General features: G+C 42.2%; 2 protein-coding genes across 5 annotated transcripts; one reads left to right on the top strand and one right to left on the bottom strand.

Annotated features, from left to right (window-relative positions):
* The first annotated feature begins 18,903 nt into the window (after positions 1–18,903).
* LOC111965811 (protocadherin-12) lies at positions 18,904–37,552 on the top strand. Its single transcript, XM_023990130.2, has 4 exons — positions 18,904–21,976; positions 24,177–24,268; positions 26,534–26,682; positions 37,064–37,552. Exons 1-4 carry the CDS (start codon positions 19,055–19,057, stop codon positions 37,468–37,470), a joined length of 3,570 nt encoding a protein of 1,189 aa, XP_023845898.1. The 5' UTR covers positions 18,904–19,054; the 3' UTR covers positions 37,471–37,552.
* Positions 37,553–40,095: 2,543 nt separating this feature from the next.
* Positions 40,096–55,647, bottom strand: LOC111965812 (GTP binding elongation factor GUF1). Of its 4 annotated transcripts, none has more exons than XM_023990132.2 (17): positions 55,176–55,647; positions 54,725–54,836; positions 51,718–51,866; positions 50,054–50,134; positions 49,860–49,937; positions 49,706–49,789; positions 49,558–49,622; positions 49,143–49,346; positions 48,744–48,883; positions 48,437–48,560; positions 48,015–48,147; positions 44,282–44,425; positions 44,001–44,134; positions 43,518–43,619; positions 43,117–43,236; positions 42,977–43,013; positions 40,096–40,469 (listed from the first exon to the last, which is right to left on the bottom strand). In XM_023990132.2, exons 1-17 carry the CDS (start codon positions 55,377–55,379, stop codon positions 40,335–40,337), a joined length of 2,046 nt encoding a protein of 681 aa, XP_023845900.1. In that variant the 5' UTR covers positions 55,380–55,647; the 3' UTR covers positions 40,096–40,334. The 4 variants fall into 4 exon arrangements, with proteins under 4 accessions (XP_023845900.1, XP_023845901.1, XP_023845903.1 ...); XM_023990133.2 differs by having other exon boundaries at positions 49,143–49,280; XM_070444233.1 differs by lacking the exon at positions 40,096–40,469 and adding an exon at positions 41,276–41,371.
* Between the last annotated feature and the right edge of the window lie 8,470 nt (positions 55,648–64,117).

Genomic DNA, 64,117 nt, shown 5'->3' with positions numbered 1-64,117 from the left:
CTGAGAGATGATGGACAGGGTTCCACAGTAGCAGCTAGCACTGTGAGTGCCCCGTGCCAACATAACTTTATACCACACTGCCTGTGATTGATTGTAACACCACCTGAACAATCACCTTACCACAGTCCTTGGGAACATCAGCAAAACCTGTGTTGCTTCATTCACCTTTATGGTCTATTGTTTTCCCTTACTGACTTTGACACTTAAACAGAAGTGTTTTTTATTTAGTTGATGATAGAGAATGCAGGGGTTGGGAGGCTTATAGGAGAGAAGGAATAGGTGGGATACAAATGAGCTTGACTTTCATTTACCTTCATTCCACCGGTAACTTGATTGTGGAACACATTCCCACTCATAACAATGAATTGAAGTCATCAAAAATCACAAAAATCCCTCCACAATAAGGGTCTTGTTAGCCTAATCCAGTGGTTCCCAACCAGGGTACTAGGAATTCAGTTGTTGGTACAGCAACCGAAAAATGGCAAGACATCAACTAGTACAGAAACACTGAAAGATATGAATAAAGACTTTATGACAACAGCAAAATGTTACAAACACACAGGTCCACAATGGTCCCATTTTAGTCTTTCAAACTGTCTGTTTTCCTTTCTGATGATAAGGAGGAGCTGATTAGGATTGGGTGGAATCTTAACACAGACTATCCACCCCCATCCTTGCTAGTCACAGGAAGTCAACAGTGCAGTTTATCAGTGTGTTGTGTCCCCACTCTGTTTCATGCTAATGGAAGGCCTGGGTAGTAATGCCTAGTGCTAATGCTAAGGGGCTAACAGCTGGGGCTGTTTTTTTAGCATTTTGTTAGCATTTAGATGCTAGCTAGGGCATGTTAATTAATAGACAAGAGTTGGTGTAAACGCCAAAGAGTGCCCATGCTGCATAACCATGCAGAAAAAGAAGACATTTAGTAGCTTTTGTTCTCACTGAGTGATATAGTGTCGTCACCCCATGGGTTTTTAGGAGGCCAGGGAAAACTCTTACAAGGCTGTTAAATCATTGGAAAGGAAAGTGACCACTTCACCCTGCCGTTGACCACTTCACCCTGCGGTGACCACTTCACCCTGCCGTTGACACTTCACCCTGCCGTTGACCACTTCAACCTGCCGGTGACCACTGCACCCTGCTGGTGTCCACTGAACTTGTCTGTGACTACTGCACCTTGTCTGTGACCACTGCACTAACAGGTGATATGAATTTGAAGAATGCTGATGGTTGACATCTGAGACACAAAGCAGAGTGCTTCTCTAGCCAGAATAGATTCAGACCCTACACTTTCAGCTGGAATGGCAGTCAGCCAATCAGCCCCTTTGTTGTTCAAACGTGAGGTGCCATTCATAATGGCTGCTGTGGCTACTGCTAGCAAGCATGAGAACGAAAACAGCAACAATCTTCTCCGTGTAACAGTTGGGATAATGGGACAAGTAAAGAAACCTGTGGATGTCCCTGCCATCTTATTAGTACATGGCCACAACATTCTCTCCCTTCCTCACCTCTCTCTCTCTCTCCTTGTAATTGACATTGGTGTTTCAACACCACCATCCCGGCTCCAGGAAGTCTGTTTTCTGGCACTGACCACCAGATGGGATTTAGCTTCTTTCCTGTGGCAGGAAGCTGGTTCAAAGATGCTAGGAGATGGTGGAGGAGAGAGGGGGCAGAAAAGTTGAACGGGGGATGACAGGGTAATGGGGAGAGGAACAGGGTAGGTGGACTCAAGGAGGGTTGGAGCTATGTCAACAAACAGCTCCAGGTCTAACAAAGGCAGTGGGACAATGGTCGAAGGTTAGTGGGTTCAGACCGCTGAGTGTTTGGGTGTCAAACGGGCCGTGTCATTGCCTGTTGTTGTTGTCTATAGGCTAGCTATCCAATAGGCTTAAGCTTAGGTGAAGAATCACTAAGGAAGCTAAGGTAGCAGAGCTAGCATCCTCAGAGCTTAGCTTGGGGATTGGTCATGTGTGGTTGGGTTGGGCAGAATGTGTTAGGGATAGTGGTTAAACAGGCTGTTGTGGAAAAGGTGTACTGCCACTACCTTGCATGAATTCAGAAACAAACGGAATAGATAGCTTGAGTGTGTTGTACAGTTGTGTGCATATGTTGGCAAGTGTACAGACTCAGATTTAGGTTAAGAAAAATGTTAATATAGCAGATGATCTTTTCCACAGAGTAATATAGACAGACTAATAAGACATGATCTTTTCCACACCTGCATCCTCCCTGGGAGTTGTGTCATACAACCTCTATCCTGTCCCAATGATCACTGTAATACAACCTCTATCCTGTCCTAATTATCACTGTCATACAACCTCTATCCTGTCCTAAATATCCACTGTAATACAACCTCTATCCTGTCCTAAATTCACTGTAATACACCTCTATTCTGTCACAATGATCACTTGTCATACAACCTCTATCCTGTCACAATGATCACTCATACAAAACTCTATTCTGTCACAATGATCAATGTCATACAACCTCGATCCTGTCCCAATGATCACTGTCATACAACCTCTATCCTTCACAATGATCACTGTTAATACAACCTCTATTCTTTACAATGATCACTGTAATCAACCTCTATTTTGTCACAATGATCACTCATACAACCTCTATCCTGTCACAATGATCACTGTCATCACACCTCTATCCTGTCACAATGATCACTGTCATATAACCTCTATCCTGTCACAATGATCACTGTCATATAACCTCTATCCTGTCACAATGATCACTGTCATTATAACCTCTATCCTGTCACAATCGATCACTGTCATACAACCTCTATCCTGTCACAATGATCACTGTTCATATAAACCTCTATCCTGTCACAATGATCACTCATACAAACCTCCCTATCCTGTCACAATGATCACTGTCATACAACTTCTATCCTGTCACAATGATCACTGTCATACAACCTCTATCCTGTCACAATGATCACTGTCATATAACCTCTATCCTGTCACAATGATCACTGTCATACAAACCTCTATCCTGTCACAATGATCCCTGTCATATAAACCTCTATCCTGTCACAATGATCACTGTCATATAACCTCTATCCTGTCACAGTGATCACTGTCATACAACTCTATCTGTCACAAGGATCACTGTCCTTAACCTCTATCCTGTCACAATTGATCACTGTCATATAACCTCTATCATTGTCACAATGATCACTGTCATATAACCTCTATCCTGTCACAAAATCACTGTCATACAACCTCTATCCTGTCACAATGTCACTGTTTCATATAACCTCTATCCTGTCACAATGATCACTGTCATATAAAACCTTCTATTCTGTCACAATGATCACTGTAATACAACCTCTATCCTGTCACAATGATCACTGTCATATAACCTCTATCCTGTCACAATGATCACTGTCATATAACCTCTACCTGTCACAATGATCACTGTCATATAACCTCTATCCTGTCACCAATGATCACTGTCATATAACCTCTATTCTGTCACAATGATCACTGTAATACAACCTCTATCTGTCACAATGATCACTGTCATACAAAACCTCTATCCTGTCACAATGATCACTGTAATACAACCTCTATTCTTGTTACAATGATCACTGTAATACAACCTCTATTTTGTCACAATGATCACTCATACAACCTCTATTCCTGTCACATGATCACTGTCATACAACCTCTATCCTGTCACAGTGATCACTGTCATATCAACTCTATTCCTGTCACAAGGATCACTGTCATACAACCTCTATCCTGTCACAATGATCACGTCATATAACCTCTATGTCCTGTCACAATGATCACTGTCATTATAACCTCTATTCCTGTCACAAATGATCACTGTAATACAACCTCTATTCTGTCACAAATGATCACTGTATACAACCTCTATCCTCTTCACAATGATCACTGTCATACAACCTCTATCTCTGTCACAATGATCCACTGTCATATAACCTCTTTATATGTCACAATGATCACTGTCATATAACCTCTATCTGTCACAAAGATCACTGTCATACAACCTCTATCCTGTCACAATGATCACTGTCATACAACTCTATTCCTGTCACAATGATCACTGTCATACAACTCTATCCTGTCACAATGATCACTGTCACATAACCTCTATCTGTCACAATGATCACTGTACTATAACCTCTATCCTGTCACATGATCACTGTCATACAACCTCTATTCCTGTCACAATGATCACTGTAATTACAACCTCTATCCTGTCACAATGATCACTGTCATACAACACTCTATCCTGTCACAATTGATCACTGTCATACAACCTCTATTCCTGTCACAATGATCACTGTCATATTAACCTCTATCATGTCACAATGAATCACTGTCATATAACCTCTATCCCTGCACAATGATCACTGTCATTACAACCTCTATCCTGTCACAATGATCACTGTCATGACACCCTCTATCCTGTCACAATATACTGTCATATAACCTCTATCATGTCACAATGATCACTGTCATATAACCTCTATCCTGTCCACAATGATCACTGTCATACAACCTCTATCCTGCACGAATGATCACTGTAATACAACTCTATCCTGTCACAATGATCACTGTCATACAACCTCTATCCTGTCACAATGATCACTGTAATACAACCTCTATCCTGTCACAATGATCACTGTCATACAACCTCTATCCTGTCACAATGATCACTGTAATACAACCTCTATATCCTGTCACCAATGAATCACTGTCATACAACCTCTATCCTGCCCCCAATGATCACTGTCATATAACCTCTATCCTGTCACAATGATCACTGTCATATAAACTCTATCCTGTCACAATGATCACTGTCATACAACCTCTATCCTGTCACATGATCACTGTCTCACTTCCAATATGTAGGTCAGTAGGTCCAGCCTACAATATATCCTGTCTTTACAAATACCCCAAATCACTCGTGACACAGCACACACACACACACACACACACACACACACACACACACACACACACACACACACACACACACACACACACACACACACACACACACACACACACACACACACACACACACACACACACACACAACCTCACTTGTCTGAGTAGGCACTGAGAGAGACTGAGACAGGTAGGACTACTTAACTGTGTGTGTGGATGTTTAGAAGAGTTCCTGGTCCTGTAATCATGGGGCCTTAGCAGGACAATAGGAAAGTATTGGGTGCTGACTGCCACTCACTCTGCACTCTGAATGGGAGTAGAGGGTCAAGTAGTAGGTCACTGAGAGAGACTGAGACAGGTAGGACTACTTAACTGTGGTGTGTGGATGTTTAGAGAAGTTCCTGGTCCTGTAATCATGGGGCCTTAGCAGGACAAATGGAAAGTATTGGGTGCTGACTGCACTCACTCTGCACTCTGAATGGGAGTAGAGGGGTCAAATGAAGAGCTTTTCTAAATGTAGCCTGGAGGTGACCCCTTAACTGGAACAACATGTTTATATATTGAGGCTGTGAGGGGTGACTGTTAATACTAACTTCTTTGGGGAATCATGTTTTTAATTTGTGATTTCATGAACATACTGGACATAATGTCAGCATGATTGACAAGTCGAGCAATTCTCTCATCTCTAGTTAAAGATTTATATTGTGTATCCATTCAAATGTGCGATTCAAAGGCTATTATTGTGTGAGGGGGGTGGTGGTGGTGGGGGGTTGGAGAGGAGTTTGAAGAGTTTCAAAACATTTTCTCCCTCTCGCTCCTACTGAACACCACTGCTGGTTGGAGTGTGGCTAGATTCTACCAATATGACTGGAGGTCAGAGAGATTGGGTTTTCCTATTCTTTTTCTAAGTGCGTAGACCTCTCTAGGCCTCTCTGTTCTGAGTTGTTCTGCACACATTCACACGCACACACTTGCATACCAACACCCTGCTTGAGGTAGACTAAATTCCTCTTCCCAATTCAACATGTTTCATACAAAACAAAACATTTATCACAAGGGTTATTTCTGTATTGGTACACACTGTATTCATCACTGAAAAATTGAGGATCTACTTCTGATACAGAACGAGGTCACAAAATCACCACATCCCACAAAAAAGCTGGGGAAAACTAGTGGTGGTCACGAGGGGCGTGAAAGTGTCACTTAGAAAAGAATAGTATAACCGAATCTCTCTGGACTTCCAGTCATATTGGTAGAATCTAGCCACACTCCAAACCAGCAGTGGTGTTCAGTAGGAGCGGAGAGGGAGGACATTTTTTGAAACTCTTCAAACTCCTCTCCAACCCCCCACCACCACCACCCCCCTCCCACACACATAATAGCCTTGAATCGCACATTTGAATGGATACACAATATAAATCTTTAACTAGAGATGAGAGAAATTGCTCGACTTTGTCAATCATGCTGACATTATGTCCAGTATGTTSCATGAAWTCACAAATAAAACATGATTCCCCAAAGAAGTTAGTATTAACAGTCACCCCTCACAGCCCTCAATATATAAACATGTTGTGTCCAGTTAAGGGGTCACCTCCAGGCTACATTCAAATGGATGTAGAGGTTAATGCCTTGGTTAGAGAAGCTCTTCATTTGACCCTCCACTCCCATTCAGAGTGCAGAGTGAGTGCAGTCAGCAACCAATACTTTCCTATTGTCCTATACATTTTTTCTCACCCATCTATACACAATCCCCCATAATGACAAAGTGAAAACAAGTTTTTATAAATGTTAACACAATTAGTGAAAATTAAATACAGAATAAACTCCTTTACGTAAGTATTCACAATTTCACAATTGGTTGTTGATCATTGCTAGACAACAATTTTCAGGTTTTGCCATAGATCCTCAAGTAGATTTAAGTAGAAACTGTTACTCAGCCACTCAGGAACATCTATCTTCTTGGTAAGCAACTCCAGTGTATATTTGGCCTTGTGTTTTAGGTTATTGTCTTCCCCTAAAGGGAAATTAATCTCCCAGTGTTTGGTGGAAAGCAGACTGAACCAGGTTTTCCTCTAGGATTCTGCCTGTGCTTAGCTCCATTCTGTTTATTTTTTTATCCTGAAAAATTCCCCAGTACTTAACGATTACAACAATACCTATAACATGATGCAGCAACCAATATGCTTGAAAATATGTTGAGTGGTACTCAGTAATGCGTTGTATTGGATTTGCCCCACACACACACTTACACACACCAACTGATTCATGGACTGCTGAATGCCATCCCTATATCTGTCTATCCTGTCCTGTTTCATGTCTGTTTATTAATTAAATGTTCACTCCCTGTACTTGCTTCGCGTCTCCCAGCGTCGGTCCTTACAGAATGCTGACACCACAATTTGGAGCATCAGGAAGCTTTTTGTTTTTGTTGGTGACATCGGGTCCGGGTGCCGCTGCCGATGCAACCGGGGGTGCCTTAGCTAGCTCGTCGGGCTTCCACGCCTTAGCTGGCTCGAGAGGTTTCCTTGCCTCGGTTGGCTCGGCAGGCTCCCATCCCAATTTATGCCTCAGCCTCAGCGGGATCGTCAGGCTTTCAGGCCTCAGCCGGATCGTCAGGCTCCCACGGCTCAGCCGGCTCGTCAGGCTCCCACGCCTCAGTCGGCTCGTCGGGCTTCTACGCCTCAGCCGGCTTGTCCAGCGCCCATGCCTCGGCCGGCACGTCAGTCTCAACCAGATGGGACGCCGGGTGATGCCCCTAGAGGGGGAGGTACTGTCACGCCTGCTCCCGCTCCCCCTCCCTGGCACTCGATGGCGCCAGGCTGCCTATCATGACGCACACCTATCATCTTTGTTACACGAATCAGCGCTTCATTGGACTCACCTGTACTCCTTCATGTTTTGATTGCCTTCCCTATATCTGTCTGTTCCTCTGTTTCATCACCGTGTCAGCATTAATGTTATGTTTTTCATGTCCAGACGCTGTCCTGTCCTGTTTCATGTCTGTTTATTAATTAAATGTTCACTCCCTGTACTTGCTTCTCGTCTCCCAGCGTCGTTCCTTACAATATTACTCATTTCTGAGACTCACTTGGATAATTCTAATTCTGCTGTATTTGATGATTCAGCAGTAGCAATACAAGGATATAACATCTATAGAAGAGACAGAAATGCTTATGGGGGAGGTGTTGCTGTATATATTCAGAGCCATATCCCTGTATTGCTTAGAGAAGATCTTATGTCAAGTGTTATTGAAACATTGTGGTTGCAGGTTCACTTGGCACATCTAAAGCCTTTTCTTTTGGGATGTTGCTATAGACCACCAAGTGCTAACAGTCAGTATCTAAATAATATGTGTGAAATGCTTGATAGTGTATGTGATGTAAACAGAGCGGTCTACTTTCTTGGGGACCTGAATATTGACTGGTTTTCATCAAACTGTCTGCTCAAGAGGAAGCTTCTCACTTTAACCAACGCCTGTAATCTGGTTCAGGTTATTCATCAATTTACCAGGGTGTTTACAAACACTACAGGAACAAGATCATCCAAATGTATTGATCACATTTTTACTAATACTGTAGAACTTTGTTCTAAAGCTGTGTCCGTACCCATTGGATGCAGTGATCACAATATAGTGGCTATATCCAGGAAAGCCAAAGTTACAAAAGCTGGGCCTAAAATAGTGTATACAAAAGATTTTGCTGTGACTCTTATCTGGATAATATTAAAAATATATGTTGGTCTGATGGGATTCATAATTAGCATCCAGACGCTGCACTTGATTCATTTATGAAATTGCTTCTTCCAATTATTGATAAACATGCACCTGTTAAGAAACTCACTGTTAGAACTGTTAAGGCTCCATGGATTGATGAGGAATTGAAAATCTGTATGGTTGAAAGAGATTAGGCAAAAGGAGTGGATAATAAGTCTGGCTTACTGCATATTGAGAAATGATGTGACTAAACTCACCAAAAAGAAGAAAAAACTGTATTATGAAGCAAAGATCAATGATATACAGTGGGTATAGAAAGTCACCACTCCCTTTCAAAATGTTCACCTTTTGTTACCTTACAGCCTGAATTGAAAACACATCAAATTATACGTTTTCCGACTTTATTTACACACAGTAACCCACAATTACCAAGTGAAAAAAATATCTTTATTAATATTAAAATAGTAAAATCCCCTATTTGGATAAGTGAACCCCCCCCCCTTAGAATTGCAATTGCAAACTTGCTGAGGTATAACCAACCACCTTCCAGTTCACAAATCAAGCTAATTGCCTTCCATCTGTGATCAATTGTAGTGACTTTGATTAGTTCAGAATAAAAGCAGTTGTTCATTGAGGAATCCACTGCTTAGTAGTGCAATTCATAGCAAAGAATCCACAATGGGCAGATCAGGCGACTGGTGACTTTGAAGGAGCTTCAAGCCTTTATGGCAAAGACAATGGCAATGTGTGTGTGACCACAATATCACAAGTGCTCCATAAATCTGGCCTCTAGGGGAGGGTGGCAAGAAAAAAACCACTCCTCAAAAAAGCCACATCAAGTCTCATTTGAGCTTTGCCAAAAGGCACATTATAGATTCCGAGGCCAAGTGGCAAAAGGTGCTGTGGTCAGATGAGACCAAAATGGAACTTTTTGGCCTGGATGCAAAATGATATGTCTGGCAAAAACCCAATACATCTTTCCACCCAAATAACACCATGCCTACAGTAAAGTACAGGGGTTGCAGCATCCTGTTGTGGGGGTGTTTCTCTTCACAGGGACTGGAGCACTTGTCAGGATAAAAGGGAAAATGGACAGTGCAAAATACCTACATATTCTTGAGGAGAACCTGCAGCCCTCTGCCAGTAAGTTGAAAATGGAAAGATGGGTCATGTTTCAACATTACAATGACCCAAAGCACACCGCCAAAGCAACCGTACAGTGGCTGAAGGACAAGAAGGAGAATGTCCTTGAGTGGCCTAGTCAGAGCCTTGATCTAATTCCCATTGAGAATCTGTGGAATGACTTGAAGAGCGCAGTCCATGAGTGGTCACTATGCAATTTGACTGAGTTTGAACAATTCTACAAGGAAGAATGGGAAAATATTGGACAGTCTAGGTGTGCAAAGTTAGTAGAGACATAATCAAAGACACTCATGGCTGTAATTCAAGCATGGCTGTAATTATATATATTTTTCCACTTGGATAGTGTGGGTTACTGTATGTAAATAAAGACAAAAAAAGTCTGATTTTGTGTTTTTATTTTAGGCTGTAAGGCAACAAAATGTAAACATTTTGAAAGGGGGTGGTGACTTTCTATACCCACTGTAAGGAATTATGGAAAAAAAACTTTGTTGTACTTGAAATGAAATTATGGGCAGAAAGACACATTCAACTCCATCTTTCATTGAATCAGATGCAGTGGTGTAACATATTTAAGTAAAAATACTTTAAAGTACTACTTTAGAAGTTTTGAGGGGTATCTGTACTTTACTTTATTATTCATATTTTTGACAACTTTTACTTTTACTTCACTACATTCCTAAAGAAAATAATGTACTTTTAAATTAATTTTCCCTGACACCCAAAAGTACTCGTTACATTTTCAATCCTTAGCAGGAAAGGAAAATGGTCCGATTCACTTATCAAGATAACATCCATGGTCATCCCTACTGCCTCTGATCTGGCAGACTCACTAAACACAAATGCTTCATCTGTAAAGTATGTCTGAATGTTGGAGTGTGCCCCTGGCTATCTGTAAATTAATAGAACATGAAATTTGTCCCGTTTGATTTGGTTAATATAAGGAATTTGAAATAATTTACACTTTTACTTTTAATTTTGATACTTAAGTATATTTTAGCAATTACATTTACTTTTGATACTCAAGTATTTGTAAAAACAAATACTTTTAGACTTTTACTCATGTAGTTTCTTACTGGGTGACTTTCACTTTTACTTGAGTCATTTTCTATTAAGGTATCTTTACTTTACTCAAGCATTACTATTGGGTACTTTTTCCACCATTGATCAGATGGCTTATTCATCATAAAACCATTTGATGTTGCCAATTATTTGAATGACTACTTCATTGGCAAAGTGGGCAAACTTAGGCAGGAAATGCCAACAACGAACAGTGAGCCATCATACTCATGCATAAAAAAGCTAATAATGAAAGACAAGCATTGCAAGTTTAGTGTGAGAGAGGTGGATTTTTTTTTGTTATCGATCAATAATCACAAACTTCATGGCATTGACAACTTAGATGGAAAGCTACTGAGGATGGTAGCTGACTCTATAGCCACTCCTATCTGTCATATCTTTAATCTCAGCCTGGAGGAAAGTCTTTGTCCTCAGTCCTGGAGGGAAGCCAAAGTCATTCCGCTACCCAAGAGTGGTAAAGCGGCCTTTACTGGTGTTTGACCAAATACAATGCTACTTCTCTAAACAAATTAAAAACAGACTTTCAGCATGCTTATAGAGGGGCACTCAACACACAATTGACTGATGATTGGTTGAAATAGATTGATCAGAAGAAGATTGTGGGAGCTGTACTGTTAGATTTCAGTGCAGCGTTTGATCTTATTGACCATAACCTGTTGTTGAGAAAACGTATGTATTATGGCATTTCAACCTCTGCCGTATTGTGGATTCAAAGCTATCTATCTATTTTCTATTTTCACCAATGACCTGCCACTGCCATTATACAAAACATGTGTGTCCATGTATGCTGATGATTCAATCATATACGCACCAGCAACCACAGGTGATGAAGTCACTGAAACCCTTAACAAATAGTTGCAGTCTGTTTTGGAATGGGTGGCCATTATTAAACTGGTCATGAACATCTCTAAAACTAAGATCATTGTATTTGGTACAAATGATTCCCGTAAGTTCTAGATCTCAGCTGAATCTGGAAATGAATGGTGTGGCTGTTGAACAAGTTGAGGAGACTCAATTACTTGGTGTTACCTTAGATTGTAAACGGTCATGGTCAAAACATATAGATTCAATGGTTGTAAAGATGGGGAGAGGTCTGTCTGTAATAAAGAGATGCTCTGCTTTTTTGACACCACACTCCAAAAAGCAAGTCCTGCAGTCTCCAGTTTTGTCTTATCTTGACTAATGTCCAGTTGTGTGGTTGAGTGCTGACCTAGTTAAGCTGCAGCTGGCCCAGAACAGAGTGGCACGTCTTGCTCTTCATTGTAATCAGAGGGCTGATATAAATACTATGAATAACAGTCTCTCTTGGCTGAGAGTTGAAGAGAGACTGACTGTATCACTTGTTATTTTGATAAGAAACAATGTGTTGAAATGTCTAAATAGTTTGCAGAGTCAACTTACACACAGCTCTGACACACACACTTACCCCACCAGAGGTCTAGTCACAGTCCCTAAATCCAGAACAAATTCAAGAAAGCTTACAGTATTATATAGAGCCATTATTGCATGGAACGCCCATCTCATATTGCTCAAATGAACAGCAAACCTGGTTTCAAAAAACAGATAAAGCAACACTTCACACCACAACACCTCTCCCCTATTTGATCTAGATAGGTTGTGTGTATGCATTGATATGTAGACTATGTGTGCCTTTTTTAAATTGATATAGTTCTGTCCTTGAGCTGTTCTTGTCTATTAATGTTCTGTATTATGTAATTTTTATGTTTTGTGTGGACCCCAGGAAGAGTAGCTGCTGCTTTTGTAACAGCTAATGGGGATCCTAATAAAATACCAAATAACCCTTTGTATTCAGGGCAAAAACTGAATTGCTTTGCCACATTTTTTGCAGTATTACTTTAGTGCCTTGTTGCAAACAGGATGCATGTTTTGGAATATGTTTATTCTGTACAGGCTTCCTTCCTTTCACTCTGTCAATTAGGTTAATATTGTGGAGTAACCTCAGTTTTCTCCTATCACAGCCATTAAACTCTGTAACTCTTTTAAAGTCACCATTGGCCTCATGGTGAAATCCCTGAACGGTTTCATTCCTCTCCGGCAACTGAGTTAGGAAGGACGCCTGTATCTTTGTAGTGACTGGGTGTATTGATACACCATCCAAAGTGTAATTAAACACTTCACCATGCTCAAAGGGATATTCAATGTCTGGATTTTAATTGATTTTATTTTTATGTTTACCTATCTACCATTATGATGTGACTTGTTAAGCACATTTTTACTCCTGAACTTATTTAGGCTTGCCATAACAAAGTATTTGAATAATGTTTTAACAAAGACATTTCAGCTTTTCATTTTAAATTAATTTGTACAAATAATTCCGCTTTGACATTATGGGGTATTGTGTGCAGGCCAGTGGCAAAACAAATTCAGGCTGTAACACAACAGAATGATGAAAAAGTCAAGGGGTGTGAATACTTTCTGAAGGCACTATATTTCCCTCTGCTGGCTTTCTTAATTTCCCTAATCTTCTATCTTTTTTCTTTCTTCATTTCCCCAAACTGCTTTGGTCACGTGTGCTCCCTCTCTGGCCTCTAGGTCACCAGGCTGCTTGTTATGGCGCACACCTGTCACCATCGTTACGCGCATCTGCGCATAATGACACTCACCTGGACTCAATCACCTCCTTGATTATCTGCCCTATATATGTCACTCCCTTTGGTTCCTTCCCAATGTGTCGTTGTTTCTGTTTCATGTCTGTGCATTGTTCTTGGTATATTTTGTTTATTCATTAAATGTATTCACTCCCTGAACTTGCTTCCCAACTCCCAGTGCACATATTGCAGAATGACACCTCACCAAAGGGAAGCATCAGGGAGTGTTTTTGTTGTGTTGAAGATGTCGGGTCCGGGTAACAGAACCGGTGCAACCTGGGAGGCCTCAGCTGGTTTGTCGGATTTTCATTTCTCGACGGGTTCCCCTGCCTCAGCTGGCTCGACGGGTTCCCCTGCCTCAGTGGGATCGACGGGTTCACCTGCCTCAGCTGGGTGAACAGGTTGCGTGCCTCGACCGAGGCAACCGGGGAGGTCTCCACCGGCTCATCAGGCTCTCACGCCTCAGCTGGTTTGTCAGGTTTCTGCGCCTCAGCGGTGGCGACCGGTCCTCTCCTGATCCCCGGGATCGTCCCTGTGGTTGGCGGCTGGAGCCGTGTGCCGGGGAGGGGGTACTGTCACGTATGCTCTCTCCGGCACCATGCTCCTGTGCCTCAGCCGGATCGACAGGTTCCAGCCCTTTAGCAGAGGTGACCGGTCCGCTCCTGATTCCCGGGATCGTCATTTTGGTCAGCGTCCTGCGACTGGAGCTGCGCGTTGGGGAGGGGGTACTGTCACGTGTGCTCCCCCTCCAGGTCACCAGGCGGCTCGTTATGGTGCATACCTGTCACCATCGTTACGCGCATCTGCGCATAATGACACTCACCTGGACTCCATCATTTCCTTGATTACCTGCCCTATACAGTGGGGCAAAAAAGTATTTAGTCAGCCACCAATTGTGCAAGTTCTCCCACTTAAAAAGATGAGAGAGGCCTGTAATTTTCATCATAGGTACACTTCAACTATGACAGACAAAATGAGGAAAAAAAATCCAGAAAATCACATTGTAGGATTTTTAATGAATTTATTTGCAAATTATGGTGGAAAATAAGTATTTGGTCACCTACAAACAAGCAAGATTTCTGGCTCTCACAGACCTGTAACTTCTTCTTTAAGAGGCTCTATTTTTCACTTTGCACTTTCTACTTTAGGGCAATTCCGATTTTTCACTTTAAAATGTATGCCAAACTAAACACTGGTTTAACAAACCATACAACTCTGTATACTTTGAACAATTTACACAGTATGTGCACAGTTCTTTCTGTAAATGTGTCTTTGTAAAATGTTCAGTGGAAATTATTCAAAGTAGTCATTGTGCATAGAGTTCTATGGTTTGTTAAACTTTGAAATCAATGTTTTTTGTTTGGCATACATTGTAAGGTGAAAAATCTCTGCTCGAATCGAAATGTTTTCTTTAGTTGTCGGTTCAGTAAGTCAGTAATTCTGTCTTTAGAAAAGTGTGTGAGTGCTTATGCATGCACACACATTTATTTGTGTGTAATCACTATGATCAGACAGAGCCTCTCCCGTAGAGACTCCAGCAGCTACTAGACTTGACTAGACAGAGGCAGGGAAATTGCACTTGGCCCTGTCTTGTTTACCAGCATCCATATCCTTTATCTGTCTGGAAAACAACTCAAATAGCTTATTTCTTCCTGGAACCCCAGTGTCCCTATGTGGCTTTGTCGACTCACTTTCCTGTTTTTCCAAGTATCACCAGCTATTGTTTTCACTTCACAATGATGTTTAGATTAGATACCCAACCCCGGTCCGCACTAAAATGAGAATGAAAAGGAAGGTGTGTAGGAGGCTCTCTGTTGGGGGTTTCCAACGTGAGAGGTGGGAGCAAGAGGGATGGATGTATATGTCTAAGTGAGGGGGAAATGCTCTACACACACAAGAAAACTTGCATCTTGACGGGATGTACACACACTCACAACAAATGTGGCAACCAGACTACTACCAGCAGGAAGTCTCCCCCACATGAAAAGTCTTGTCAGATGCCAGTTTACATTGGCAGACCATCTTAAGGGGGTTGAGGAAGGAAAAGGAGGGGGGAGATAATAGTTCATCAGATGCTCTCTGATCTGTTGTTTCCACATGCTCTGCTTATCTGCATTGTGGAACAGAAGAGCACAACTCAAGCCAGAGCCAAATGTTACCGTCTCCCTCTGGCCCTACTGTGTTACACTCCCTGAGGCTGTCTGTGTTTTTGGCTGAATGTTTTCCTCCTCCTCCTTAGCTGCTGTGTATTTGTCTGTATTGACTAGCGACAGATGAATTATCTGAGTGCCAAAAAGGGGATTGAGAATTATTCTAAAGCAGTGTAGCAGTAGCTGCTCTGGAATATGTATGTGTGCTGCAGTGGAGGCTGCTGAGGGGAGGACGGCTCATAATAATGTCTGGAATGGAGTGAATGGAATGGTGTCAAACATGGTTTTCATGTGTTTGATACCATTGCATTCTCTCCATTCCAGACATTATTATGAGCCTTCCTCCCCTCAGCAGCCTCCACTAGTGTGCTTGTAATGCATACTAAAGTTTAGGATCAGACTATAAACTAAGAGCAGTGTTTCCCAAATGGTCACCGGTGGCCACTCGGCAAGGTGTGTGTGTGTGTGTGTGTGTGTGTGTGTGCGTGTGCGTGTGCGTGTGCGTGTGCGTGTGCGTGTGCGCGTGCGCGTGCGCGTGTGCGTGCGTGTGCGTGTGTGTATGTGTGTGTGTATCTGTATGTAGGAGGCTTTCCTTTGCTTTTCCTGTTCTACTCCAGTGGTGAGGATGACAAGTGGCACAGGATTGTTTGTAGGGAACGAAATGCTTCAGTGGTGCATATTATTGGAATGCAAACAAACCCTAAACAGGGATGGTAGACACACACACACCACTACCTTGCTACATTTTTCTCTCCTTGATGTCCTCCACTCTATGAATTCTCAATTGGTCCTAAGAGTCCAGCTTTATGTCCACTTCTAGGTTTTCTTGACTGCTTGACTTCTCCTGGAGCCTGCAAAATATCAAGACGCTTGTGTCTGACAGTATGACAGCAATTCCAATCAGAGCCTTCCCACCGGGCAAAAACTGCTTGAATCAACGTTGTTTCCACGTAATTTCAACAACAAAAAACTATATGTGATGACGTTGAATAACGTGGAACACTGATAGGATTTGAAAAAAGTAATCAACTTAAGGGAATTTAAGTCGTTTTTTTCACCCAACTGTCAACAGAAATCCTTTATGATTTCACGTTGAATTTACATTACTTGATAACTCAACCAAGTGTAAACCAAAACTAGACGTTAAAATGACGTCTGTGCCCAGTGGTGGCTCATTCTTATTCTGAAATCTTTCAGGTAACAGTATTTTCTTTTGTATAAACCATTTCAAAAAATTTGCTTTGTAGAAGAAAATAGGGCTAATCATTACCACACACGAACCACATGCTAACCACACGCCCTCCCACAGATGCGGAGGTTGAGACTATTGAAAGTTACAACACACCTTCATACACGTTATGTTAATTAGGAGAGGGAGTAGTGATGTGTTTGCCCGTGTGTGTGAACGTGCATGTGTGTTTATACTCTGATAGAGAGACAGAACTGTTAAGGACTCCCACCAGCTCTCCAAATGGGGATAGGAGAAGAACAGCTTTATGTGTGAAACGGATCCCCTGTTTGTTTAGGAGATAGAACCTAATCGCATTGGCCGACCTCTGCTCTCTCTGGCCGCACAGAGACGGTCGCTCTGAGGGGAGTCAGCCTCCCCTTTTTGCTTTTTACGAGGTCTGGGGACCCTTAACTATGTCTCTGAAAACATACAGTGGAGAGGGACTCGTATCTTCAGCATCATCTTTCCCAGAGTTATCACCCTGTCCGGTGTTATCACTCTGTGAAAAGCTTTTATTGGCCCGCACAGTGATAGGTTTGTTGATGTCCAAGCTGAAAGGGAAACTTCCCATGCTATTGTTTCTGGTATAGGTTATAGGCCTACGGTTCCTTCGGTCCAGCTCATCAAATAATTGATAAGCATTGTGATAATACAAACAGGATATTTATATTAAAGTAAACATTGATTGATCAGGTTGATTGGTCAGGTTTTACATGTTGTGTTAACCGTAAAGAGTATAACAAACTTTGTCTATGTAGGCTATTAGATCATTTCCTGTCGCACGTTCAACTTTTATATATACATGCAGAGCTAAGATTAGGCCATTTCACGCTCCTTTATCATTTTCCTATTGTGGAGATCCATATAATTGGCAATATGTCTGTTGTTTATCAAGATTGTTTGCCCTGTTTGTTAGCATCTAAATGATCTGAAACTGCAGTTTTGCATTATACACTACATTGTTGCTAGCCCTTCAGTATGGATAGCTTCTACTTTTTACAACAGCAAAAATGTTATGTACTTGACTGAGCTATGTGTGATAAAAATAAAAAAAACTGCTCAAAAATTGCAGCTTACTGCTGAGAAACCCAACAAAAACCATATCATATTACAACAGAACATGAAAGAAGACATTAAAGTAATCCAGAAATGGGCATTTGACAATCTAAAAGACGTTTTCTACTGACAAGTTTGAAGTTGCCCACACATTTATCAGCAAGTGCTATTTAGTGTTTAGAATTTCTGTCGCGAGCCCAGACCGTAGATCATGCAGCTCTGAGTGGAGAGCAGGCCTGGTTACAGCTAAAAGTCCCATAGGGGCGGCGCTTCAAGCCCACTACTGAGTTAAAGATCCACAATGCAAGGCTCTGATGGTTTTTTGAATATTGCAGGAAAAGATTAACAAGGCAAAATGTGGTCTGGGGGCAGAGGGAGGATCACATTTCTTTAAAAGCACTCAAATGTTGTTTCAACTCCTGCTTAATTTCCTGAGGGCCCATTTTTTTCTGTTTTAGGTTGTGGATTCCAGATTTGCATATGCTCCATGCCTCCTGTTCTGATTGGCTGGGTCCTCCCCTGCTTGTATCATCACAGATCCAAACTTCCTCAGTGTTCTCCTAACTTTACTTTGTAGCTACAAGCTGATGAACCGAGAGGCTGGGAGCCAGCAGCTGTGTGAGTAATGCAGTAAGCTATGAGTGTATGTATGTGTAAGAGAGGGAGGCAAGAGTTATAGTTATAGGGTTTGTGATTTGGTTCTCTGACTCAATTTAAGGGTTGTAAGGTTGTTGGTATAAAAAGGATGTAGGGTTATCTTTAATATCGATTTTAATTCTGTTTTGTTAGGAAATACATTTGATTGTTTCATTGATAGATTGAGCTGTAATTGTTGGTATATTTTGTGCTGATATTCAGAGCTCTGTAAAAGTGTAAGAATATGGGTGGATGAGCGGTTTGATTAATGGTTTATACTGATAAAAACATAATTCTATGTTTTGTTGATTTGGAACTCAGATATTGAACTATCAACATTTTACTGTAGCAGGCTATTTTCAAAGGAGATATTTTCTATCAAAAGGTTTAACTTTTTTCATCAGTCATCAGTATTTAAATTGAAGAAGATCATTTTAGAGTAGGGGAAAACAATTACACCACCTTATCTCAGTAGTTTATAGTGGGTGTTAGACATGCCCTTTTAAATGCTGGACAGGACAGTAATATCTCACACAGTCATGCTGCTGGCTCTACTGCTGGTTCTGAGTCTTGCTTCTGGGGCCCAGTCTTCAGACCCGGCCCCATTAACTGTTATGTACAGAGTCTGGGAGGAGCAACCTGTGGGCACCAGGGTCGGCCATCTGGTCGATGACCTGCGTCAGAGAGGCGAGACCGGGGTACTGGAGGATTTCCAGGTCGTGGAGCACGGTCAAGCCCTGCCTTTCTCCATCGGAGCGAGAGACGGAACTCTCTCCACTCTGGGACAGCTGGACCGGGAGGAGCTATGTCGAGGCTCGGACCTGTGTGAGCTGGCCTTCAGTGTCCTCTACAGGAAAGGTGGTGCTATCCACTTTCTGAGGGTGCGGGTGGAGGTGATGGACCTGAATGACCACAGCCCCACCTTCCCCAGTGGCAAGCAGGAATTGGAGATCTCTGAGACGGCCACGTTGCGGATGCGGATTCCCCTGGACCGAGCCGTGGACCCGGATGCCGGCCCCAATGGACTGCAGACCTACTCACTGTCCGTTAACCAGCACTTTGCCCTGGATGTAAGGAGCACTGCGGATGGGCCAAAGCAAGCAGAGCTGGTGGTGATCAAGGAGCTGGACAGGGAGGTGCAGTCCTCCTTCGAGCTGACTCTGGTGGCCTGGGATAAGGGGAACCCTCCCAGGTCGGGCAGTACTCTGGTCAGAGTCAAAGTCTTGGACTCTAACGATAACAGCCCCATGTTTGAGGATAGCACCCCCACCGTGGAACTAACCGAGGACACAGCCCGTGGGACTATCGTCATCAACCTCAAGGCCACGGACCCTGATCAAGGGGCCAATGGGGAGGTTGAGTACTCTCTAAGCAAACATGCTCCACCTGAGGTGCAGAAGCTTTTCAGTGTCCACCCCCAGAGTGGGGCAGTGACCTTAAAAGGCCAACTGGACTATGAGGACAAACACTCTTATGAGGTGGACATCCAGGCWCGCGATCTTGGGCCCAATGCCATCCCCTCTCACTGTAAACTACACGTCAAGCTGAGGGACATCAATGATAATGCACCAAGGATCCACGTGACTTGGACACCTCCTGATTCTCCAGTGGCAACTGTTTTAGAGGGTGCACCGGAGGACACATTCCTCGCACTGGTGATGGTCTCTGATGCAGATTCCGGGGACAATGGGAATGTGCATGCCCACATCTGGCACGGATCAGGCCACTTCCGCCTCAAGAAAATACATGGCGACAACTACATGATCGTAACCAATGGCACCCTGGATCGAGAAAAGGTCATGGAGTATAATCTCACATTACTTGCCCAGGATTACGGTGACCCTCCACTGTCATGTGTTAGATACCTAGTTGTCCATGTGTTGGATGAGAATGACAATGCCCCTGTGTTCTCCAAGTCCCACTACAGGGCTTCCTTCAAGGAGAACAATGCCGTAGGCCTACAGGTCCTCAAGGTAGAAGCTAATGATGTGGACATTGAGCTCAGCGGCAGGGTGTCCTACTCCATCCGAGAGTCCAATGAACTGGGAACTCCCACGGCATCTTTTGCCATCCACCCCATCAGTGGCGTAGTCAGCGCCCAGCAGTCATTGGACTATGAGGAATCTCCCACCTACTCCTTCATCGTGGAGGCCATAGACCATGGTCATCCACCCCTCACCAGCACTGCCACGGTACTCATCGAGATCCAGGATGTCAATGATAACTACCCCGTCATCAAGGAGCCAATGCCAAAGAAAGGCATAGCCTTTGTGAGTGTCCCTGTCAACGCAGAGAAGGGGGAGATGGTGACAGAGCTAGGGGATGGTGCTGAAGAAGGCTCCACCTATCCTCCGATCGATCGCTCTGCACAAAATGGACTTTCAGGATTCCTGGCCACTACCATCAAGGCCAACGATCTAGACTCTGGTCTCAATGGAAGACTCAGCTACATGATCACAGATGGAAACCCCACAGGACTGTTCAGACTCGACGACACTACCGGACAACTGTATGTTAACACGACCAATGCTACAGAGCTCATTGGGAAGACTTTCAAAGTGGATATCGCTGTATCGGACAAGGGCTCTCCAAGGCTAGTGACAAAGGTCACCTTGGAGGTTACTTTCGTCAACTTGCAGGACCATCTGAAGAACTCAGCCCCTGGTAACCGTGGCCATCTGAGTTTCACCATGATGATGGCCATATGCCTTGGGGCCAGCTGCCTCCTGCTTCTCCTGGCTGTTGCCCTGGTGACCACCTTCTGTCGCCCCACGAAACGAGACAACCATGCCTACAACTGCAGGATGGCTGAGTCCACCTACACGCGTCACCCTCGCCGTCCACAGAAGAACATCAGGAAGACGGACATCCAGCTGGTGCCAGTCCTGAGGGGACGAAGGGAGGACCCTCCGGAAGACGAGGGTGAAGCCCAACCCCTCTCCCCTATGCCCCTGGTGGTTGAAGAGCAGAACACCGAAATGCAATATAGCATAGCCACCTCCATGTACCCAACAGTCCACTCCCAGGCCTACCCTGATGGGGGCGCAACGCTGCTAGTCTCCCATACCAGAACACTCAGGAAACCTGGGAGCATCGAGCTGGATGGCACTCTCCCTCGAACCCCCACCACTCCTTACCGAACCCTGCGCAAGGCAAGAAACCCTTCGTTGTCCTCCTCACTCTCTCAGACCAGCACCCTGAGGCGACATGGGAACTCTGAGATCCAGGCTAGGCCTGACGTTGAAGAGCCAGAACCATCCTCCCCAGTGTCCCAGGTAGCAACACTTAGAACGTCCAAGAACACAGACACCAGAGGTGTACATGATGCTGAAGACCACAAACGGATGCTGAGGAACTTAGTCCGTCTCTCCATGGCTGCCTTCGGAGACAACTCCATCGAGCTGTCTGCTGCCTCTCCAGAAGTACAGGTAATAAACATTTTGGTTATAAATACTACAAACATGAATGCACATTTGGTATATATCATGCAATGCATTACCTTGATTTCCATCATTCTTATGTTCGATGATACCGTATATACATCTAACTAATAACAGACTTTTGTTTTGTAAATAGGCCTTATTCTTTTCACTTAAAGAATTACTGTAAGTAATTAAGTGTAACCTACAGGAATATAAATTGAATGTCCTGAAAGCAGATATTTTTCCCCCTCTGCTCCTCTGCTATTTTGGCCTGGTGTATAGCTTACATATAGGAAGCCTGAGGGGACAGCTGACAGATGATGCTGGAGCCAAAGCATTGAGTTTATTCAGGTGCTCATGTGTCAGCCACTGTAATCCTGTCTACTTCTGTGCCCCCCGAGCAATCTCTCCTTTTACTCAATATCACATAACAGATTCATACAGGGGAGGACAAATGCCAGGAAGAATCAGTAGACCACTCTTATTCTCTAAGGGGAAAACCCAGCCAAAGTAAGCTCTGATATGTCTGTAGTGTAAGGTAATACTGCCTTGACATGTAAGGACCTCGAGTTGTCAGTTACAAATGGCCCAAATTGCAATTTCTGAACTCACTTTAAGCAAGAAAAACAGCAACTGTAAAGGTCTGGTTTCCAACACAGAAGTGCTGTGCTAGTCAAACGATGCATCCTCATTGATGGAGAATTCACGCAGTCGACAATGCCAACACCCAATGGGCTTATAACATAGAGTCTGGCAAGGTCTGAAGGCCTCATGTGAATTCCATTTTAACAGCAGGAAGAGGCCTGATTCTTGACCCACCTTTCCTGCACCCCCGCCCGCTCGCCCCACTTGGCACTTTGGCTTTAGAGTCCCCCCCGTCCTCCTCCTCCACACGTTCATATTTCGGAGGTTCATCCTGGAAGGAAACTGGTCAGAGAAGAATAGTCCTTTATGTAAAAGCACTTTCCTGCCCACCCTCGGCCCTCTGTGTGCAACACATACATGTGCCTACGCACACACACACACACACACACACACACACACACACACACACACACACACAAACACACACACACACACACAAACACACACAACAACACACACACACACACACACACACACACACACACACACACACACACACACACACACACACACACACTTCCCTCTCTTCACATCACGAAAGCTGTTTCCTCTGAGCTTGGGGCCACAGTTAGCAGCACATCCGGTCCTATAAAAAAGATGCCAGCACAAACCGCTCCAATTGTCTAATTGAATGACACCCATTCCCTCTCCCACAGAAAGTCACCTTTCTTTCACATGTTTCACAAGTCTGACGTTTGTCGGCATTGCCTTTGTCAGGGAGTAAAACGATATCCCAGACAGTTGGTATAAAACTGTCCGAACAGCCTCAATACACCACATTCCCCAAGCACTAGTTTGTTATTCTGACTTCTGTGTTATAATATCAATAGCTGGTTTCCATCCAATTAGTGACATATTTTCATGCGGATATTCTCAAATCTGAGAATTTCCCCACTAGAGGTGCGCTTCCATCAAATTGACTTTTGTGCTTAGAATGCTGTGCGTGATGATGAAGGGCACATAAAAAACACTTTTGGGCTTAAGTTTCCATGTACCGAATAAAAAGTTCTATGTGTTTCCATTCAATTGTTATCTTTGTCGATAATTTTGGCACAAAAAGTATTTGATAAAGAGCAAATGTGCCCACTCTGGTCTTGGCACCAACAGCTTGCAGATTGGCACAGTGCAGACGGTACATGATGCGATTATGGATAAGAGCGAGATCATTTTTATTACTAAATTAGCAGCCAAGCACCGATTATCATTTCACCAGCATTATTTATTTCATCTGTAGCCTAATAAGCTGCATGGTTTTCAAAGTCGTCATGGGAGGACCACAAAACATAGTATTTTGTGACTACAAGTTTACTTCGACATGATGGTTATTCTATTAATATTTGCGCCGCTTAAAAGCTTTTCCATTGCAATTGTTGCATAATTCGTTTTACAGACACAAAAATGGCGCACCATGTCCAGCGAACAAAAAGTCTATTGACATTGATGACACTTAGTCTTTCCATCACACCTGTCGTGTTATTTTTTTTTTTATAAGGCATGACTTAGGTTGGCTGGAAACATGGTTACTGTCTCCTAACCCCTCTCTCCTCCTGCAAATTTACAGCAGATCTCCCAGCTCCTCTCCCTACTCCACCAGGGCCAGCTGCAGCCGAGACCCAACTTCCGAGGCAACAAGTACTCCCATCGCGCTGGCAGGTGACTACATTTCCTCTTTCTTTTTTGATTTTCTTCCCTTTTCCTTTTAATTATCCCTCCTTTGTTTCAGAGCCATTTGGCTGTTGATCACTACTACCTACTACCGTATAAATGAGATTTTCGTTATGTATTTCTTCACAAAATGTTCACTTATCTCAAAAGCGTATATATTTACAACATTATGTTTTTTCATTTATACGTATCCTTTATATGTACAAGTGATCCCATTGAGATATTTTTTCTCTGCTCGAAGGCACCGTATAAATAATTATAGTTTCAAATGCTCTTATGAATATACAGTAACTAGGCAATAGAGCTCAGGTTTGTGTCTGATAAACCAGAAGGCCTCCTCTGCCCTCAGTCTGCCAGTAACAGGAAGAGTGTCTCATGACCTAGGTGGTCTGCCAGTCAGTCAATGTGTCAGGGGGCATGTTAGAGCATGACTCACTGCCCTGACTCATGCCTCTAGGGCAGGAACCAGCACATCCAATGACCACAAAGTTATTATCATCTATAGTATGGCGTGAGAGGTTTCTATCTTGTTTGGCTTCTTTGCTAACACGAGGAATGAAGAGTCTGTCATAGTATTTTCTTTAATTGAGATCATCTTAAAACAAGACACAGGTACAATGCAGACTTTTCTCCTCTACTCGGGTATCTGTTTTTATGTGTCATCATGGCCAACTATGTGGGATGTTGACCCCCCCCACTGAGAGGTACATTAGTCTACCTGATTGGGTGAGACTTCCTGTCTCTGGCCTGATTGGCCTAGCTATCTCCCTTGGTTCCAGGTCTGTCTGGCTCTGACTGGCTCAGATAACGTCTCTGACAGGGAGCAATGTCTGTTATCAGTCTATACCTCAAGTCTCTGGTATTTTATCATTAAACACTAAAACACCTAGAAGTACAGTGCATTTGGAGGGTATTCAGACCCCTTGACTTTTTCCACATTGTGTTACGTTACAGCCTTATTCTAAAATGGATGGAGTTGTTTTTTGTCTTAATCAATCTACACACATTACCCCATAATGACAAACCAAAAACAGTTTTTTTGAAATGTCTGCAAATTTATTAAAGATAAAAAATGGAAATATCACATTTACAAAAGTATTCAGACCCTTTACTCAGTACTTTGTTGAAGCACCTTTGGCAGTGATTAGAGCCTGGAGTCTTTTTGGATATGACGCTACAAGCTTGGAACACCTGTATTTGGAGTTTCTTCTATTCTTCTCTGCAGACCGTCTCAATCTCCTCAGGTTGGATGGGGAGCGTCACTACACAGATATTTTCAGGTCTCCCCAGAGATGTTCGATTGGGTTCAAGTCCGCGCTCTGGCTGGGCCACTCAAGGACATTCAGACACTTGTCCCAAAGCCACTCTTGCGTTGTCTTGGCTGTGTGCTTAGAGTCACCCCAGTCTGAGGTCCTGAGCACTCTGGAGCAGGTTTTCATCAAGGATCAGTCTGTACTTTGCTCCGTTCATCTTTCCCTCGATCCTGACTAGTCTCCCAGTCCTTGCCGCTGAACAACATCCCCTACAGCATGATGCTGCCATCACGATGCTTCACCGTAGGGATGTTGCCAGGTTTCCTCCAGATGTGACGCTTGGCATTCAGGCCAGAGTTCAATCTTGGTTTCAACAGACCAGTGAATGTTGTTTCTCATGGTCTGAGAGTCTTTAGGAGCTTTTTGGAAAACTCCAAGCGGGCTGTCATGTGCCTTTTACTGAAGAGTTGGCCACCTGATTGGTGGAGTGCTGCAGCCTTATTAAATTGTTTAAAAAAAATGCTTCTTAGCAAAGTGCAATTTCTCAAGCAATAGTTTTGCTAGGATTGTCTGGGAGGAGAGAGATTTGGAACTACCTTTCTTATTGGTTATTAACTAATTTACCCCCTGGTGATGTCACAAGGCAGGCCAAAACTCCATCCCACTAAACAGGCAGACATTTTGGGCAGTCTTTATTAACAGCTCTTACACTAAAAGGGCATTATCACAATTTTCAGAGTATTGTTCCAACCTCTTGATGTGTCAATATATATAAAACACAGGAAAAGCAAGGTCTTGACTGCACTGGTCCTTTAAACTTTTATATTGAGCTCAGGTCAGCATATTTCCAGAATGGAATCAACTTTCTCCCATCACAATTTGGGAAAATTTAACAGGACAGTCATAATGATGGTTCCACAAGATGGCTGACATTGGTTCTAAAATGTCCTCCCTCACTGTCCTTGACACTCCCCTGTCTGTTTCCTCTGCTTCCCTGAAGGACCGGCGTTCAGGACACTGATTGTCAGAGCACCAAGGACAGTGGCCATGGCGAGAGTGAAGCCGGAGACATGGACTGGGACACGGGCCGAGACTCCCCTGTCGACCTGCTACTGGAGGAGGACCTTAACACCCTGCTCAACAACCCTGGTAAGAACCTTTCTTATTTTTCAATTAAACCTTTATTTTACTAGGTTGTCCCATAGACATCAGAATACCATTTCACCACTAAAGAGAACTTATACTATTTTATAGTCAACAAACAACAATAACATTGAAGAAAACTTAAAACAAATAATGGTCAAAACTAACAAAGAGAAAATACTTTTAGTTGCATTCCTAGCTCTCTGTGGGGCTTCATTCTGTTCTGACAATTCATAGCTGACTTAAATTACTAACAATGGGTGTTTTCACTCAGCCGTAAAGATTCACATTGCGATATACTGTATGTGAAACAGTAGTGAGCGCAGCGCTCTGTATGGTCGAACAGACTAATATGTTCACATTCTATAGTCCAACATACACGGTAAATATATGTGTGGAGTTCCTTCCAGGTATTGTTCAGGTCATTGTCTCGTTCTGACTAGGGGCCCTGTCTTTGTTCTTTTCAAATCAAAGACACACCCCATAGTTTCTCTCACTTAAGACCTCCGGGCAAATACAGGGATTTCTATCTTTCGGTTGATCTTCAGTGAGAGCAATTTAAAGTCTATGCTGGTACAGTAATCTCACACAGAGGTGTTACAAAGACCTGCGTGTGTGTCTGTGTGTAATCCTTGAGTCACCCGTACCCAAAGGCAAACGGGTCCTCCATTAGCATTGTAAGTCACACTATATTTGTGAGACACGCGAATGGTGAGAAGCTCAGGCTCTTTGAGGATTCCTGACTATGTTTAAGCCGCCTGTTTCTCAGATGTTTTGTCTTCTCACCTGGAGAGTCTTTCTTTCTTGTATTTTGCTATGGTAGTCCCATTTTTGAAGCTGTATAGAACAGACAGACAGACACCCCCCGTCACCACCCTCCACTCTGCCCTGAGGCAGTGAACAGATAGTCTCACCTCTGACGTTTCAAATCAAATCTGTTTGCCACATGCTTCGTAAACAACAGGTGTAGTGAACTGCTTACTTACGGGGCCCTTCCCAATGATGCAGAGAGAAAGAAAATTGAGAAATAAAGAAAAGTAAAACACATAATAATATAAGTAAAAATAGATACACAATAAGTAACGATAACTTGGCTGTATACACGGGTTACCAGTACCGAGCCGATGTGCAGGGGTACGAGGGAATTTAGGTCAACTTCTACCTACATGTACAAATTACCTTGACTAACCTGTACCCCAGCACATTGACTCGGTACTGGTACATAGCCTCGTTACTGTTATGTCATTTTCTTGTGTTACTTTTAGATTTTATTGATAATTTTTTAAAACTTTTGTTTATTTAGTCAATATTTTCTTAACTCTATTTCTTGAACTGCATTGCTGGTTAAGGACTTGTAAGTAAGCATTTCACGGTAAGGTCTACTACACCTGTTGTATTCAGTCCATGTGACAAATAAAATTTGATTTGATATACATATGAATAGAGTGACAGATAATAAACAGTAGCAGAAGAGTATGTGATAAGTCAAAAAAATGTAGTGCAAAAATGGTCAATACAGAGAGTCCGGGTAGCTATTTGGTTAACTATTTAACTAACTATTTGGCAGTCTTATGGCTTGCGGGTAGAAGCTGTTCAGGGTCCTGTTAGTTCCAAACTTGGTTCATCGGTACTGCTTGCCGTGCGGTAACAGAGAGAACAGTCTATGAATTGTATGGTTGAAGTCTTTGGCAATTTTTATGGTCTTTCTCTGACACCACCTGGTATAGAGGTCCTGGATGGCAGGGAGCTCAGCCCCAGTGATGTACTGAGCCCTCCGAACTACCTTCTGTAGCACCTTGCTGTCAGCTGCCAAGCAGTTTCCATACCAAGCAGTGATGCAGCTAGTCAAGATGCTCTCAATGGTGCAGCTGTAGAACTTTCTGAGAATCTGAGGGCCTATGCCAAATCTTTTCAGCCTCCTGAGGGAGAAGAGTCATTGTCGTGCCTCTTCACAACTATGTTGGTGAGTTTGGACCATGATAGATCCTTAGTGATGTCGACACAGAGGAACTTGAAGCTTTCGGCCAGCTCCACTACAGCCATGTCGATGTGAATGGAGGCGTGCTCAACCCTCCGTTTCCTGTAGTCAACATTATTTATTTTCGATCAGCTCCTTTGTCTTGCAGACATTGAGGGAGAGGTTGTTTTCCTGGCACCACACTGCCAGGTCTCTGACCTCCTCCCTGTAGGCTATCTCATTATCGTTGGTGATCAGGCCTAGCACCGCTGTGTCTTCAGAAAACTTTTTTTTAAATGCTGTTGGAGTCGTGCGCATCCATGCAGTCGTGGGGGGAACATGGAGTACAGAAGTACAGATTTGCCAAATGGAGGGCGAGTGAGAGCTTTGTATGCATCTGTGTGAGTGGAATAAAGGTGATCTAGAGTTTTTTTCACCTCTAGTTGTATAGGTGACATTTTGGTAGAAATTAGGTAAGACTGATTTCAGTTTTCCTGCATTAAATTCACTGGCCACTAGGAGCGCCGCCTCTGGATGAGCATTTTCCTGTTTGCTTATGGCCGTACACAGCTCATTGAGTGCGGTCTTAGTGCCAGCATCTTAGTGCCAGCTCCAACTTCTTAATCATAGCCTCAATTTTGTCCCGCATATTGAATATAGTTGCGGAGAGTCCTTGTAATCCTAGATTCAGGTCATTCAGGCGAGAAAAAACATCACCCAGATAGGCCAGTCCTGTGAGAAACTCATCATCATGCAAGACAAGTGAAAATCATGGTCAGTAAAGAAAACGTTAAGCTCATCTCTCAATTCAATACTTTGCCCCTTGATAACCAGCGCACTTCTGTATGTTGTAAAAGCGTTACATGGTCGCTGCTTTTATCATTGCAGAGTGCAGAAAATACACGAGAGTTCAGGGGCCTTGCTTTAACAAAGTTAACCATGTTCACTGTAGTGCCCAAAATGTCTTTCAAGCTGTCAGGCATTCCCTTGGCAGAAAGAGCCTCTCAGTGGATGCTGCAGTGTACCCAAGTGGCGTCAGGAGCAACTGCTTGCATGTCATGGCTTTTGCACCATCACTAAAGATATCAACACATCTTGACCACCAAAGTCCATTTGATGTCACAAAGCTGTCCAATACTTTAAAAATATCCTCTCCTGTTGTCCTGGTTTCCAGTGGTTTGCAGAAGAGAATGTCTTCCTTAATTGACCACCCATAAACGTAACGGACATATACCAGGAGCTGTGCCAGGCCCGCCACGTCTGTTGACTCATCCAGCTGTAACGCATAGAATTCACTGGCTTGTATGCGAAGCAGTAATTGTTTCAAAATCTCCTGCCATGTCACTGATGCGTCGTGAAACAGTGTTGTTTGATGAAGGCACTGTCTGTATAGTTTTTTGGGGCTTTTCCCCCCAGCATTGTCCCAGCCATATCCGCGGCAGCAGGAAGAATTAAGTCCTCCACAATAGTATGGGGCTTGCCTGTCCTAGCCACTCGGTAGCTCACCATATAAGACGCTTCTAGCCCCTTCTTATTAATGGTATCTGTTGCTTTTATACATATCTTACTACTCGAAAGTGTCTTAATTCTCACAAAAAAATAATAGGCATGTTCAAATAGGCTTGTTTTGTTTCTAAATGTCTGCGCAAGAGTGAAGGTTTCATCGAGTTGTGAGATAGTACTTTTGCACATATAACACACTGTGGCTGAGGAAAGGCACTACTCCCAATATAAGTGAACCCCAAATCAATGTAGTTCTCATCAGATTCACAACTGTCAGTGTCCATGCTAGCTGGGCTAACAACAAATGTATAACTACTGATGCTAGCGTTGGATGTGCTCATGGAAGCATAACAACTTGTGTCATCAACAGGTGCAGGTGTAGTACTGCTGGTAGTAGCAGTACTACCAGTAGAGCTGGTATGTGTCTCTATGGACGCGGGCCTTACTTTTTTTTAACCATTNCAATAGTATGGGGCTTGCCTGTCCTAGCCACTCGGTAGCTCACCATATAAGACGCTTCTAGCCCCTTCTTATTAATGGTATCTGTTGCTTTTATACATGTCTTACTACTTGAAAGTCGTCTTAATTTTCTCTCAAAAAACTCCTGTCTTATTTTTCTAAATGTTTTGGTTTCTATATGTCTGTGCAAGAGTGAAGGTTTCATCGAGTTGTGAGATAGTACTTTTGCACATATAACACACTGTGGCTGAGGAAAGGCACTACTCCCAATATAAGTGAACCCCAAATCAATGTAGTTCTCATCAGATTCACAACTGTCAGTGTCCATGCTAGCTGGGCTAACAACAAATGTATAACTACTGATGCTAGCGTTGGATGTGCTCATGGAAGCATAACAACTTGTGTCATCAACAGGTGCAGGTGTAGTACTGCTGGTAGTAGCAGTACTACCAGTAGAGCTGGTATGTGTCTCTATGGACGCGGGCCTTACTTTTTTTTAACCATTTAGCCATTTTAGAGCAAACGGAATGTTTAGCTACATACGGACCATTAATGAAATTCCTGCTAGAGAGTAACGGTTAATGTGATTGAATGTTAATTATTCGACTAGGCTACCTGTATTTGACATTGTGTTGTTATTTCGCTGAACACTAGATGGTTTAATTTTATTTTTGTATGTAATCCGTGTCGTCGTTCAGCCATGACTCGGTGAAACATAAGATATTACAATTTTCAATGTCTCGTTGGTAGGATATTTGTGATCGTAGCTAGTCTATTTTGTTATCCAATGATTGTACGTTGGCTAATAGGACTGATGGTACAGGCAGATTGCCCACCCGCCGTCGGATCCTTACAAGGCACCCCGACCTACGTCCCCGATATCTCCGTCTCTTCTTCATGCGATTGACCGGGATTTGGGCCTTGTCGGGTGTCTGAAGTAAATCCTTCGCGTCTGACTCGTTAAAGAAAAAATATTTGTCCAGTACGAGGTGAGTAATCGCTGTTCTGATATCCAAAAGCGCTTTTCGGTCATACGAGACGGTGGGAGAAACATTATGTACAAAAGAAGTTTACAAATAAGGCGAAAAAACACACAATAGCACAATTGGTTAGGAGTCTGTAAAACGGTAGCCTTCTCCTCCGGCGCCATTCTTCTTAGAAGATTTCTATGGGCACAAGCACTGTTCATGTCACAATCTGTTCACACCCCTCTTGTTGTTGGAGAGAATTTAGCATWAAAAAAAAAAGCTTCTTTCCTGCAATTCTACACATTTTGTCATGGGGTGTAAAGAACATTTAGCAGTTTTAAAGCATATTTTCTCGCAATTCTATACATTTTGCTATGTCTAATGTGTATTCATGTGATATTTGAGTGACAAAAAAATTACAACTATATCTATGGGCTAAAAAACCTAAATAAAAAAACGTTAGCTGACATGGGCTAGTTGATCTGGACATTTCTAACAAGTTATAAATAGCTCTCTAAGGTATGCAATGACTGACATGACAAGAGGAAAACTGAACGTGCACTACCCAATTTCGAAATTGCACCTAGTGCATTCTACTATTACAACTTTCAAGAGTACATTTAAAGCCAGACTGAGTTCCTTAAAAACTCAGTCCGACCCCCGCACCCCCACCCCTGCCGACTCCTAACGCGCCCCACCATTTGGGAACCACTGCTGTAGCATACTGTTTAGATAGGTTAACTCACGTGTCCAACTCATTCCACGGAGGGCCGAGTGTCTGCGGGTTTTCTCTCCTCACATGCACTTAATTGATGAAATATGGTCATTAATTAGTAAGGAATTCCCCTCGCCTGACTGTCTATGGAATAAGTTTTAAACCCCTGGGTTAAATGGAAACTGAAATCTGGAGACTGTAGGTCTGTAACACGTGTCAAACTCAYTCCACGGAAGGCAGAGTGTCTGCGTGTTTTCGCTCCAGCCTTGTTCTTAATTGTTGAATTAAGGTCACAAATTAGTAAAGAACTTCCCTCACCTGGTTATCTAGGTCTTAATTGAAAAGGAAACCCCACGGATGCTAGGCCCTCCATAGAATGAGTTTGACATTTAACATGAACTCCTGCAGAACTAAGCATTTCTTGCAGTAAAATGAGGCACCAAATGTAGGCAACATTTTGACTCGGGAACAGGAGTGGAGAAATATAATTTCTTTCTTTCTTTCAGCATCTTGAATGTGAATGCGCAGTTAGATACCATCTGTAGAGGTGCTATCTTTATCAGCATCATAAAAGCTGATAGTATTTCAGCTACATGACATTATGCTGCTGAGCAAGGGTTTATTTAGTCTTCTAGTGCAACATATAATGACAAAAGAGAAGCTGCATGTTTCTAACTATAGACAAGTTGACTAACACAGGGTTTCCCAAACTCGGTCCTGGGTCCCCCCTTGGGTGCATGTTTTGGTTTTTGCCCTAGCACTACACAGCTGATTCAGATAAACAACTCACTATCAAACCCTCGACTAACAAATAGCCTACCAAAATAAGGCAACAACGAAAAAACTTTCCACAGTTTCTGACTGCATTTTACAAATTAGAGGGTTAGGGTTGGGTGCAGGCCTCAGATTTTCACTTTATCCTTTATCACATATAGTCTAGTCAGGCGGTTGTGGATGGGTTATGACCGGTTGTGGATGGGTTATAACCGGTTGTGGATGGGTTATAACCGGTTGTGGATGGGTTATAACCGGTTGTGGATGGGTTATGACCGGTTGTGGATGGGTTATGACCGGTTGTGGATGGGTTATGACCGGTTGTGGATGGGTTATGACCGGTTGTGGATAGGCAATGACCGGTTGTGGATAGGTTATGACCGGTTGTGGATGGTTATTAGCAATTGTGTACGGGTGAACAAACAACTGAACCGCGCACCACTAGTGTGTAGATCAGTGTGTTTTCAGCACCCCTTGTTCAGAATGTGGCCTCACAATCTCTATCTGTCCTTGAGCTCTGCTATTTTCTTTCAAATCTGCATTATTTTGTTTGGTAGCCATATCACCCATTAAAGGGACAGTTCACTTGAAAATCTAAGTTGAATCAAAGTCTTAGAGGCAATAGAAGATGAATCACATATCACCAATTGAGTTGTTAGATTTACTAAACCAATGATTATGACCGTTATTAAAGCTGAGCTCTGACTTTAAATAGGTTTGTAGATCTAACGCTTGGCGGTATGCTTTAAACTGCTTTCATATTTGCGGGTGTTTGGTTGTGGTTGTAGTCGATCTACCACAGAAGTGATGTTCTCCACATCAAACCTGTTTGTGTGATGTGGTGTGTGGGGGTTCCTCTGGTTCCAATAAGAGGGTAATTGTTTTCTGAGGATTTAGGGGTTCCCTGCTGGTGAGTTCAGTCTAATTAAGTTTGCAAGGAGGCGAGCCATCACGGAAGATAAAGAGATGAAGGGAGTGGGAGAGGGAAATGAGATATAGAGTGGGGGGTGTAGAGAGAGGGGGATGAGATATAGAGGTGTACGGGAAATAATGGGGGTGTAGAGAGAGGGGGATGATATATAGAGTGGGGGTGTAGAGAGAGGGATGAGATATAGAGTAGGGGGTGTAGAGAGAGTGGGATGAGTTATAGAGTGGGGGGTGTAGAGAGAGGGGATGAGATATGGAGTGGGGTGTAGAGAGAGGGGGATGAGATATGGAGTGTGGGGTGGGGTGTAGAGAGAGGGTGGATGAGGTATAGAGTGGGGGGTGTAGAGAGAGAGCGGATGAGGCACAGAGTGGAGGTGTAGATATAGGGGATGAGGTATAGAGTGGGGGGTGTAGAGAGGGGGATGAGGTATAAAGTGGGGGTGTATAAAGAGGTGGATGAGATATAGTGTGGGGGGTGTAGAGAGAGGGGGATGAGGTGTAAAGAGAGGGATATAGAGAGAGTGGGGGAGGTGTAGAGAGAGGGGATATAGAGAGAGTGGGGGGTGTATGAAGAGGGGGAGAGAGAGATAAGGAGAGGGAGAAGAGTTTGCAGGCATAAAAACAAAAGGGGTTAGACCAGGGATGATCAACTTTGATGGGGGCCACAAAAAATCATAAGGGGCCTTAGTGGCTCGCGGGTCTGCRTACCCACATTCATACTCACACAAGCAGTCAGAGTAGGCATTAGCCTTTTGTGGACCGGAAAAACTTCTCTCCTTCCCATGACAAAATGTTTATAATTGCAGCAAACTTGCTTTAAAACTGCAACATTTTCTCTACACCCCATGGCAAAATGTGTAGCCATGGGGTGTAGAGACAATGTTGCAGTTTTAAAGCAAGTTTGCTGCAATTATACACATTTTGTCATAGGGTGGAGAGAAATGTTTGTAGTTTTTAATATGATATTTGAGTGAGAGTGACTAACAAAATCAATTGGGGCCCCACATCAGTAATTCAACCATGACTACTACAAGTTTAGATAGCTGACGGGCTAATTGAGTGACTGTCAGTGACTGACAAKAGAAAAACTGCTGATGCACAACCACATTTCAAAATTGCACCCTGTGTATTCTACTGTTCTAACTCTCAGACCCAAATTAGTTCCATTTGTTTTTTGGAAATTGATCCGCGGTCCTAGTACCCCACCCCTGAATTAGACAGTAAGAGGGACAGAGAAACAGAGAGAGGGGATGGAGGGGGGGACAGAGGTGTTTGCAGAGAAAGCGGCCAGACAAGGAAGCAGCATTTTATTGAACCCAGGCAGTTAGCTTGTGAGTTAACCTCTCTCTCTCTGATGTGGTCTGCTGTGGGGCTAACACTTCCTCCCCAGCCTCCGTGTCAAAGTCAAGCAGTCGCAACAGACCGTGTACAAGGGCCAGCCTGCCCCTTTAGTTTACTGGCAGTTTATATGCATGCTAGCCCTGTTAGCAACGCTCTCTTCTGAGGTCTCCAGGAGATGACAGACATGAAAGATGGCCTTAGAAGTAATGATGGTTGACTGATTCAGGGCCACTTCGTTTGATTACCTGTGTGTGTGGTTCAACAACTCAAGAGTTTAAACCCCCCCCACATATATGGAGCTTACTCGCTTTCATTCTAAAACCCCCACATACATGGAGCTCAGTCTTTGAACATTCCAATCAAATACTGCAGAGGATAACTATCTTCCAGGGATTTGGGGCGAAACATGATGCGTCTGAACGTCATGTGGGATTTGTGTAGGTTACTCTTCACTGATGTGTAGGGTAAACACAGCGGGAAAAGGATTTGTTTAGTTTATGGATTGAGATTTAAGTCAAGGGCTGTCAGTGTCACAGTGGGGGGAGAGAGTATGAGTGTGTGTGTGTTTGAGAGGGAGAATTAGGGTGTGTGTACTGTATGTATGTGTGTGGGGAGAGATGCTAGCTGCTGGGGTCATTCAGTGACTTCTCTGCAAGTGTGTGTGTGTTGCTGAGTGTGTGTGCACCAGGTCTGGTTGTGATTTAATGAGGACCACAGGGTGAGTGATCCACAGCAGGCGCTTTTTCTAGGCCACGAGCCTAATCAGATTGAAGTGAGGAGAATCAAGTTAAAGAGTTGGGGAGGCCAAAACAAGAGGAGTCATTCAGCAACTCTCTAGCCCTCTGGTTCATGGCATTGTGCACAGCTGGCCTATGATTGCGGTGTTTCACTTATCAATATGAGCCTTTGAATTCTGCAGTGTATTTTCAGTCAAACTGGTGGTTTTTATATGTTTTATTCCTGGAGTTGTAACCTTTAGCATGTTGCTTGTGTTTTGCCATTTAAAAATGTCTCTCGATAGTCTCTATCCATTTAGTTGAAATGTTTTTTTTTTTCAACATACCATTTAAATGTAAATGATCAGTTATACTACAACTAACACCCCCCCCCCAAAAAAAATTATAATTAGAAAATAGATAAGTTGGTCAAGATAATCAGGCATGGACATCCCCATAATAAAAATTATACAACAATGCCTGGAATGCTTAACTCTAGAGATTGGCTTAGCTTTAAGTGGATTTTCACCCGTTCTGAGTCTGTACATGCTCATTATGTGTAAAACCACTTGGCCACTTTACTTGAGTAGAACTCAGGATATAGCCAGGAGATGACAGGAAATACCAGATAAATATACTCCTCCTGTGATTTCCTCCATCCTGCACCCCCCCCCCCCCCAAGGAAATAGTTTTTCAGCAAGATTGGACTTTTACCTCCATAAGCTTATTTTTATTAACTTATTTTTCTCTTTGTTGTCTTTAACATACAAGATAATCATTCTCCCATCTTCAGATTTCATTTAATGTTGTTTTCACAGGAGGAAATGCATTTTCTCAGGCGCAAACAACAACACTGGCCAACAACAACAAATACTATAACAAAGGTCACCCATGTGGTGCTTTGTGTCACATCCAGCGGTGTATTGCTGTAGAGCTGTTGCTTTGTCTTATATACATGCTGTTTAACTGTTTTGCCAGTTTTATACTTTATCGACATGTTCTCATCTCTTTCCTTGTCTCTTATCAGATGACGTCTTTGCTGACATAGAGGACCCTGCATGGATGGCCCGCCTCTCCCTCCCCCTCACTGCAGACTACCACAAGAACATTTTTGTCCCCAACGGGCCACCGTCCTCCGACACCCATTGCTCCCCAGACACTCTTGACTCCTCCTCCTTCTCCACCTTCGGCAAGACGCCGGAGAAGGATGGCCCGCTGGGCGGGGCCTTGCTCTCTGAGGTCAACACCTTGTTTAACATGCTCCTGACCCAGAAGGGCGACTCCCAGTCACGCCCCTCGCCAGATGTGCTCTACAGATTGTCTGCCGCCTACCGGCGCTCGCTGGGGCTGGACGGAGCTGCCAATGCGCCACGGAACTCTGGGAACCCCGAAAAGACGTCCCCTCTGGCTCATTGCTCGGCCGAATTCCCTTAGGAATTAACATGGTTACTTCATGGAAATCAGTCTAAAAGAAGTTGCTGTAAAAAAGACAGTCTCTACAAGCCAGAATGTTGAATACAATGATATTCAAACGTGCGTTGCCGGTTGTCTGTGCTGTTGGTCCTTTTGGCGGTAGGAAGTGTAGATAGGGTATCCACAGGAAAGTGTTGTTTACACAACTTTTTGCCATGCCGGTAGTTTCTGTCACTTGTATTTTCCATCTCCTGATGCATTTCACGTGCTGCACAATATGTCAACATTAGCCAAATGTAACTGAATGTTGTTGACCAAAGCGCATTACTTCAAAAGCAGCTTGAAGTGCTTGTGAAATTTGCCAGCTGATTACGTGGGACAACATTTGGTCTGTGGCATTTTTTACATATTGTGCATGTCGCTTGCGGATTTCGTCAGCATTGAAAATACAAACCAACATACAGACCAAGGTACTGAAAGTTGGGTTAATAACACTACTCTGTGGATATTTAGTCTCAGATTACCTTCTACATCAGGACAAAATCAGCAGACAACAGGTAAATTACATTCAAATGAAGTGTATTCAAGAGTCTGACTTGTGATGTGACTGTTCACAAAAAGGGAGCCTACATGTTAGAGACGAGAGTCGTCCACTCTTGGATTCGTAGAGGCTATCTTAGGCCCAACTCCTGGTCTGAAAACAGTTGCCTCAACTTCATTTGATTGGTTCCTGTTAGTTTGGGCTATTTAGAATTTCCAGTATGTTCTTACAATCCCCCCAAACTGGTGACTGTGTTTTCCTTTTTGCTGTGGTTGCAGATATGAYAAACTGCTCAAGCTTACAACAGCAACCTCTTCTCCTAACATATTCCCATTAGGAGAGGTCAATTACACTATTAGTCCTAGACAGACTGCTTCCCTGTCTGGAACAGGCCAAGGCCAGAAAAGGGAGAGGAGTTAACCTAAGGCCTTTGTTCAGTGCTGGAACACAGTCAATGTACTATACAGTACTCCCTACATAGCACAGAGTGTACATTTAGCTTGAGATAAATGTTACACAAGTAAACTGTTTCCCTCATGTGGCACATTCTCCTCTGTATCATTCTGATTAACTCTCTCTCTCTGGTCAGAAGTGTTTATCAGTGGGAGCAACAACATGGTGCTATTCTTTGTTAGCGTTGTCCATGGTATGAATGGCTGAGTTTGGCAACCCAAGCAAAGAGTCCAAGAAGGAAACGGCTCTTTGTCTTTTCTTAAGAGAAAACACTAGCAAAACTATGTCCTGTTCCTGAGGATGTCTGCCGCCATTTCCTTCACCTCCATTTTGAGAAATGTCTCCATTGTTGATTACTATTTGTATTTACTCCTTAGCTACTGAAAAATGTCATATTTACAGAGGTAAATATGCTGTTTATTTAGGTCTGTGTAAGAAAACATACACAGGATTTGGTTTCAGATATTTGAATGGCTGTAAAAAGTGTTATAAATTAACTTTCTTGACAAAAGGTGTAATTTTTAACTTTGCTCGAGAGAATATGGCATTTTTTGGGCCATAAATCAAACCAGCAGCACTTTGTACATAACATTTTCTAAAACATTGAAATAAAATGATTTGAAAACAGSATCATGCTCATTTCATCCTACAAATTCCACGATGTTGAGGATTTTGACTTTTGTTTTGAATGTTGAGAAATGTGATTTTCTTTGGGTGAGAACATGGAGACTCACTGCAAAAGAACATCTCTATGAAAAATCTTTGTAAGACAACGACCTCTGGTGCTTTTTCCATGTAATTTTTGTATATTGGCTCGTGATGAGCCAGTAGCTGGAGTTTTCCTTATTCATTCTTCATATACCAAGGCCTTATTGGAATTCTTTCAAAGTGCATCCTTCATTCCTCCCTTGAACAAATAACGGGCTTGATTCAATCCGTATTGCGGAAGTTCTGCGTTACAGCACGATTGAAATGTAAAGGTAWTTTCAGATTGAGCCGACATATGCAGTGTGTACTGTGAATGCTGTCTCCGCCCACACGGGAACACTCTTTACATTTGCGCAATATGGATTGAATASAGCCCTCAGACTAGACATGACTGGACAGGTGAACGCAAGTGTGCCAGTACCAGATGCTTCTCGTCTGTCCAGTCATTAATAATCTGGGATTTGACCATTCAGATCAGCTCTGAAAAAGATCTGATGTGAAAAGATCTGATGTGATTGGTCAAAAGACCAATTAAATGGCAAAAATAAAATAATAATTGGGCAGCCTTTGAAAGCTCTGTCTAATCAGTCGAACAGGACCCAGCTGTGTTTTGAGGGCGGGACAAAATGTGAATGGGCTAAATGGGAAGAGATTGCAGTGACAGTTGAGAGTAAAATAAAACAAACACCATCAGGGAGGTATGCGGGCTGTGACCAACGACATCCCTGGTTCGAATCCAACCACTGTCTTTCTTTTCCAACTTAACGGTATAACTAATTAGACCCCCCCCCCCAGATCTTCTCCCTCAATGTGTTTTTAGGAGGCAAGTARAGAGGACGCGAGGAATCAAGGAAATACAAGTACAATTAAGATTAAGCCAAAATGTTACAACCCCAGCACACTGGATCCATGGTAAAGGGAAAGAAACAAGAGAAATGACATGATAACATTTGATCTTGTTTTATTATTTACATCATTGATGTATTTGCACCTTGCACTTACAGTATTTCACTGAGTAATCGTTACATGTTTTCATAGGCAACGGGATCTACATTATAAGAATAAACAATGTTAAAATGTAACATCTTTATGTATGGGACATTGAAGTTATTTTGATGTTAACAATATTGTTCGTTAATATGTTGAACAAAAAATACCTTCAATGACTAAGGATACTGATATTCTACTTGTCTTTCCTCTTCAGAACATTGATGAAGGCATCCTTGGGGACTTGCACGGTTCCAATATACCGCATCTTCTTTTTACCCTCCGCTTGTTTCTTCAGGAGCTTCATCTTTCTTGTTATATCGCCTCCGTACTAAAAGAGAGAAAAGCCTTGTTTATACCTGGTTGTAACATGCATCCTTTGTCCTGGTCCTGTCCACATTCAGATTGTGCCCACATTTCCAGACCAGGTGTAGTTAATCAAAAGACACATTGTGATCAGGTCTTCCTGCCCACCTCCAGAGGTAATCAGACACACATTGTGTCTGGATATCTTAGAAGTGTAGCCGGATCTGGACAGTGAAACCATTTAACTTACTATTATTCGCTTTCTAAAATCATTGACAGGTGATCGCCATTGACTTATGGCATAAATATGTGTCTTGTAATAAATAAATAGTATTTTGAAAGATTGTCTGTCAAATAATTTTCATAAAAAGGGAGGGACCAGGAAATCTGGTCACAATGCAAATACAGTGGACGGATAACAGACATATTTTAATASCATGTGTAGACATCTGTAAATATGGGCACAATCAGAATGTAAACAAGATTAGGACAAAGGACCCATGTTAGCACCAGTTAAAAAAATGGGGATAAAGAGACTCAAGGATCAGCTAACATACTAAAACACTACAATGTGTAATAATAGTGAAGACATCAAAACTATGAAATAACACATAGTAACCCAAAAAATTGTTAAATTATAGATTTTTAAAAGTAGCCACCCTTTATGATAGCTTGGCATTCTTTCAACCAGCTTCATGGAGGTAGTCACCTGGAATGCTTTTCCAACAGTCTTGAAGGAGTTCCCACATATGCTGAGCACTTGTTGGCTGCTTTTTCTTCACTTTGCGGTCCAACTCATCCCAAACCATCTCAATTGGGTTGAGGTTGGGTGATTGTGGAGGCCGGGTCATCTGATGCATCACTCCATCACTCTCCTTCTTGGTCAAATAGCCCTTACACAGCCTGGAGGTGTGTCAGGTCATTGTCCTGGTGAAAAACAAATGATAGTCCCACTAAGCACAAACCTGATGGGAMGGCATATTGCTGCAGAATGCTGTGGTAGCCATGCTRATTAAGTGTGCCTTGAATTCGAAATAAATCACTGACAGTGTCACCAGCAAAGCACACCATCACACCTCCTCCTCGCTTCACGTTGGGAAACACACATGCAGGGATTATCCGTTCAACTACTCTGCGTCTCACAAAGACACAGCGTCTGGAAYCATAAATCGCAAATTTGGACTCATTAGACCAAAAGGACAGATTTCCACCGGTCTAATGTCCATTGCTCGTGTTTCTTGGCMCAAGCAAGTCTCTTCTTCTTATTGGTGTCCTTTAGTAGAGGTTTCTGTGCAGCAATTCAACCATGAAGGCCTGATTCACGCAGTCTCCTCTGAACAGCTGATGTTGAGATGTGTTTGTTACTAGAACTCTGTGAGGTGCAAACKGAGGTGTAGTTAATTGCCGATTTCTGAGGCTGGTAACTCTAATGAACTTATCCTCTGCAGCAGAGGTAAYTCTGGGTCTTCCTTTCCTGTGAAGGTCCTCATGAGATCCASTTTCATCATAGATGGTTTTTGCAACAGCACTTGAAGAAACTTTYAAAGTTCTTGAAATGTTCCGTATTGACTGACCTTCATGTCTTAAAGTAATGGACTGTCACTTCTCTCTGCTTATTTGAGCTGTTCTTGCCATAATATGGACTTGGTCTTTTACCAAATAGGGCTAACTTCTGTATATCACCCTTACCGTGTCACAACACAACTGATTGGCTCAAACGCATTAAGAAGGAAAGAAAAGCCACAAATGATCTTTTAACAAGGCACACCTGTTAATTGTAATGCATTCCAGGTGACTACCTCATGAACCTGGTTGAGAGAATGCCAAAAGTTTGCAAAGCTGTCATCAAGGCAAAGGGTCGCTACTTTGAAGAATCTCCAACATAAAATATATTTTGATTTGTTTAACACTTTTTTGGTTACTACATGATTCCATATGTGTTACTTCATAGTTTTGATGCCTTCACTATTATTCTACAATGTAGAAAATAGTACAAATAAAGAAAAATCCTGGAATGAGCAGGTGTGTCCAAACGTTTGACTGGTACTGTATATAAACCCTGAATTGCTGACGGTATGTATTGTCCATTGAGAGGCCTTGAAGACACAGGTCGGCCATATTGGCACTCCCCAGTGGGAGCAGTCCTTCATAGGAATTCTACATTATTTAAATGAAATCTTTCAAGGACAAAATTACATGCATTTAAGTATTTTTGTTGTTGTAGTGGGKACARTAATATTATTCATCTTAAATTATACTTTGAAGGCAAATGTCTTTTTAAATATATTTTGTAATTTTTTATTTGATGTTTAGCTCACATAAAAGTATGCATTAAGGTGTCTGTAATATAATAAATGCGGTAAAAAAATGAATGTAAACATTAATAAATGCATTTCTATTTTTTACAACRGTGGGGGAGTGCCAAGATTGAGGCACAGTGGCTTCAACACAGCGCCCCCTATCAGTCACCTAGTGTATRTCTAAATCATTGGTATAAACCAACATTTTAATTAAAAGAACAAGTTTACTTACACATTTTGCGAGCACATTTTTCTTGTAAGCCTTTATTCTGCAAGAGAGAGAGAGCAGGTGTCATGCAATCTGAAACGCTACCAACTTTCCAAATGACTTGGTCTTATGTGTATTCTTCCGTGTTTGGCCACTACACTTACGTCTCCCTGGCGATGACTTTGCTGCCGATGGCTGCTTGTACTGCGATTTCAAACATCTGTCTGGGTATGGCGTCTTGCAGGCGCTCGCACATGGCTTTGCCTGCACTGTATGCCCGATCTCTGTACATAGGAGAACAGAAGTCACCCAAGGGTCACATCATTACGGTACTCAAATATATCATAGTATTAGTAGCCCTTGAAAGACAGATACATTGAGCCAAAAATGTATTTGTATAGTAGATACTGTTTTTTACTCAAGAGTTGAATCACACAGTAATGTCAACAGGAGAGATTCACAAAAGTTTGAGTTAGGATTCAGTCAACATTTGTTTTTCAACTGTAGGGGTCTGAGCCCAAAGATAAGCTGATATAGGTCTAAGCACTAAGTATCAAAGACTTACTTGTGAACAATAGTGGTGAGTTCCTCCACAGGTTTCCCATTCAGCAGAATATCCATCTTGATCACATGTGCAACCTGGTACCCTGCATCCTCATAGTCAAAGCTGATGAACATATTACAACATAAAATGTCTCATGGTCTTCTAATCATTCAGGTTGCCAAATCAATCTGAAAAGTTGGGCCGGAACAATACCAGTATCGCGATACTCGTTCGTATCCTGGCAAGGAAACAAAACACAAAGCGGATGTAACTTCTTTAGGAAAACAGCCCTAATGTTGGAAACAAACATCATTATGTTGTCATCCAGAGTCACATGTATTTATTTTCCAAGTTAAAGCACACAATATTTTACATCCAGCAGGCTTTTAAAGGAACAAAGAGTTTGGTCTGCTTTGTGTTTTCGTTTTTGCCATGTAAAAAAATATTGCGATACTGGTATCGTTCCGGCCCTACTGAGAAGGTCCCTATGCAACATAGAATTACCTGGCATATCCTGAAGACATGGATTTGAGGAGGTCATAGAAGTCCACGACAATTTCATTCAGTGGGAAGAGATATTTCATCATCACTCGGTGGTCGTCAATGTACACCATGTTCTTCTGGATGGCTCGGCGATTCTACATGAATGGACCAATTTAAAAAAAATATATATATTTTTGTTTTGCAAAGTGAAAGTAATCAAAACACATTTTCTTAAATGTCTCTGTTACACAGTGATCCTAAAAACAAATAATTAGCAACACCTGAAAGCCAGGCTGGCTTACCAAGCAGATACTCATGATTTTCCCAATGTAGTCATCAGGGGTGATGATGGTCCCCATCACCATGGGCTCCAGGTACTCTTTCACTACAGACCTGTCTGGGAACTGGGCTGGGTTCACTATGGTGATCTCCTCCTTGCCATGCTCCTACAACACAACAGTTAGAACCTTTACCAAACAACGGCTACCTGACAGTAGCCGTTTTCACCTGACAGTGTATGAAACAGGTTATACATTTTTTTTCCACTGTTTGACAATAATAGTTGACGTACAGTAACAGTCAAAAGTTTGGACACATCTACTCATTCAAGGGTTTATCTTTATTTTTTACTATTTTCTACATTGTAGAATAATAGTGAAGACATCAAAACTAATGAAATCACACATATGGAATCATGTAGTAACCAAAAAAAAGTGTTAAATAAATCAAAATAATTTTTATATTTGAGATTCTTCAAAGTAGCCACCCTTTGCCTTGATGACAGCTTTGCACACTCTTGGCACTCTCAACCAGCTTCATCAGGTAGTCACCTGGAATGCATTTCAATTAACAGGTGTGCCTTGTTTAAAGTTCATTCCTTCTTAATGCATTTGAGCCAATCAGTTGTGTTGTGACAAGGTAGGGGTGGTATACAGAAGATAACCCTATTTGGTAAAAGACCAAGTCCATATTATGGCAAGAACAGCTCAAATAAGCAAAGAGAAACGAAGGTCAGTCAATCCAGAACATTTTAAGAACTTTGAAAGTTTCTTTATATGCAGTCGCAAAAACCATCAAACGCAGAGATCAAGTAACAGACATCTCAACATCAACTGTTTTTATTTATTTAACCTTTATATAACTAGGCAAGTCAGTTAAGAACAAATTCATATTTACAATGACGGCCTACCAAAAAGGCCTCCTGCGGGGACGGGGGATAAAAAATATAGGACAAAACACATCACGACAAGAGAGACAACACTACATAAGAGACCTAAGACAACATAGCATGGCAGCAACAGATGACAACACAGCATGGTAGCAGCACAAAACAGGGTACAAACATCACAAAGGCCAAGAAAGTAGAGAAAACAATCTCACGCAAAGCAGCCACAACTGTCAATAAAAGTGTCCATGATTGAGATAAAACTGTCCAGTTTGAGTGTTTGTTGCAGCTCGTTTCAGTCGCTAGCTGCAGCGAACTGAAAAGACGAGCGACCCAGGAATGTGTGTGCTTTGGGGACCTTTAACAGAATGTGACTGGCAGAACAGGTGTTGTATGTGGAGGATGAGAGCTGCAGTAGATATCTCTGATAGGGGGGGGAGTGAGGCCTAAGAGGGTTTTATAAATAAGCATCAACCAGTGGGTCTTGCAACGTGTATACAGAGATGGCCAGTTTACAGAAGAGTACAGAGACTTGCAGAAGTATTCACCCCCCTTGGCATTTTTCCTATTTTGTTGCATTACAACCTGTAATTTAAATGGATTTTTATTGGATTTCATGTAATGTACATACACAAAATAGTTCAAATTGGTGAAGTTTCAAAAAATCAACAACAAAAGAAAAATACGGAAAAGTGGTGCGTGCATTTTATTTCACCCCCTTTGCTATGAAGCCCCTAAATAAGATCTGGTGCAACCAATTACCTTCAGAAGTCACATAATTACTTAACTAAAGTCCACCTGTGTTCAATCTAAGTGTTAAATGATCTGTCACATGATCTCAGTATAACAGACGTTCTGAAAGGCCCCAGAGTCTGCAACACCACTAAGCAAGGGGCACCACCAAGCAAGCGGCACCATGAAAACCAAGGAGCTCTCCAAACAGGTCAGGGACAAAGATGTGGAGAAGTACAGATCAGGGTTGGGTTATAAAAAAAACTCAACCCAACTGAGATGGTTTGGGATGAGTTGGACTGCAGAGTGAAGGAAAAGCAGCCAACAAGTACTCAGACTGTTGGAAAAGCATTCCAGGTGAAGCTGGTTGAGAGAATGACAAGAGTGTGTAAAGCTGTCATCATGGCAAAGGGTGGCTACTTTGAAGAATCTAAAATATGTTTTGTTTTTTTTAACACTTTTTTGGCTGTGTTATTTCATAGTTTTGATGTATTCACTATTATGCTACTATGTAGAAAATAGTGTAAAAAAAAATAAAAAAATAAAATGGAATGAGTAGGTGTATTTAAACTTTTAACTGGTACTGTACATTTGCAAATATATGTACCCGTGTGCATTTATTTTGCTGTAAAATCATGTCAACTTTTCAATGTAATATATGTACAGTTGAAGTCGGAAGTTTACATACACCTTCGTCAAATACATTTAAACTCAGTTTTTCACAATTCCTGACATTTAATCCTAGTAAAGTTAGGATCACCACTTTATTTTAAGAATGTAAAATGTCAGAATAATTGTAGAGAGAATGATTTATTTCAGCTTTTATTTATTTCATCACATTCCCAGTGGGTCAGAAGTATACATACACTCAATTAGTATTTGCCTTTAAAATGTTTAACTTGGGTCAAATGTTCGGGTAGCCTTCATCAAGCTTCCCACAATAAGCTGGGTGAATTTTGGCCCATTCCTCCTGACAGAGCTGGTCTACCTGAGTCAGGTTTGTAGGCCTCCATGCTCGCACAAGCTTTTTCAGTTCTGCCCACAAATTTTCCATGGGATTGAGGTCAGGGCTCATGATGCCATCTATTTTGTGAAGTGCACCAGTCCCTCCTGCAGCAAAGAACCCCCACAACATGATGCTGCCACCCGTGCTTCACGGTTGGGATGGTGTTCTTCGGCTTGTAAGCCTCCCCCTTTTTCCTCCAAACATAACAATGGTTATTATGGCCAAACAGTTCTATTTTTGTTTCATCAGACCAGAGGACATTTCTACAAAAAGTATGATCTTTGTCCCCATGTGCAGTTGCAAACCGTAATCTGKCTTTTTATTGGCGGTTTTAGAGCAGTGGCTTCTTCCTTGCTGAGCGGCCTTTCAGGTTATGTCAATATAGGACTCGTTTTACTGTGGATATAGATACTTTTGTACCTGTTTCCTCCAGTATCTTCACAAGGTCCTTTGCTGTTGTTCTGGGATTGATTTGCACTTTTCAAAACCAAAGTACGTTAATCTCTAGGAGACAGAACGTGTCTTCTTCCCGAGCGGTATGACGGCTGCATGGTCCCATGGTCTTTATACTTGCGTACTATTGTTTGTACAGATGAATGTGGTACCTTCAGGTGTTTGGAAATATCTCCCAAGGATGAACCAGACTTGTGGAGGTCTACAATTTTTTTCTGAGGTCTTGGCTGATTTCTTTAGATTTTCCCAGGATGTCAAGCAAAGAGGCACTGAGTTTGAAGGTAGGCCTTGAAATACATCCACAGGTACACTTCCAATTTACTCAAATGATGTCAATTAGCCTATCAGAAGCTTCTAAAGCCATGACATCATTTTTTGGAATTTCCAAGCTGTTCAAAGGCACAGTCAACTTACTGTATGTAAAATTCTGACGGACTGGAATTGTGATACAGTGAATTATAAGTGAAATAATCTGTCTGTAAACTATTGTTGGAAAAATTACTTGTGTCATACACAAAGTAGATGACCTAACAGACTTGCCAAAACTATAGTTCGTTAACAAGAAATTTGTGGAGTGGTTGAAAAACGAGGTTTAATGACTCCAACCTAAGTGTATGTAAACTTCTGACTTCAACTGTACATGTGAGTTGAAGTCCCTAGAGGTGGTGCTGTCTATTACCTTAATGAGCTTGGCGGAGGACAGGATAGCCTTGTAGGGCACGGTGGGGGCTGTCACTATGACAGAGGCGTTGTACTCCTGCTCCAAGCGCTGGTTAAACACCTCCATGTGGAGCAGGCCCAGGAAACCTAGCCTACAAAAGGAAGGAATGAAAAACAAAGGAAAAGAATAACAATGTGAGTGTCAGTGTGAGGGAGAGAACAATTTAGGAGTCAGGGTCACACAGAGGTCATGATCACAGCTGAAAATGGTATCCCTCAAAGCAAATGAAGAACATAAAGCATAGGAGTGCAGTCACAGACCAGGGTGGTTATGACGCATTGACCCAAAGCTATGTATCCTGTCAAGGTCATCCCCGTCACCATTTGTACAGCTTTAAGTAGTAGATGATTGTAGTTTAGTTGGTCATGTTATGATCTGACCTCCAGCCTGCTCCCAGTGCCAAACTGCTGTCTCTCTGGACCGTCACACTGGAGTCGTTGAGCGTCAGTTTCTCCAAGGCACTGCGGAGGGCGCTGTAGTCTGACTGGTCCGTAGGGTACATCCCTGGAGAGATGCCAACACGCACACTCAGGATGGAAATCAGTGACACCTGCTACTTTTAATGTTTAGTTATAAACTACTGCCTATTGACACTGTGTAAATGCAACATTATGGGACCAGTTGTATTGGGTTTTCACTTTTATGTCTGTCTAGCACATGGCCAGATTGGAATGCTTCTCAGCGTACCGGCAAACACCATGGCCTTGGCTGGCTTGAACCCCGGCAGAGCTTCTACCAGATGTTTCTGATGGTAGAGGGTGTCACCGATCTGGGCCTCCTTCACTTCCTTCATACCTGCTATCACATAGCCCACCTGGCCCGCGTACCTGCACAACACACCACAGCCACAGTGTCGGGAATGAAAAGAAGAGAGTCATTGTTCATTTACAGCCATGTGACCAATATGATATGCCTATATAGCAATATAGTAGTGTACCAAACAAGAAGAACAGATACAATTATTAGCATCTTGTATCTTACTACCACGAGGAAGGGAGAACTGACAGAGTGTGCGTTTAATACAACAGTCACCACCAATGATATGGAATCAGACAAGATGAATATTATGCAGGATAAGACACTCACAATCTATCTGTGGGGTGCTCATCTGGCCTGAGGAGGCCTAGCTCGTTGACCTCGTAGCTTTTCCCCAGGTACGCAGATATGATCCTGTCTCCTTTAGACAAATAGCCTCCGAAAAGAGCGATGTTCGCCACCACCCCTCTGTAGTGATCGAAGTTGGAGTCAAACACCAGGGCTTTGAATGGGTCCTCTTTTTTAAAGGTTGGTCTGAGAACAAAAAAATGACTATGTTGAGTGCATCCGAAACGGCACTCTATTCCCTACATAGGGCACTACTTTTGACCAGATCTCTACAGGCCCTGGTCAAAAGTAGAGCACTATAGGGAATAGGGTGCCATTTGGGAGGCAGCCATTGATTCAATGAGGAAGTGCATTACATTTGTTGTTCCAACAGGAAGTAAGGAGTAATAAAACTTACGGCGGTAACCGTTTCACCACCTCTTGAAGGACTTGTTCTACATTGGTGCCCAGTTTGGCAGAAATCTAAAGAGGTGGAATCATCATATTTAGACAGTTGTCTAAACTAAGATATTGGCAATTATCAACATCTCAGTCAATAAACTCACCCTAATACATTCTTCAGTTGGAATATCAAACACCTTCTCAATCTGTTTTTCTACCCTCTCTGGATCAGCATTTTTCAAATCAATCTGAAAAAGAAACAGAACATGATGGTATTTGTCAATCACTTATCTAACATAGATTAATTGGGATATGTACCTTGTTTATGACAGGAATGATGGTCAGCTGAGCTTCGAATGCCAAGTAGAAGTTAGCCACAGTCTGTGCTTGAATCCCCTGATCCACACAAGAACACATCAATGACACTCTACCTTGGATACATTTTCCAGGTAATGTGTCTGTCAAATGCACATTATGCCAAAAATAAAGTTGTTCCTTGCTGAAAAACCTACCTGATTGGCATCAACGATCAACAGTACACCTTGGCACGCTGAGATGGATCTAGACACTTCATAACTGAAGTCAACATGACCCTGAAAACAGAGAAGACTAGGAGTGCTGTAATTAAGACTAATACAAACAAACCCCTTGTGTCACTGACAKTATCTAGTCCCATCTACACTGAACAAAAATATAAAACGTAACATATAAAGTGTTGGTCCCATGTTTCATGAGCTGAAATAAAAGATTCCAGAAATGTTTCAATTCGCACAGAAAGCTTATTTCGCTCTAATTGTTTGCACAAATTTGTTTACATCCCTGTTAGTGAGCATTTCTCGTTTGCCAAGATACTCCATCCATCTGACAGGTGTGGCATATCAAAAATCTGACTAAACATGATCATTACACAGGTGCACCTTGTGCTGGGGACTATAAAAGGCTACTCTAAAATGTGCAGTTTTGTCACACAACACAATGCCACTGATGTCGCAAGTTTTGAAGGAGTGTGCAATTGACATGCTGACTGCAGGAATATCCACCAGAGCTGTTGCCAGAGAATATAATGTTAATTACTCTACTATAAGCCGCTTCCAAAGCCATTTTAGAGAATTTGGCAGTATGTCCAACCGGCCTCACAACCACAGACCACGTGTAACCACGTCAGCCCAGGACCTCCACATCTAGCGTCTCCGCCCGTGGAATCGTCAGACCAGCCACCCGGACAGCTGATGAGACTGTGGGTTTGCACAACTGAWGAATTTCTGCACAAACTGTCAGAAACATTTTCAGGAAAGCTCATCATCCTCACCAGGGTCTTGACCTGACTGCAGTTCGGCATCGGTAAAGAYTTGTGGGAAAATTCTCACCTTCGATGGCCACTGGCACGCTGGAGAATTGTGCTCTGCACGGATGAATCCCAGTTTCAACTGTACCAGGCCGATGGCAGACAGTTTGTATTGCGTTGCATGGGCGAGCGGTTTGCTGATGTCAATGTTGTGAACAAAATGCCCCATGGTGGCGGTGGGGTTATGGTATGGGCAGGCATAAGCAACGGACAACGAACACAATAAAATTTCATCGATGTCAATTTGAATGCACAGAGATACCATGATGAGATCCCGAGGCCCATTGTCGTGCCATTCATCCGCCGCCATCACCTTATGTTTCAGCATGATAATGCACGGCCCCATGTCGCAAGGATCTGTACACAATTCCTGGAAGCTGAAAATGTCCAAGTTCTTTCATGGCCTTCATACTCACCAGACATGTCACCCATAGAACACGTATGGGATGCTCTGGATCTACGTGTATGACAGCGAATTCCAGTTCCCACCAATATCCAGCAACTTCTCACAGCCATTGAAGAGGAGTGGGACAACATTCCACAGGCCACAATCAACAGCCTGAACAACTCTATGCGAAGAAGATATGTTGCGCTGCATGAGGCAAATAGTGGTCACACCAGATACTGACTAGTTTTCTGATCCACGCCCCTATTTTTTTTTTTAAAGGTATCTGTGACCAACGGATGCATATCTGTATTCCCAGTCATGTGAAATCCATAGATTAGGGCCTAAAGCATTTATTTCAATRGACTGATTTCCTTGTATGAACTGTAACTCAGTAAAATCGTAGAAATGTTTGCAATGTTAAAAAAATTGTTCAATGTACTTACTGGTGTATCAATGAGGTTGAGCAGGTAGGTCTGTCCCTGGTACTTGTAGAACAAGGAGGCTGTCTGGGCCTTCACAGTTATCCCTCGCTCTCGCTCTACCTGCAGCTTGTCCAACACCTGTTTATTCTTATCTGTCGTGGTTATGGCACCTGTAAAAACCAAGCAATGAGCTGAGACATATCAAACAAGAAACAAAATGCATGAGTACTTGTGTGATCCATGTGTATGAATATGGTAATGGACCAGCATGGAACCCTAGACAAAGATGCAGAGTAGCCCACATTTTGCGAGAATGGAGAGGCCAGAGATAGCCGGAATAGTAATTTGGGCTATGGAACCGAAGTTGGGTATTGGAGAAAGGTCATTAGTGCGTGTTCTGCAAACAATATGGCGGATGAAGGCGCGGCATGAGTGTGGTGAACGGATAGACGTGATTATGGACAGCCAGGAAGAAGGAGAAGAGCCGTGTGTTGAGGAAGAATGGCGCCAAGTACAAACCGTAGTCTGCTGTCTCTGATGGCTCAGAAATTGAACCTGACGAGAGTGAGGATGAATTACCTGCGGTGGCAGGTGTGGTGRAGAATTGAGTCCGAGCCTCGCCCAGATGGTCATGAAAAGAATAATTCTGGCCCAGCGGGAGTGACATTCTTGGAGAAAGTGGATCCCTGCCTTTTGGCTGACACATATGTCGTCGCTGTGCCCATGTTGTTGGGAATCAGAAGTGCCCGTTGCGAGAGAGACAGGTTGAGGTTGCCAGGGTCAGAGTAGAAAAAAAGGTGTCATATGCTGAGGCAGTGAAGAGAGTAGAACAGGGGTATTCAACTCTTAACCTACGAGATCTGGAGCCTGCTGGTTTTCTGTTCTACCTGATAATTGCACCCACCTGGTGTGCCAGGACTAAATCAGCCCTGATTAGAGTGGAACAATGAAAACAAGTAGTGGAACTGGCTTCGAGGTCCAGAGCTTAAGGGGAGTATAGGACGATGGGTCAAGGGTGAGTAGTAGACTAGGCCAATACAAATTTGCGCTTTAGTAAGGTTGGYTTCTTAGAATTCATTGCCATGGTTATCAACTGTACCATAAAAATGGATATTAAATCACCRAAAATGGATGCTGTTGTGGAAACTGCAGGGTAGTACTTGGGTGTACAAGGTTTTACTGCAGAATATCTAGAAGGTGTGTTGAATGAAAGAGTCCTGTCTTCCAGGCTGTTGGCCTGGTGTAGGATCAGTTAGGGTCAAAGTAGTGGACTTAAAAATATWWATATATTTGACCTTTTATTTWTATGAAATAGTGGTATATACAGTTGAAGTCGAAAGTTTACATACACCTTAGCCAAATACATTTAAACTCAGTTTTCCACAATTCCTGACATTTAATCCTAGTAAAAATTCCCTGTCTTAGGTCAGTTAGGATCACCACTTTATTTTAAGAATGTGAAATGTCAGAATAATAGTAGAAAGAAATATTTCTTTCAGCTTTCATTTCTTTCATCAAATTCAGAATGGGTCAAAAGTTTACATACACTCAATTAGTATTTGGTAGCATTGCCTTTAAATTGTTTAACTTGGGTCAAATATTTCAGGTAGCCTTCATCAAGTTTCCCACAATCAGTTGGGTGAATTTTGGCCCATTCCTCCTGACAGAGCTGGTGTAACTGAGTCAGGTTTGTAGGCCTCCTTGCTTGCACACGCTTTTCAGTTCTGCCCAAAAATGTTCTATAGGATTGAGGTCAGGGCTTTGTGATGGCCACTCCAATACCTTGACTTTGTCATCCTTAAGCCATTTTGCCACAACTTTGGAAGTATGCTTGCGATCATTGTCCATTTGGAAGACCCATTTACAACCAATCATTAACTTCCTAACTGATGTCTTGAGATGTTGCTTCAATATAGCCACATAATTTCTTCTACATGATGCCATCTATTTTGTGAAGTGCACCAGACCCTCCTGCAAGATAGCACCCCCACAACATGATGCCGCCACCCCCGTGCTTCACGGTTGGGATGGTGTTCTTTGGCTTGCAAGCATCCCCCTTTTTCATCCAAACATAACGATGGTCATTATGGCCAAACAGTTCTATTTGTGTTTCATCAGACCAGAGGACATTTCTACAAAAAGTACGATCTTTGTCCCCATGTGCAGTTGCAAACCGTAGTCTGGCTTTTTTATGCCGGTTTTGGAACAGTRGCTTCTTCCTTGCTGAGTGGACTTTCAGGTTACGTCAATATAGGACTCGTTTTACTGTGGATATAGATACTTTTGTACCTGTTTCCTCTAGCATCTTCACAAGGTCCTTTGCTGTTGTTCTGAGATTGATTTGCACTTTTCGCACCAAAATACGTTCACCTCTAGGAGACAGAACGTGTCTCCTTCCTGAGTGGTATGACGGCTGTGTGGTCCCACRGTGTTTATAGTTGCGTACTATTGTTTGTACAGATGAACGTGGTACCTTCAGGCGTTTGGAAATTSCTYCCAAGGATGAACCAGACTTGTGGAGGTCTACAATTKTTTTCTGAGGTCTTGGCTGATTTCTTTTGATTTTCCCATGATGTCAACGAGGCACTGAGTTTGAAGGTAGGCCTTGAAATACATCCACAGGTACACCTCCAATTGACTAAAATTGTGTCAATTCCAAGCTGTTTAAAAGGCACAGTCCACTGAGTATGTAAACTTCTGACCCACTGGAATTGTGATACAGTGAAATAATCTGTCTGTAAACAATTGTTGGAAAAATTACTTAAGTCATGCACAATGTAGATGTCCTAACCGAATTGCCAAAACTATAGTTTGTTGTCAAGAAATTTGTGGAGTGGTTGAAAACGAGTTTTAATGACTTCAACTGTAGGTRTAGGGTTAGTTGGTGGTGCCATTTCTTCCCTTCCCTTTTATATCACAAAATATAATGTGATCGATCACACACTCCTGCAGTTGGTGCCAGCTTGCACAAAAAGTTAAACACCATGATACCAATGAAGAAGAATATGGTCATTTAGGTGATARCTACCTGTTAGTTCCAGAAGCCTGTCAGCCAAGGTGCTTTTCCCATGGTCAACGTGAGCAATGATGCTGAAGTTTCTGATCCTCTCCACTGGGAACTTTGACATATCTATGCTCTCCTTCAAGAAATAACAAACTCAAATCAAATGTTGTCACATGCGCCGAACACAACATGTGTAGACCTTACCGTGAAATGCTTACTTACAAGCCCTTAACCAACAATGCAGTTTCAAGAAAAATATTTACTAAATAAACTAAAGTCAAATGTAAGTCACACAATTCAATAACGAGGCTATATACAGGGGGTAAAGGGTAGTCGAGGTAATTTGTACATGTAGGTAACGTTAGGGGTAAAGTGACTATGCAACCAAGTTAGTGCAGTTAGCTACAATAAAGGCCTTGACTTGTAAGATAATGCATACTGCACGGCAAGCTGTCTGCAATGTAGAGTTCATTACTTTGTCAGCCTGTGTACTGATCATCTTGTTGGTGGTGTTSTGTGTGCAGAAAACAGGTGCCCTCTTCATCCATCGGTGTCTAATGACCGTGCAAGCTATGTTACAGTACTGGCTCCTTTGTCTTGTTTGATMAACTCTGAAGTCCAAAAGATGCCTTAAAAAAGGTGTTGCACACCCTTGATGTTTTATTAAAGACAGCTGCATGTTAACGTTCGTTAGTTAATCAATTCGTTAGCTAGCTAAAGCTTCTGTACAGGGCATTGACATTAGCCCTGATCGCTAGCCAATTTAACGCCGCAGACCCTGTTAAATCGTATCAACATACGCTACATTTCTTTACATTTCAATCGCAATGTATGAATTCCTAGAGGTGTGATGAAAAACCCAAATCAGATACATATAACTGTGTCTAAAGGAGAACTAAACTTAATCAAATAAAAAAACATGCTTCGTCGGGCGCAGCCATGTTGGGTTGTAAGGTTACTAACAATGCATCCTGGGAAATGTAGTTTGGCGCCGTGTGCTCTAAAAAGCCACCTTGGTTCCACATGTTGATTTTCAAAATTGCAAAAACCCGATTTTTTATTTTATTAGGGGGAAATTACAAAGAAAGGGATTCAGGTTGAGTGAGTAGAGTGGGATATTACAGGAATATCATACAAACTAATAATTTAGGAACAATTTAAATCTGTTGACTATAACAGATGAGCCATCTAAAAATGAACTACAAATACTGTTCCACTCACTAACCAACTGGGCTAGGGCCAGAATAAGAGGTGCCACCATTCCAGAAAGATAGCTTCATCCTGGTTGAAGAGCATGAATACCTTGTAGCAGTTCCTAACCTCGTTGTCTCCACTGACCTGGATAAAGCTCTCTGCCTAAATTGCAGCAGGAATATTTCAAGCGTGGTCATAAAGCCAGATAGGCGACTGACACATCTTGTGAATACTGACAGTGTACCTTTCTTTTGTAGGGCCCACACATTTGACAGTTCCAATTCTCCTTTGGGCTGAGTTTGACACCTAATCAAAGCCTTAGAAGAATGTTAGGAATCAAAATRCAACCCAGAAAAAGTGAGGAGGCTGAAAATATGTTTTGGGGTATTTGTTGTTGTTTCTTATGGTAACCATTATAGTGAACCTTGAGAGGAAACATCTATTATTAAGTTGCAGGGTGATGACAGATGTTCCAATAATGTAATATGTTGTGAAGCAGCCTGTCCTATGAATGGTGCTGTTTCTAGGCTATTCCATTATTTTCCACAAGGTGTCCCCTTGCACAGATGACAAGAATAGGGGTAGAGGGTGGAAAAATCATTGCCATGGCAACATAAGACAGCAGCCCACTCATACTGAGTAGGTCCCCAGAATAATGTTCAGATAAGAAACCAAATRAAATATCTTGCCACCGCTTTTCATCTCTGACTTCTGTGTGTGTGTGCCTCTTTCTCACGTTGACGTCGCTATTACAATTCTCCTTCCTTGCCAAGTGTGATACATCAAGGGCAATTGTACTGTTTTTCTAGGTATTCTACCAATATGACAACGCTAAGCTTTTTCATAATCAGTTTGTTTCCAACTCGTTAATTGTAATAATCAATTAGCTCAATAGGTTGCTGATGGATGCAGGTTTTTCAGTGCCAGCACACTCATTAAGATTCTGATTAATTCGGCAAGCAGATAAAACGAGGCTTCAGACTACCTGTCACGTGAATTATTCAACATTTATTGATTCCCTATGTTATGAGGGTACTCATTTTAATTTGTTGACGTACTACCCAATGACTCAGGCACTTTATCTGATTTCATAAATTTGGGATTCAAACAGGTTCCGAGGATCTTTAATGCAGCACCACCGACCAAATAGGACTGGGAGAAAATGTGGGTTGGTGTATTCAATTTAAATAATGAATAACAGTTTAAAGCTATAGATTTTCACCCTTGAGTCCTCATTGTAGACAGTCTCAACTCATTCTTGATGTACCACAGTATTCTATGACTGTACATTTCAAAATCTATTCTCATGCTTTTTTTACAGCTAAAATGTATATATTGAGTGATTTAGTTAACCTTATTTAGTTAAAGTTTTTATCTCGATATCAAATTATTTCTGGATAACAATTGAGTACCTTACTGTGATTGTTTTCAATTAAAATGATAAAAATAAACAAATCGTTTCTTAGCAAAGAGCAATTCCTCAAGCAAGAATTTAGCTAGGACAGTCTGGGAGTAAGGAGGGGGAAACTAAAAACGAGCTGTTATTGGCAGAGAGGTTTGGAACTCTATTATTGGTCTATTAACTGCCCAACGCATCACYGTGGGAAAACTACCTGCCCTCCAGGACACATACAGCACCCAATGTCACAGGAAGGCCAAAAAGATCATCAAGGACAACAACCACACGAGCCACTGCCTGTTCACCCCGTTATCATCCAGAAGGCGAGGYTAGTACAGGTGCATCAAAGCTGGGAYAGAGAGACTGAAAAACAGCTTCTATCTCAAGGCCATCAGACTGTTAAATAGCCATCACTAGCACCTTAGAGGCTGCGGCCCTATATACATAGACTTGAAATCACTGGCCACTTTAATAATGGAACACTAGTCACTTTAATAATGTTTACATATTTTGCATTACTCATCTCACAAGTATATACTGTATTCTATTCTACTGTATTTTAGTCTTTGAGGCTCCGACATTGCTTGTCCAAATATTTWGATATTCTTAATTCCATTCYGTTACTTTAGATTTGTATGTATTGTGTGTATTGTTGTGAAATTGTTAGATATTACTTTTTAGATATTACTGCGCTGTTGGAGCTAGAAACACAAGCAATTTGCTACATCTGCAATAACATCTGCTAAACATGTGTATATGACCAATAACAKTTGATTTGATTTATGTCACCAGGCGAGCCAAAACTCCATCCCACCAAAACAGGCTGAAATTTCAGGCAGTCCTTTCTAACAACTCGTACACTAAAGGGGTATTATTTTAATTTTCTAAATTCTACACTGTTATTCTAGTGCTTCTACATCTGTATTGCTTGCGCTTTGGGGGTTTAGGCTGGGTTTTTGTTAATGCACTTTGTGACAACTGCTGATGTAAAAAGGGCTTTATAAATACATTTGATTGATTGATCATTGTGTGTGTGTGTCAAGAGTGTGTGTGTGTCACTCAGATTTCATCCAGACAGTGTACGTCCTGCATACATGAAAATCAGTGAACAGCTGTCTATATATTGACTCAGGACTGTACATTGTACTGACTGATGAGTGATAGATTGCATTAATGTAGGCTAGTGCTAGGGTACTAGGTTAGCTAGGGCACTTGAAAGGGGACAAATAAAATTACGCATATTGTCTTGCCACCATGTTTACATCCAAATACGCTACAATGTCCACTAAGACTACCTGTGTAGTAATATTCTTTAGTAACAACATTGTATTAGCGGTCTAGGGCACTGCATTGCTACAGAACCGGGTTTTATCCCGGGCTGTGTCGCAGCCGGCCGCGACCGGGAGATCCATGAGGCGGCGCACAATTGGCCCAGCATCGTCTGGGTTAGGGGAAGGTTTGGCCGGCCAGGATGTCCTTGTCCTATCGTGCTCTAGTGACTCCTGTGGCAGGCCGGGAGCATGCACGCTGACACGGTCGCCAKTTGGACGTTGTTTCCTCCGAAACATTGGTGCGGCTGGCTTCCGTGTTAAGCGAGCAGTGTGTCAAGAAGCAGTGCAGCTTGGCAGGGTCGTGTTTCAGAGGACGCATGGCTCTCAACCTTCACCTCTCCTGAGTCTGTACAGGAGTTGCAGCAACTGTAACTACCAATTGGATATCTAGAAATTGGGGTGAAAAAGGGTTAAAAAAATTATAGTAATAACTAAAATAAAATTGCATATTTGAACAAGTTATGAATGAGAAATTGGCTCTTAAACTCTAATTCCATATCACCTCCAAGAGGCCATTATGATCCAGGAAGGGTTTTTCATATTGAGTTTGTAATCAATCAAATCAGTCAATGTAAAGGTTGTACCCTACCTGGAGGCAATTTGACTGTATATTAAAATTATGTTCTTCTATTTCCAATTACTTGATATGATTGATTCACTCAGGCCACCGTGCATCCAGATACCAGAGCATCTGCCATGTTACTGCTCTGATAAGTTTTGTGTTTTCAAAGCCTGGTCTCAGAGACTAGACGTAATATAGTGAATGTAAATCCGGGAAATTCAAATTAGTATATGTTACATTTGATATGGATACATAAGACAGATGCTTACTTAAGACAAAACGGTGGTTGGTTGGGGTGGCAGGGTGGRCGTATAACGCTAAGATCTAGCAACACAAAGGTTGTGAGTTCAGGCTGCAACTTTAGTATTTTAGCTAATTAGCAACTTTTCAACTACWTGCTACTTTGTAACTACTTAGCATGTAAGATAATCCTTAACCTTTAGGCTAACCCTTCCCCTAACCCTTAATCTTAACCCCTAGCATAGCTAACGTTAGCTAGCATAACTAACGTTAGCCACCTAGCTAGAATTCGTAACATATRTTATACATTTTGCAAATTTGTAACATATTGTACGTTTTGCTAATTCGTAAGATATTGTATGTTTTGCAAATTTGTAATATAATCAGAATTGTAATTCTTAACATATTATATATTTTGCTAATTCGTAATATATCATACTAAATGGAGTGTCGCGGATTTACGTTGCATATCTGGCACTTCAGAAGTATTTGAGTGGAGGGTGCTCAACAAATCAACACAACAATGAAGTTGCGTTCTTATATTCACTTTGGAACAATCTGTTCGTCTTAGCAAAGGCTCCAGTATTGTACAGACTGTGCTATATAGCCAAAGTGTTTGTCGGTCAGTTATACAATCGCTGTCAAGATGTGTATGAAGGCGAAGTCAGGTGCAGGAGAGCAGTATGATTAAATAAAGTGCACTTTATTATAGTTCCAAACCGGGAGCACAACAAAACAAACGCGCTCAAAAAAACGGAACAATAAAGTGAAGCGCTAAACAAACATCACTTGACCTGAAGACAATTACACACAAAACATGATGGGAAACAGAGGGTTAAATACAAGTAAATTGATTGGGGAAATGAAAAGCAGGTGTGAATGAAAACAAGACAAGACAAATGGATATATGAAAAATGGAGCGGCGATGGCTAGAAAGCCGGTGACAATCGCTCAAGACTACATGCATACCTTTTCATTTATACATTTAATTCAACATAGCAACAGCCTTTCAGTTGATATGCAATTCAGTAACAAAAATGGATAGCAAATTAAAAATAGAGATGGGAGATGTGTGAAGGGTGGAACTTTGAATCACAGTAACAAGTAACAAATGAAACAAGCAAGCACTAAATTGAACTTCAAACTGTAGTTTAGTCTCATGAATGAACAATGTTCACCTTTGTTATTTTGTGCTGAATGCTGAATGCACTAGCACGTTGTGAAGCCTGCTTTTTCAGTACCCTCCACTCGTATCCTGCAAAACTACTGGTTTATAACCTCCTAAGGCCCAAGGACTGATCTCACGCTTCTTACCCCATAGTCCATGTGCTTTGCCCCTTTTCTCTTCTGCTGGGCACTCATTCGAGTGGGTACACACATTGAGATCAGAGCAGACCAGGGGGAATCGTGACACAGTATCGTGCAGGGATCATCCACTAGGTTCAATAAAAGGCCAAAACATTTTTTTTCTTTTTTTTCTTGAGTGGCCGGTCAGGGGGCCAGAAGATAATGTAAAAATAATTTGTAGACTCCAAATTGACAGCAAGAACCCCAAACATATATTTGACTAAAACATAATCATTTCAAACCTTGTTTACACTTATATACAATCACTTGTCTCTCTATTATGCGTGGGAATAGTTGGGAACAGTTTTTTTTTGCCTCGGGGGGAGAATAAAACCAGATGGGGAACCCTGGTATCACAGGAGGTTGGTGGCACTTCAATTGGGGAGGACGGGCTTGTGGTAATGGCTGGAGCGGAATAGGTGGAATGGTATCAATTACATCAAACACATGGTTTTCATGTGTTTGATGCCATTACATTTACGCCGTTCCAACCATTATTATGAGCCGTCCACCCCTAAGCAGCCTCCTGTAATTGTGTAGGGTCTCCTGTAGGGCTAAAGTCAAACACAAATTTTAATACCCAAACTATTTATCATTAAAGCGTGTTATTCCCAGAGTTCCCTTGTGTTTTCCTAGCACTCTCTCTATCTACGTGTATTTGAGGTGAAAGCTGGTGCAGAGAAGCCACAAAGGGCTGTTTCAAAATGTTAAAAATTTTAATTTTCCAACCAGAACAGTTCCCCTTTGAAGGGGACTAGAAAGAGGGGGAAGGGACAAAGAGAGAGAGGGGGGATGAGATGGTGAAGTAAAGAGAGAGGGGGGATGAGATAGTGAAGCAGAGAGAGAGAATGTGATGGAAATATGTTTCAGAGAAGTTATTGAAGGGTCCTGAAACTGCTGTTGTGACTAACTACCATAGGTTTCCCAGCCAACAAGTGTTTTTGTTCTTCCTCATCCCCTGAAGAGATTTCAGTTCACACGTTTGTGAGAACTGCCCGGCTGGCCAGTGCACAAAATCTTTAAGTTCCGATTCCACCCTTCTTTGAGCCTTTGATGATTGCCTTGTTAAACAGCATTTCCAGCCATCAATGGTCTCATATCACTTATATCAAGACATCCTGCTATTACAGTACAGATGTATCTGTACAGATGCATCAAAGCTGGGACCGAGAGACTGAAAAGCAGCTTCTATCTCAAGACCATCAGACTGTTAAACAGCCATCACTAACATAGAGAGGCTGCTGCCAACATACAGACTCAATTCTTTGGCCACTTAAATAAAYAGACTAAATAAAGGCATCACTAGTCACTTTAAATAACGCCACTTTAATAATGTTAACATATCCTACATTAATCATCTCATGTGTATATACTGTTTTCAACACCATCTACTGCATCTTGCCTGCCTATGCTGCACGCCATCACTCATCCATATATTTATATGTACATATTCTTATTCATCCCTTTACATTTATCTGTATTTGTGTGTATAAGGTAGTTGTTGTGAATTTGTTCGATTACTTGTTCGATTTTACTGCATAGTCGGAACTAGAAGCACAAGCATTTCGCTACACTCACATTAACATCTGCTAACCATGTTTATGTGACCAATAAAATTTGATTAGATGTTTTTTTATGGAGCCTAAGCATTAGATCCCACTGTAGCACCAAGTTTCACACCAGGTGCTGATTCAGTCATCATCTCATATCATATCAGTTGTACCACAAGCAGATGTTGATATTCAGTTGTAGGTTTTTCTAATTATAGCCAGTAAGAATACAGTAAGAAAGGAGGGAGATAATATTCTAATTTGCACTGCATCTTCAGCATTGCATGAAGAATTCATGATGCATACTTCAGTTTTACAATGATGGTTCTATTTTTAGCACGCAAAATAGTTGCCCCATTTGGAAGGATAATCAAAGCCATAATGATCTTGGATAGAAAACATGACATTATCTTGGATATAAAGTCTTTGCCTTTGAATGGGAGAACCGAGGCGTTACGTTTAATTTGTGCCGAATTGATTGGCATGTTAAAAAGATGGGAAAGCAATGAAAGGGCCTGAAATGGTACACAATTATGTCATAGTTTGCTTGCTCCAAAATTGGAGCTTTTTACATCTAACATAATTTGATATATGTGTACCGTGGAGGCAAATGGAAAACTGTCCACAGTAATTATACAGTAATTATCCATTGGCATGTCTGTTGGGAGCTGTGACAGTGCTCTGCAATTACAATTTAATTAAACCTGTAATGAATACTGATGGTCAGGTCTGACAGTGGATAACGGATACTACTATCCAGAGACAGATCTTTGTCAAGATTACAGCACCCCCTTCTGTTCTAATTTTGAGCTATCTGTCAGCCATGTCCAATCCAGAAGCTGTCTTATAAACTGTCGAGAAACTGCAGAGGAAAGAAGGTGATAGAAGGGGGGAGAGTAGAAGAATGATACTCTCATAAAAGAAGGTGCTATCTAGAACCTAAAGGGTTCTTCGGCTGACCCTTTTGAGCAACCCTTTTTGGTTTCACGTAGAACACTTTTGGTTCCAGGGTTCTTCTATGGGGACAGCTGCAGAACCCTTTTGGAAATCTTATTATTTTTTTAAAGAGTGTATAAGACAACGGGAACGTGATGTATTACATCAGATGAAAGTGTGTTTTATCTACGGGTCGACTGTGGTATTCTGTGCACACATGGGATTTAGCCTGTGGTTGGTAGAAACTTCAAACTCAGGCTAGAAGAAGGAAATCTAGACATTAATTTCCTATTCAGCTTACTGAAAGAGCCTCACGCACACAGCTTCTATTTGATTTCTGCCAAGCAGACCATGAAGTAATCTCTCCTCCAATTTCTGGAATGTATTGACAGCAAGGTGAAGTAAGGAAAGCACCAATCTCGACCGTGCGCTGGTTAGAGAAATGTGTCTTTCTCTACTTCTCTCTTTCTCTAGCTTGCTGCTCCCCAACCATTCAGAAAGTACAGTGGTATCCATGACCCTCATGACCAACTCTCTGTGATCTGTACACTGTGTTCATACAATATGTCTTTGTATAGTCACATTCATTGAAAGAATAATAATGCTTACAGATTCTTCTCACAGACGTCAACAAAGCTGTGGATTAGGTCTGGCACTGAGTGTTCACATTGTCTGCTGTTTGTCTCTCAATAAGAGGAGCCACAGACTGATGTAACTGACAAGTTGAGGTAGTTTGTCTGGTGCTTCATGACCCATGGTTCTAAACATTTGCTGCCATTGTACCATTGAAAAATGCATTGAAGAGGCTTTTGTAAATTGCTCTTTATGTTTTACACAAGACTGACCCATAGGGAATTT

Source organism: Salvelinus sp. IW2-2015, linkage group LG6.2, assembly GCF_002910315.2.
Source record: "Salvelinus sp. IW2-2015 linkage group LG6.2, ASM291031v2, whole genome shotgun sequence".
Lineage (NCBI taxonomy): Eukaryota > Metazoa > Chordata > Actinopteri > Salmoniformes > Salmonidae > Salvelinus > Salvelinus sp. IW2-2015.
Note: the sequence above shows the minus strand (reverse complement) of the source record. Positions and strands in the feature narration are given on the sequence as shown.